Source organism: Pteropus medius, unplaced genomic scaffold, assembly GCF_902729225.1.
Source record: "Pteropus medius unplaced genomic scaffold, Ma_sr-lr_union100, whole genome shotgun sequence".
NCBI lineage: Eukaryota > Metazoa > Chordata > Mammalia > Chiroptera > Pteropodidae > Pteropus > Pteropus medius.
Genome location: NW_024349799.1, coordinates 11,404,044 through 11,476,132, shown reverse-complemented (window position 1 = coordinate 11,476,132; position 72,089 = coordinate 11,404,044). Strand labels below are relative to the sequence as shown.

General features: G+C 42.6%; 1 pseudogene; it reads right to left on the bottom strand.

Moving 5' to 3' along the window:
• Positions 1-34,046: 34,046 nt before the first annotated feature.
• On the bottom strand, positions 34,047-44,097 carry LOC120621165 (Y-box-binding protein 1-like; annotated as a pseudogene).
• Between the last annotated feature and the right edge of the window lie 27,992 nt (positions 44,098-72,089).

Here is a 72,089-nt window from a genome sequence, read left to right as displayed (position 1 = left end):
CACTGTTTTATTGTCCCTATCTGCCTTCTGCATGACAGACACTGTTAGGTGTTCCAAAAACAAAATCTCTGCAAAGAACAGTTCCATAATGACATCTAACAGGAAATGATTCTATACGTCTGGGGTGCTTAGCTCCACACTAGACACCAAGGGTTCAGAGAGGCCTAACCTCAAGGAAACTCTCACTCTGCTCAGAAAAACCTAAAATGTCTACTTGAAACCATAGAGACCTGCATATAACCAGGAGTAGATTTGTGTGGCATCTCTGGTATTCTAGGTGATGGGTACCAATGAGGGCCGGAGGGGTCAGTGATCAGTGTCCTAAAGGAGGTGACTTTATGCTGCCTAAAAGGTCAAGAAGGGTGTTGACAAAAATGTGGAGAAATTAAAACCATTGTGCACTGTGGGTGGAAATGTAAAATGGTATACCCACTATGGAAAATATGACAGTTCAAAAAATTAAAAATAGAATCATATATGATACAGCAATTCCACTTCTGGGTATTCTCAAAAGAATTCAAAGCAAGGTCTAGAAGAGATATTTGTACACCCATGTTCATAGTAGCATTATTCACAATAGCTAAAAGGGGGAAACAATTCAAATGTCCATTGACTGATAAATGATAACCAAAAAGTGGTGTATCCACAGTTAATTATTCAGCCTTACAAAGGAAGGAAATTCTGACATGTTACAACATGGATGAATCTTAAAGATATTATGCTAAATGAAATAAGCCAGACATGAGAGGACAAATATTGTATGATTCCACTCATATGAGGTAGTACATACTAGAGTAGCCAAACTCATAGAGACAGAAAGCAGAATGGTGGATGCCAGGAGTTGGGGATATGGAGAAATGGGGAGTTGTTTAATGGGGACTGAGTTTCAGATTTGCCAGACGAAAAAGTTCTGGAGAAGGCTGCACAACAATGTGAACGTACTTAACACTACTAAACTGTATATTTAAAAATGGTTAAAGTAATAAGTTTTGTGTTATGTGTGTGTTTTTGTTTTTTTGTTTTTATTTTTTTACTAGAAAGAGGATAAAAGAAAAAGGGGAGGTAGAGAGGGAGACAGAGACAGGCAGACGAGACACAGAGAGACAGGGAGCATGAGCTATCAAGACACTGTGCGACAGAGCAACAGGAGAGGGAGGGAGGGAGAAAAGAAAGGTCGGGAAGGATTTGGACCGAGAGAGGAGAAAAGCAAACCAAGCACTGTCATTCCCACACTAACTGGGACCAACCAGGTGTCTTTCTCCCCAGCTCAGCTCTTCTCCCTCAGGGTGGTCAGTTTTCAGGCCTGATCCTAGAGCTCAGACTGCCAATCGCATCCTTCCAGCTTCAAATTCAGCTGAAAAGAGCAAGAGTCTGAGTCCCAGCATTCCCTGCAGAAGTCCTAGGACTCACTCCAGTTGGACCAGCTCTGCCCATTGAAGCAATCAGAGGGTATGGAGGCTTGGGGTGCACTGTTTAGCTTTGGACCAAATCACAGGCTCTACTCCTGAAGCTGGGAGCAGAACTAAGTCCACTCAGAGTTCCACACAGCAAAAGTGTGTCGGGGATGTTCCTAGAAGAAAATTAGGGTGTGGCTACCAAAGTAGTGTGGGTGAGAATGAATGCTGAGCTTCCAGAACACAGTGGCTATCCACTGGTTCCATTTGCCTAAAGAAAACTCACAGTTCGGAATGGGCACAGGACTTGCCCAAGGTTATAGAGCAATTAAGAAGCTGAGAACTCAAGTTCAGATCTTCTACTCAAATCCAATGAAGCAAATTTCATTGGGAAGGTAAAAGGAGAACTAAGGCTAAGAGTTGGGTTGGGTGGTGATAGTGACGAAGATATTCTTTGTAGGATGCACCTAGATTATGGAGAGTTTTGCGAGTCAGAAAGAGGAGGTTGAGTTTAAAGAAAGAAATAGGAGACTTCCATGGGTTTTAATAGAGAAGGTGTCCAAACGGAAGTTAAGACCCAGTCAAGGCTGCAAGGCATCTGGACTCTTATCAGCTCAGATGAACGCTCCCTTTTACCCCATGAGGATATTTCCAAAGGATGGGCTCTGCAAGGCATGCCCTCTCCCCACCCCCACTGCCTGGCTGTAGCCTGTCCTTGGAGATTCTGAGTACCCCTCCTCCCCCTGCAATGCTGTGGCTTTGGCAGCCACTTTGGAAACTGCAAGTTTTAAATGAATTTCCACCCCAGAGGAAGTTGAGAGGCAGGCATGTTCCACCAGCCACTTCTGAGCTCCCAACGTTTCTCCTTCCCCTTCAGAAAAAGGATCAAACGCTCTTTCACAATGGAAGGAGGAGGGGTTGGGGTGAGGAAGACAGAAGGGGGAGAAAAGAGAAAAAAGAACGAATAAGAGAACCTCATTTGATCTTAATCAGACAAAGTTTATGCCTGAATTATACATTTTTCTCTCCCACACTGAGAAAACCAATACATAAGGGAAAACAAGTCACATGTTATTTATTTACTTCCCCTGAATTTTCTCTGATTGATTCCAAAAGGATTTAGGAGGCTCCCAAGACTAAACACAATGGTGACTATGATAATTAGGGACAAAAAAGGAAGGAAGACCATAAAGGTAGCAGAGAGAGAAGATGTCAATAGGCACCTGAGGAGTGCTAATTTATAACTTGGGTACTCTATTTGGCCCTAGTGGAAAAAATACCAGGTTTATATCAGTTTTGTCTTATGATAATAGAAAGCATTCAAATGCATCTGCGGCCACAAACTTTTTCTGGGACTAAACTCGAGCTGAAATATATCACATGGGCTGACAAATTGTATTTGAGTTACAGAAAATAACAAGGGCAGTAAGCCCAAAGGATTTTTGAAGGAGGCATAGTCCTGACTAGCAGTGAATGTTCTAAACAGCATTTTTTATTGCCAAGAATAAGCACACTGGTTGAATCATGAGTGGTTGAATCTTTGAGTAGGAAGATATCAGTCCCATTTCAGGCCCTGAAGAGTTCATTGAAGCAGGATGGGCAGGCTGGGAAGTGCCGAGATTGGAATTAGTGGACATGGAACTGGATCCTCAAACCAAGCTGGAGCAGACACAGGAGAGAAGAGGTTCGCAGCCAGGTGGGGACCTGTTCCTGGCCCTTTAAGCAGCCTGACTCAGTCACACATCCCTTCCTCTCCATCCCTTGCTTTCTTCTGATTTTAAAATCGTGGCATCACCTTATGTCTTCAACTGTGACGTCTGATTCCAACCTCCAATTAGACTCGACATTTGTAGGTGGCCTTCCCGCATCCGCTCCCTCCTTCTCCCACTTGGAGTGGCCCTGAATACCTTCAGAGAGCACTCTTGACCCATTTTCTTGACCCACATGGTTTGGGTGGGATTGACTAACCCAATTCTAGGGTTAGTCCTGTGACCGAACCCTGAATCAATCCATACATCACATTCCCCTGACCCTAGTGGTCAGTCTCAAAGGAGGACAATGACCCAAATCAGGCCAATCAGAGCTAATGAACTCAGTTCTGGGACTTTTGTCTGTACTATCAGGAAAGTAAATTTTCTCTTTCTTCTCTGGAAAGAAAGTGGGAAGGATGTAGCCACCAGAGATGCTGGCAGCCATCCTGTGGCCACAAGGGCGGAGCCAGTTGGACAATAAAGTGACCTAAGAGGAAACCAAACTGTGAGATGGAAATGACTAGATTCTGGCAATATCATTTGAACCCATGCAATGAGCAATACTTGAAGTGAGCCTTACCCCTGGACATTCCAATTAGCTTTCTTGTTGAAACCAGTTTGGATCTAACACATGAGCAACCTTTGACCCCTCTGGAGTTAAGTTTACCTCATTTTCTCCTCCATTATGACCTTGGCACTTTCTTACAGACACTACCTTGGCCCATGCCTCTGAGCCTTTGGTATTTCCTATTGTCTGAGGTAGAAACTTCCTGCTCCCAATTTCCACTCCAGATGGTGCTGGTTGAGCCAGCCCTGGCCCTCCAAGGAAGGTTGGAAATAATTCAAACACAGCCATAGACAACCAGACCAAGTTGGAGCAACAGGTAAAATGGAGCAGCTGGTCATTCCAAGCAAGCCTTCCAAGCTTGGGTCCACTGTTCTCAGGGCCTTCAACAGCCCAGCTGAAGGTTGTCTCCACTAATCCACGCAGATAGTACCCAGGATGCCTGTCAACAGGTGGTAAGGCTCCACAGCACCAAACTGGAATTGGGGGCTAGGACTAGGAGAACCGGCAAAAGCAAGCAGGGTTCCCAACTTATATGCAAGCCAACTACTTAGAAAGGAATTCAGACAAGAAATCATGCAAATACCAGAACAGGGTACTTGTTTGTATCACAAACAAGGCAGAAGCCCAAATACTTCAGTGAAGTCAAGATCAGAACCAGCCTGGAGGCCAAGCTGACCTGACTCAGGTTTCTTAAAGGCATCCTGACAGAGCACAGGTCCCCGGGTCCAAGGGCCTGAACACTATCCGCTTTTCCACTCAATGCAGGAAAACTCCCAAAACAAAGGCTACCTCCTGCCCCAAATCCACCCTCTCTTCTTACTGGATGTTTGCTTATGTAAGCTTTGGTCCAAGCGGCAATGTGCCCAATACTGTTAAAGGAAAGCTTTTTGCCACCTTCCCCTTTCTTCCTCCTTGGAATACTGGTTAAGTTGGAATTGCCTGGAGCTAAAGCGACCATCTTGAATTTTGAGAAAAAGGCTGATAGAAAGTAAAGACATGGCCTAGAACCTTGATATCTGTGATATCCCTGATATCACCCTCTTTTGGGCTTTTTGTCCTATGAGGTAATTTAATGTCTCGATTGTTTAAGTTAGTGGTTCTCAAAGTGTGTCCGCAGGCCAACAGCATCGGCACCATCTGGGAATGGGTTAAAATGCACATTCTCAGGCCCCAGACTAACAGAACCGGAAGTTCTATAGGTGGGGCCCAGTAATCGAGTTTTATCAAGCCCCCCAGGTGACTCTGATGTGTGCTAAAGTTTGATATTTTTGTACAGTTCAGCTGAAAGCATTTATAATGCACACATTTTTCTGCAGCATCCCTGAAGTCGTTTATGGGATATCAGAAGGCTGAGAGCAAAGTGGGAGAGCTGATGTTCACAAAACCAAAAGGGAAAGTTTCAAAGAGGAAATGGAACTCACAAAAGAAAAGATAAATAAAAATTCAGCACTTTCATCCATCAAAATAATCATAGATACAATTAAAAAGCAAAAGAAAACCCTGGGGGGAAATCATTGCAACAAATATAACACTTAAAATCCTTTGTCAAAAAGTCATGCAAAGTCAAAAAGAAAACATTCCCCCCCCCCAAAAAAGACAACACACAAAAAAAGTTTACAGAATGGGAAATACAAATGGATAATTAAGAGGAAAAATGTTCCACCTATTAGTAATCAAAGCAATGGGAATGAAAATGAGATTTTCATCTATTGAATTAGCAAAGATTGAGCAAAAGAAACTTCTCGAGACAGTGAGGATAGAATAGAATGGACACTTTCCTGCACTGCCAGTGAGTGTAAATTGGAGCTACCACTATTCTGAAGAGCAATTAGGTGACATTCAAGAGATTTAAATGTTCATATTGTCTGAATCAGGAAGTCAACTTCTACTTATCTAGTCCAGGGATTAACAAAGGCCTGTTTTTGTATGGTACACAAGCTAAGAATGGTTTTTACGTTCTTAAAAGGTTGGAAGATGAATAGCTTTGGCCGGGGGTTGGAGAAGAGGGAAGAAGAAGGAAGAGAAAGGAAAGGGGAGGTGGAGTGGGGAAGGAGGGGAGGAGAGAAGAAACAGCCACTGAGCCTGTACTGGGCACGACTAAATGTATTTTCTTTTATTGAAAAAAAATCGCCAAGTTTTCACCGATTCTAGTCTAAAACAGTGTGAGCAAACTATGGCCCATGGACTAAATCCAACCAGCCACTTCTTTCTGAAAATAAAATTTTATTGGACCGCATCCGCACTCATTCGTTTACATAGTTTATGGCTGCTTTTGCTCTACGACTTAGAGTTGAGTAATTGTGACAGAGATTATATGGTCCACTAAACATAAAATATTTATTACCTGGCTCTTATAAAAAGTTTGCCAACTCCTGGTCTAGAGAAATAATCAAAAAGATAGATAAAAGCATGTGTACAGAGATGTTTATCACAGCATTATTTATATAGAAGGCCAGTTAAACAAATGATTACTTAACTGAGATGGTAAGCATGCATTTTACCCCAGGATTTCACATCTTAAGGACTCAATAAACATTAGCAATTATTAATATCTATGGAATATTTGTCATTTTTTTTCCAGGAACCAGTAATAGCACAGGAAAGCAGACTATATTCCTTTTGCGCATATTCCTTTTGTATTATTTCAATTAAGTTTTAAAATACATAGATATACAAGAAAAAAGAGGACTGAAGAAAATGAATCTAAATCTCATCAATAGTTCTCTTTGGGCCATAGGATTCTGGATCATTTTTCATTTGCTCCCATACACTTTTCAGTGATTTTCAAGTTTCTTATAATGAGTGAACATTGCTCTTATCATTAAACTAAAAAGTCTTTTTTCTCAGAAGGTAATTGAATTTGGAAATGCAGCTGAGGGCCAGAAGCAGGCTTTGAGACTAGTTGCTGTAGAAACCCGAATCCGGTACTCCATAGTGTGAGGGAAAAGGTGAGAGGAAGGAATGAAATTCTGAAAAAAGGAGCCAGGAGGTTGGCGTGAGACTGGGCACAAGGCAGAGCCAAGCAGCCTGTGGAAAACCTCAGGGGCCACAGAACTCTGAAGAACAGACAGGATTAACATGGCTGCTCACAGTAAACCCCAGACCAGCAGCACTGGGACCACCTGGGAGCTTGTCATAGAGGTGGAGGCTCAGCTCCCTCCCAGACCTGCTGAATCAGAATCTGCATTTTAAAGAATCCCCAGGTGGTGTGTACAGGCACACACTCAATTTAAGAAGGCCTAGCTCATCAATGGTAAACCTGCTCCGGCCACTGCCCCCATTTTCAATCTTTTTCAGTTACATCTGCTACACTTAAAATGCTTCCGAGGGATTTGTGTCTCCTTCACGTATCAAAAGGGAACCTTAAAAGGAAAAGCGAATAGACAAACCACTGCCTCTACATGCACACATGTGCAAACACACACACTCACACATTCACCCACACATGCACACGCGCCAGGCTTAAGTGAGCACTGAGCCTGGAAAACACCTAAAGGGCAGCAGCAGGGCCTTCCAAAGGCCCATCACACCACCGTATAGTGGCTGTTACACTTGAGTCCAGTCAGGCTTCGTGCTGCAATGCAGAGGCTGTTCCAAAGGCAATATATTGACCAATTTCCCAGAAGAGATTTTATTTCTTGTTAAAATATCCTGAAGAGCCATTTTAGAGCTTGAAGACCAGACACAGGATGAGGCAGAGAGACAGAGCAGTGAATAGGACTTGCCAACAGTCTTTGGTCTGCATCAGTCCCTGCCAGCTTTCTGGGCTGTCACCAAGGAAGGTAACCACAACCCTTCAATGGGGCCAACCACTGCCTGTGCATCATTGCTCTGTTTGTGCACAATAACCCACTGAGATGGGGACTACTGTTATTCCCATTTGATAGGTATGTGAACTGAGGCTGAAGGAGGTTAAATAGTTTGCTCAGAGGTATCTGACTCCCAAGGCCAAGTTTCATCCCAGACACTAGGCTATCTCATGAAGGGTCTATCTAACTGATAGGTGGAAGAGGCAGCTGCTGAGTGATCTCATCAGATTTGAGCAGCTCTGCTCAGAGGTGTCCTGTCTGCAGCCTGCCAAGAGTCACAAGCAATAAGCACACTTAGTCACACTCAAAGTCCTGCTTCTCCCACCCTCAGAGAGAGGCCTCCCTAGGACCCATGTGGCTGCTCTGATAGCCACCTGCGTACCAGTCCTAAACAAATGGACTCCAAGGCAGGGATGGAGAGAAGGAGGCATGCCTTGGCTGCTAGTGGTATCCCAAAACTTCTCAAGTTGCCACTTACCAAAGCCAAACTGGGTCAAGAAGAAATAACACACCAAGAGGACTTCCTAGCATAAAGGTCAAATGGTAAGAGCTGGACTAGATGCAGGAAGGGGCAAGGCGGGGGCAGTGGGTGGGCCAGGGGCGGCGGGTGTTTAAGAAGGGCATCAAAAATTAAACGGAGTTATCATATGATCCAGCAATTCCACTTCTGGGTATCTAAAATAATCAAAAGCAGAGACTAGAACTGATATTTGTACACCCATGTTCATAGCAGCATTATTCACAGTAGCCAAAAGATGGAAACGAAATACAAGTGTCCATCGACAAACAAATGGATAAACAAAGTGTGATATATACATACAGTGGAATATTATTCAGCCTTAAAAAGGAAATTCTGATACATGCTACAACATGGATAAACATGGAAGGCTTGCTAAGCAAAATAAGCCAGATACAAAAGGATAAATATCGTATAATTCTATTTATATGATATACCTAAAATTGGCAAATTCAAGACAAAGTAGAACAGCGGTTACCGAGGGCTGGGAGCGGGTGGAGAATGGGGAGTTACTGTTTAGTGGACAGAGTTTCAGTTTGGGATGATGAAAAAGTACTGTGGATGGTGGTGGCGGTGGTTGCACAACAGTGTAAATGTACTTAATTCCACTGAACCATATATTTTTTTAATTGTTAAAATGGCAAGTTTTATGTTATGTATATTTTACCACTACATTTTAAAAAGAAAATAAAAGGGAGGGGCAAAAGAGAAAGAAAGGAGCCCCTCCAGCCCTAGGAGGAGGAGGAAAAATCTATTGAGTACGTATGAGATACTAAGCCCTCTGCGAGGCTCTTCGCATGTCATTTTGTTTTATCCTCAAAACGACTCTTTCAGGTAGGAACTGTTTTCGAACCAAGGTTCAGAGAGTGCCTTCTCCAGTGTTGCCAAGCCAGACAGTGGTAGATAGGGACTCATACCCAGGTCTGCATTCTGCAGGGCACCAGCCATTCAAACACTTTGACAAGACACCTTGGAAAGGCCTGGTCCTCCCTCCTCGCCCCATCACTTACTCACTAGCATCACCAAGCACCGCCTCTAGACAGAGAAGATGGCAGCAAAGGGGACACAGACAGTTAGGACAGCTGGGGGCTGTGGGACCTCACTCGCCACTCCCCATCTTACTGTTCATTCTCAGAGCCTTAAAAGACTTGGCCCACGGGACGTTCTGCCTCTGCCGCCTCCAGGCCAGATTTCTGCTGAGTTGGGAGCTGCAGCAAGCTAAGGTGAAGGGAGTTAGGACTAGGGTCAAGGCGAGACTAGAATTTCACTCTGATCATCTCAGGAAATGACTCCCAGACCTGCAGAAGAGCAGAACGTGGGTCCCTGCCCTGGGCTGGGAGGCAGCTTCCCATGAAGAGGAAACACATGGACTTTCGAGTCAGATGCCCTGGGTTTGAATTCAGACTCTGCTACTTACTATGTGATCTAGGCTTGGTCTCAACCAAGCCTCGATTTTCTCATCTGTCAAAGGGGCATGGTAGTACCTGCTTTATAAAGATCAATCATAAATCCTGTTTCCCCATCATTTATTAGGGGAACTTGAATAAATTACTTAACTTCCCTGTGCCTCAGTTTTCCTTGTCTATAAACGGGGATATTACCTCAATGGGTTGTTGTAAGGATTAAATGAGTTAATGCAGATAACGTGCTAAGCATAGTGCCTACCACACGCAGAAAAAGTTTTACATACATGCTATACTTTTGGTAACTACTATTATGAAGTATATGTGGTAGGGGACTCACAGATGGTAGTTCCTCCTTCCTTCCCCTCCAGTTCCCTCCTGTATGAAATGCTAAGAAGCTAGCTGTTAATGGTATTTGTCCTGGGTTTTTCTCTAAATATCCGGGTTGGACACAGCCAGCAACCGTAGGAACCTCCTGCTTTTCCTGCACTTCCTCTCTCCTCTACACCGGCAGGGGCTGGGGAGAGTTGGGGAAGGAAGCCCATCAGGCCACACCCTCCAGAAAGGAGGCAAAAGCAGAGTCATTCCAAAACTGTGCCACTTTTTCTCTGCCTGTGCCAATTCCACCCTATAGGGCCCCAGTGTTGCTGAAGCAGCCCTGAGGACCTCAGAGGCCTTTCTGGGCAGTGGGGGCGGGGTGGGGGGCTATTGCTAGCAAGGAGAGCTCTTTACTTCAAATGACCATTAATTGACCACCTCTAGCCACCCTCCTGGGGCAATATTGCTTTCTCCATTTTACTGATGAGGACACGAAGGCACAGAGAGGTTAAGACACTTGGCCAAAGTTACCCAGCAAGTCAAAGCAAGGGTGAAATTTAAACCCAGGCCTTTCTTGATCCAAAGCATAGAGCTTTCCACTATCTCATTCTCTCCCTTTTGAGCCATATCACCATCAGGTCTGCTACATACTTGTTGTATAAACCTGGGTAAATCCTTCCCTGCTCTGAACCTCAATATCCACAGTTGTAAATGGGGAAAGTGCCTTACAAGGTTGTTCATTCAACAACCACCAACTGAGCCCAGAGCCGTATTTACAGTGAAGCTATCGAAGCTTCAGTTTCATGGCCCTTCTCTTGCACAGGCTCCTTCTGAGATCTTGAGAAAGGCCTAATGTTACATACTTTTTCTTAGAGTCCCTACCCCACAAAACCTGGACCCACCATAGTGTGCCAGCCCCATGCCAAGCCTTGGACGTCAGATAGGATAAGCCCAAATGGCAGCGGTCTCCAACCTTTTGGGCTGCAGAGACCAGTGCTCCTGTGAGAAGCTAATGCCTGGTGATCTGAGGGGGAGCTGAGGCAGTGATGCTAGCGCTGGGGAGTGGCTGCAAATACAAATGAAGCTTTGCTCGCTCACCTCCTGCAGTGCAGCCTAGTTCCTAACAGGCCACAGACCAATACAGTCCACAGCCCAGGAGTTGGGGATCCCTGCCAAAAGAGACACTAGAAGAATTTATGCTTATAAAGTCCCCAGCACAGGGCCTAACCCACAGGAGGTGCTGAACAAAAGATAGCTGGCATATTACTTACTACTTATTTATTATCTACCTCTTCCCTATTAGAATGTTAGCTCTTTGAGGAAAAACTTTGTCAATTATGTCCATGGATGCAGCCCAAGAAACCAGAACAGTGCCTGGCACATAGTCAGAGCCCAGTTAATTTTCTCTGACCTTTGAGATGGTTTAGTTCAACTCTTCAATTCACAGATGAGAAGACTGTGGCCCGGAAAGCCACTTCTCTTCCACAATCAGGGCCAGGCCCCCGGGGCCTCACAACGCTCAAGGAGGCTCTCTGTTGCTTCTTCCTGCCTCTATGGATCAACATTCTGAGTAAGAAAAGCAAGAGAAATGGCAGAGCAGAGTGGGGTAAAGAGCCTAGACATTGGATTTAGTTTGCCAGATTTAACAGTAATGATACAGGATAATCAGTTAATTTTGAAACGTAAATCAGATTTTTGTATAAGTATGCCCCATGCAATATTGGGGCACACTTATGCTGTAGCATTAAGATTTGTCGTCTATCTGAAATTCAAACTTACCCGAGCATCTTGTATTTTATCTGGCCACTCTACTTTGGAATTTCATAGAAGTTAGTTCAAATTCCTCCTCTGCTATTTACTGTATAAACTTGGACAAGTATCCTAACCACTCTAAGCCTCAGTTTCCTCAGTTGCAAACTATGGCTAGCCCAACCTTCCTCATGGAGTGCTGTAAAGATTAAAGTAAATGATGTCTCTTGCATAGGGGCACATGGCAGATACATGCTCCCAGTGTCGGTCTCCCTCCCGTTTCTATACACCTTTAAGGAACTCAGCGGGGATACCGACTTGCCAATTGTAAAATAACACAGTAACTACAGCATCAAAGTTCTTCCAAAGCAGTGCACTTAGATAGGATAAGATAGTACAGGTCTGCCTTCAGAAGGCAAACATCAAACTTTGTATTTGTCAGCCCAATCAGACCCGACCCTTTTTATAAACATTTTTAATGCTTCATTTCCCCTTCTTAAATGAAACAAGGTGATAAAATGACCCATGTACATGAAAGTTCAAAAGACTATCATGTTCTACCTGCAAGTTAAGTAAAAAAATAAAAGGAGTGTAATAAAACACTATTTCAACATGTGAATGCTAGGGCATGTGGTAGGGCATATACTAAGAGGGAATCATTGAGAAGTGAGACATTTTTCGGTATTAAGTTGAATATGAAATTGCTGATATGAAACTGTTTTTAATCTATGAAAATAGGAATTTCACGTGATTCAACTTAATATCTGACATTCAAAATATAAGAAAATTAAACCTACCTATCGTGTGTGTGTGTGTGTTGCACCATAGATCAATAGCTACAAATGCAGGCACATAGAGACGTGTTGATAATTGAAAGATCATAAGTATCATCACCATTCATGTTGTGCTTTTCCAAAACGGTGGCCCACTCTTGTTAAAACTACAAGCACCACAAAGTAATCTTTCTTGTTTTGCCCAGTAGTTGCACTTCTGAAAAATTAAATTTAATAAATGCAAAAACAAAACGTTGTGCTCGTATGTAAAACACCATTAGGTTCTAGGCTCAGAAAATCATAAGCAGTTTTTTTTAATGTACATCAATTTCTTGCAGTCATTGGAAAGATGGAAAGAGGCAAGAAAGTTGTTGTGAGAACTGCCCCCCACACAGTAAGACTTGCCCTTCTAAATGGAAGTAGTTTAATCCCAAATCATTATGACAACCAAAAACAATCCCCACTACTACAAAAATGATCAGTCGAGGAATAATTCTGCCCCTACTGCTAATCACCAGTCTAATAACCCCTGCCTGAACACTTTCAATAAGAAACTCACTACCTACACAGGACCTGGAGTTACCATATCTGACTCATCCATTGAGAAGTCTTTCCCATTCCTCTGGTGGGAGCCTACAGAGCCTACGTTGGTATAATTCTGCTTCCTTTGGTCAAAGGTTTTAATAACGACCCAGTAATTCCACTTCTAAGAAGAATCTTCTTCTAAGAATGCCACTTCTAAGAATATATGTAAGTAAACAACCAAATAGCCATTAAAATCCCTTTGCTCAGAATCATATGTAAGGGTGGAACTAATGACATACCAGTAATAGAGAAATGGTTAAGAAAATTACAGTACAACCTCTCTGTGGACTAAGAAGCAGCCATCAAATAAAATGTTGGCAGCTATTGTAGGGCATAAGCTCTTTGGGTTTTTTATTTCTTCTTTTCTCATTTTCTCTAATGATTTTCATTCCTTTCATAATTGGGAAAAAATAAATTCCATGGAAAGGAAAACAAAAAACCATGAAACCCATGGCTGGAATTCTTTCCTGTGGAAATACACTGAGAAGGAGCCTCTGGTGAAAACCTCTAGGGAGAGCAGTTGGCTCAGGCCATCAGGGCTCCCCCATCTCCTACCACCATTTGAACCTTAATCAGTATGTGGGTCCCCTCTGCCACTCCAGGGACTCCCAGTACCAAGATCTGGGGTCACATACAAGGCCCAGCCTGTGGCCTACAGAGTCACCATGGAGCCTGTCTCAAAGAAACCTCTCTCTAGACTTTTCCAATGTCACTCCTGTTCTAGGCTCCGCTGGGGAAAAAGAGGCCTGGGAGGCTCTGCCCAGCTGGGGTCAAGATGGAAGACCATCTATTTTGCTCCTCCTGCCCCTTGCTAAAGCGAGTTAGTGAAAAAAAAACAAAAACAATAACAAAAAAAAAAGCAGTCTACAAAACAGCATGTATGATAAAAATCACATGACTGGTGGCAGGCGGGGCAAGAGGGGACAGCCGAGGACAACCTGAAAAGGCACACATGGAAATGCTGCTATCATCTGCAGGCAGAAGGGAAGGCCACCCAGCTCAGAGGTTAGGAGTGCGGGCAGACCTGGGCTCAAGACCCAGCTCTGCCACTTACTGACATATAGCACTGGGGAATCAACCACTCAGACTCAGTTTCTCTGTCTAGAAGGTGGGGATAACAACACCTACCTCATAAGAGTATTGAAATACCGCACCTGGGCACTTAGCAGAATACTTGGCATCCAACTAATGTTGGCTCACATTACTTTGCACTACTAGTAGATGAAACAATATATTTTTCTGGGCAAAAACTCACATATACACCCAAGCTACAAAATAAGCTCAGAGGTCCCATGGCCCCGCGAGGATGGCTGATCACAAGCTGAGCCCAAATCCCTCCAGTGACCTTGGGCATAGCAGTTAGACTGTTCCCTTCAGTCAGGAGGCAATACACTGAAGAAGTCTGTAGAGAAAAGCCCCACGGGCAAAACACAGCACAGGTTCAGCCCACACTTGTGCAGAAGACCCAGAGCTCATTCACACAGCACTGTAGAGGAATAAAGTAAAATATAAGGAATCAGAAGGCAGGCTATGGGAGCCTATAAAACACAACACAATAGGAAGAGGACAGTCAGCCAAAAAAGAAAAGGCAGGGGACAGAAAAATCAAATGAAGCAGGGCTTTATCTTACGTACTTGAGCAGGTCTTCTGAAATTTAACTCTAAAATATGCCCTCATCCTTCATAGAGCTGATCTTGTGGTACCAGTTACCACAAAGCAGCCCCCAGATGTTAGCTGTCTACTTCACTGAAGTATACTTGGGAAAAGATTATTAAATATCTTCACATGAGCAATGAGGCAAAAACAAACAAAAACCCTCCTATCAATGTTTTATGGACTGCTTTGGCATTTCACTAGCATTCATCAATCTTTAACTTTAGACATATCTATTATATACTATTTCAAGATATTTTCTGGCATTAGATTTAATAAATACTACATGTCTACTTTCACGCATCATTTTCTTTACATTTTTCCATCCTCCAATTTTCTTAAGAATTTATTTAAATTATCACCTGAAGGGCTCAAATATAGGGGAGTAGGGGGAGGGTGAAGTGGGAACGGGGATCAAATATATGATAGTTTGGGTGGTGAACACACAATAGAATATACAGAAGTCAAATGAGAATGTACACCTGAAAATTATATGATTGTGTTAACCAATGTTACCCCAACGAACTTAATTTTAAAAAAATTATCACCTGAATTTCTCTAAACCCCCAATCTTCCATATGTGTTAAAATTATATTTATGGTAATATTAATTTGGATTTCAGTTGTTTTGGAGATCCAGCTATCCACAGCCTAGACACACAGAACTTTTATCCTCATCAATATCTTTTCTAAGTCAGCATTACAAGTTACTGATAGGACTCAATCTCTAGGAGAGAAGCTGCTGCCTTGGTACTGGCCATGAAGAGAACTTTTTAAATGGATGAGGCTGCCCCACTTTCCTTTTTTATCTGACTTCAATTCTACTGTAAGCTCTGAGAAAAAACATTCTTACCGGTTACAATATGTACTACTTCAAATAATCATCCACTTACTTATGTACCGAGATTCCAGCCTGTACTGAGAGAAATATTTTCTGGTTGTCCTTTGTCAACAGGTTCCTCATTGCTACAATTCCCTGTCACAAGCTAGCTGGAAGAGACAACTTGTGACCAGGGAACAGATTTGTCCCCTGGAGATGCCGCTTCTTTCCACTTACAGCTTATAATTTCAAGCAAACTGAAAAATCCATGTCAGTAATGATTTGTTAATATGATGCCATGTTAAAATTAATCAAAACTTAAAATTACAGTAGAAATAATGGATTGCTAATCAGTATGGATTGTTAACCTAGTGGTGACTGGACACTGATCCTTAACGGTTTCAAGGACCAGACAAAAACCAAAGCTTTCCTAACTTTCTTACCTTTTCAGAATGTGTCTTTTGGGGGCTATGATATTATTTGCTAAACAATGTTTTCTAAAACACACACACACACACACACACACACTTCCACAATGGTTCAGGAATGTTGCACATTACACACAGAAGTGGAATGAAGTGATTCTTGGCTACGTTAATGCTTGTTACCCAAAAAAGTACTGAAAGCGAACTGTATATGTAAATCTGAGATCTACTATCACCCTTTAAAAATAAAATTTTAAACTTTTTTTAAATCAAATGTTTAAAAGTGAGCCCTTTCGTGTAAAAATTTATACCTATGTACATAGAAAAATTTTGGAAGAAAATATTCCAAATATTAATACCAGATAGTTCTAAATTATATGACTATGGAGGGCATTGTCTTTTTTACATCTTTCTGTATTATCTGAATTTTTATAGTGATTATATATTGTTTTTATAATCACGGGGAATCAATAATTCTATTTTTATTTTTCAAAAATGATAAAGGAGGAAAAGGTCTAATAAAATGAAAGTGGGTGAGAGTTGCTCACAGCCTAGGGTGCTGGAATGCCAGAAGGACTAACTGGAAAATGGCCCGAGCCAAGCCTGGCAGCCACGGCTCCCCAAACAGTCCCTGATGAGAAGTCAGCCAGGCACACGAGCAACTTTGGAGTCCCAGGTTTCCAGAAAGAGCCAAACACAGGAACCAGGGCGCTGGCAGTCCTAGGAAGAGGACTCTACGCAAGACACAAAGGTCACTTGGCCCCAGTCCTTGGAGAAGCATCCAGTCCAGATGAGCCAAAGAAAAGTATGGTGACATCAACAAAGAACCACTACTGGTCTAATGAACCACGAGTAAAATTTTTGACCTCTCTAGAAATCACAGGAATAACAACAAAATAAGTCATCACTCTTCACCTAACAAAAAAGTAAAGAGTTGTAAAACGCCGGTGAGGGTGTGCTGAAACTAGCCCTCAGTCTCGCTGCTGGGAATTATTATTTTACTAAAGCGCTTTTGGAAAGCAACATGGCACGCATCGATCATTTTAAGATATTCATATCCTTCATAATTTCGTTTCTAGAAATCTACCCTAAGACAAACAAATGTAAACTACTTTATTATCAAAGATTTTCATTGCAGTGTGATTTATAATTTTTTTAAAAAGAAAATGACCTGAATACTGTCCAACCTGAATACTGTCCAATAGTTAGAATAAGTTTTGATACAACCTCTCGATGGGGCATTATGTGACCATTAAAAACAATGTTTATGGAGTGTTTATAATAACACATGGAAAATGTTTATGTTACCATGTTAAATGATACAGTAGAATATAAAATTGTATGTGAGACACAATTTTGACTACATAAAAATTCATATAAAAAACTGAGAAGAAATATTCTAAAACATTATTTAGTTCCCTCTGAATTGGTTGGGCTATAGTAAGATTTTCTTTTAAAAAATAATTCTGAAATAATTTCAGATTTACAGAAAGGTTGTAAGAAAAATGCAAAGAACTATCATTCTTTTTACCCAGGTTTCCCAACTCTTAAGATTTTTCCATATTTGCTTCACTGTATACATGTGTACACACTTTCTTTACACACCTATGATATATGTGTGTATGTATATATAAAAAAAAATTCATTAGCCTTTTTCTGAACCATTTGAGAGCAAGCAGCAGATACGATATCCTATTACCCTTAAATACACCAGAATATATTTCTTAAACACAAGAACACTCTCCAACATAACCTTCCAGATCAGGAAATCAACACCAGCTCAGCGGCACCGTCCAAAACACACCCCATTCAAATTTCACCAACTGTGCCAACAATGTCTTTTTCCTTTCTGATCTAGGATCCACTCTAGGAAAATCTTGCATTTAGTTGTCATGTCTCACTGGTCTCCTTCAACTTGCAACATTTTCCCTTTCTTTCTCCATCTTTTATGTCTTTCCCCGAGAGTTGTTTTTAAGAGTTTTTAAGAGTCCAGGCCTTTCGTTTTATAGGATAACTCAACCTGAGGTTGACTACTGTTTCCTTATGAGGAGACTTGGGTCCTTGGCAGAAATAGCACAGGTGAGGCTTCATTAACATCAGGAAGCCCGTGAAGTCAATCCACCCGGCACTGGTGAGGTTAATTTTGATCACCTGCATGTCAGTGTCTGCCAGGTGTTTCTATCAGAAGATCACCATTTTTCCCTTTGTAATAAATATTTTCTGGGGACACATCCCAGTATTACACCAATATCTTGTTCTTCAAAACTTCACCTGCCATTCTAGCATCGTTGACAACTCTAGCCCGAATCAACCACCACTGTGACGGCTGCCTAATGTTAATTTGTCTTATGTTTCTATCACTGCTTCTGCATTTATTGTCAATCTCATAAGAGCTTTCCTTCTGTTAATGTGTTCATTTACTTTATTATATCAACATGGATTCCTATTTTATTCAATGAGTTTTATCCAGTACTATCATTATTTATGTTGATGCTCAAATTGCCCAGATTTGATCAATATGAGCCCCTTCAAGCTGATCCCTGTATCCTTTCATTTCCTCATCATTCTTTGAGCACATCCTTACTTTCTGGCACAAGACGTTCCAGATTCATCTTGTCCTTTGCCTGCTCTATATCTGCAAGCAGCCACTTCTCCAAGAAGCCCTGGTTCATTTTAGTGGAAAATAGTATTTAGAAACCGAGATCTGGAAGCTAGAATGTCATTGCTTCTACGCCCTCCAGAAACTAAGAAACGCATGTACACATATAAATATATGTATACACACCCGTAACTATGTTTGCATATAGCTGTACATATGTACATTAAATTCACGGTTCTAATGTGTGTAAGTATACATGTCAGTGAGGTCATACCTTCTCAGCACCTCAGGGTCCTTTCTAGCCTTCTCCCTTTCCATATTTGTAAATCATTTCTCTTAACAGTAGGAAACCTGGCTCCCACTAGCCTCAGTTTATTGATTTATTTGCTCAATGTAACCAATCTCCCAATCACATCAGCTGCCTCCTCTGCCCACTGCGCCTCCACGTGTTCTACCTCCTCAGCCGCCCCGCATACTGATGAGTCTGTAAAGCCCCCCAACACCCCACTTCCTCAAATACCAGAACAGTCTTTATTAATTTCACTTCCCACATTTTCCCTTCCTTTTGTTTTAATTATTTAACGTAAAAGCCATTTAAGACATAACACCTGCTCTCCTGAGGAAGATGCATACTAATGTCTCATGTGGTTCCTGCACGTATCCCAAGCAGGCGTCAGAATGCTACCAAGTGTACAGGGTGAAAACGACTCCTCCCCGCGGGCCTCCTCATCTCCCCCCATGCTCCCTCTGCACCTACCCGCACTGCAGGCTGCAGCTTCCAGGGATGTGGCCTTTGCAAGGGGCCTTTACCTCTCTAGAAAGTCTCTCTCTACAGGCCAGCCAGCCCCTCCCAGGGTCTCCAAGGCCTTTCACAGCTCACCCCCATGGGGCCTCTCCTCAGCCACAGGAGCACCTTCTATCTAAAAGGGGAGCCCCACAACCCAATCCTCCTCATTCTCATCCTCACAGACCTAGCACTAAAGAAACCAAACTACGTCAAACCCAGTGACGGACAGTATGGGAGCAAGCATAAAAGACACAGGTCCACTTTGACAAAAGGGGATTTTTTTTTCTTAGAAAGCTTAAATGTTAGGGAGTTGCTTATGGATGAGCAAAAAAGCCACAGAAAGATGAGAGCAGCAAGAAATGGTAGGTTCTGGAGTCAGAACCTAAGGATGGGGGATGTCTGGGCAAGGGTAGGCAAATTGGGACACAAATACAGAGAATTAGCCAGAGCGATCCTTAATCACCCACCTACACACACAGCCACCCAGAACAGCAGACGTCACCCTCCAGACAGTGCCAGGCAGGACCTGGCCTCCCCCAGAGCAGGACCAGAGGCGTCTTTCAGTGCTCCAGACACACTGGGCTCCAGTCCATTGTCCTTGGCTGGGCTTTTGCAGCAGAGTTAAAGCCCATGGAAAGGGGAGACCCATCCCTATCCAGGAGGCTCTGAAGGCAGACTCAGCTCCTGCTCCCAAGCCGTCTCCCAACCACACTCACCCGGAAGGGAAGCTGGGAAGAAGCGGAGAATCTCACTTATCTCCCAATTGGCCAACTCTCTCTGGACTTTATTTTACTCATTTCACTCCTGGGGCCCAACAGAACAGGTCAAGCAGAGCACAGGAGAACAAGATGGTTAATGGTGCCAGTGAGAACAGGCAGGGCCAGTAAGAAGCTCACAAGACTTACAATAATAACTTCGCGTGCCTTTCCCAGGACTACCATGTGCCAGGATGGGAGGGGTTAAATGATTCATATAACACCTCAGTCTGGACACTGACCTGCCACCGGCTTACCAACCCTCTACTTTTCACTAAGTGTCTGTGATGGTTAATTTTAGGTGTTGACTTCACTGGGCCATGGGGTACCCAGATTTTGGTCAAACATTATTCTGGGTGTTTCTGTGAGTGTGTTTTTAAATGAGAATGACATTTGAATAGGTAGACTGAGTAAAGCAGATTATTCTCCCCCAAACCACTCCAGCTGTTTGCATTTTACCAAAATTAAAATGTTTGAGGGCCACAGACTTACCAAAGATTCCTAGAGCTTTAAAGGCACTTGACAGAAAATGCTGTCCAAGGCTCAGAGAAGGACGTGACCAGTCCAAGATCAGATGGTGGCTGAGCTGGAACTAGATTCTGGCTCTACAAGCCTAGGATCCGAGTCTGGGAAGCACCTGAAACCCAGACTCACTCAAACTAGCTTTTAAGGAGACTTGGGCTAAGCAAGTGATTCTCAGTGCATGCCCAGGAGCAGCCAGCAGCATCACCTGGGCGCTTGTTAGAAATGCAAATTCTCAGACTCTACTCCAGACCTGTGGAATTAGCAAGTGTGGGATAGGGCCGGCAAAGTGTAGTTTAACAAGCTCACTAGGTGATTGAAAACCACTGCCCTAGGCCAACGGCTCTTAACCCTGATGTCCATTAATACTTGAAGAGGTTTTGAACCAAATCAATGTCAGCCGCCCCTCCCTCCTCCGCAAAAAAGTGCTGATTTAATTGGTCTGTGCTGGCCCAGACAGCTGTAATTTTAAAAGCGCCTCACTTGATTTAAATGTGCGGCCAGGCTGAGAACCCCAGGCTTACCCCACTTGCCTCAGTTTCTCACCCTCCAGGCTCTCAGACAACTAAAATGAAAGGAATACATAAGGGGGCCTGGGACTGAGTACATGCTAAGTTGAAGCCAGCCCCGTCCCTTCATTGTGGCTGCCTGGGCAAACCTCTCCTCTGTGTCTCTAGAGGGGCTGAGCCTCATGACCTGTGTGGCACTTTCAGTGGGATCACTAAAGTGCAAACCTTCTGCTCAATAGCTCACTAAGCCTCAGTGCCCTCATCTGAAGTGTGGGGAATCACTCACTCATGGGAGAAAAACCCCAGCACAGCAGCCAGCTTCAGGACCATGTCTAAATTACTGAGGAAGACCCTCAGGGCCTCTTGTCATCCAGCCGCCACCCACATCTCCTGTCTCCTGCCTCCTACCTTCCCACCACGCTCACTTTCTCACCTGCCCACACGCTGCCCACTCGACCTAGAATGTGCTTCTCACCTTCTGTGCCTGCAAACTCTTACTTATCCTTCAAGGCCCTACTCAGTTGCCACCTCCCCTTTGCAGCCTTTCTGTGACTGTTAGGACCTTTAGAGTTGTGATCCACAAAAGCCTAACTCAAACAGTTTATGCAGGAAAGTGATGTTTTTGGCTTTCAGAACTGAAAGTGGGCTTCACGCCTGGTATCCAGTCATTGCTCTCCACTCTTGATGCCGGTTTCCTCCAACTTGTCTTCATTCTCCAGCAGGCTTGCTCCATGTGGTGACCAGATGACCACTAGTTTTTCCAGGCTCATTTCTTACCAGTGAGCAGCCCCAGCAGAGTAAAAACGTCCCTGGCCCAACAGTTCCAGGACAAGGCCCAAGGTTTATTTCCACTGGCCTGGATCAAGTCCCATGCCTGTCCCTGAACCAGTCATTGTTGTCAGGAATACTGTGGTGGGCCAGGAAGCCCTGGGGCATGTGGCCATCCTGGGAGCCTGGGGATGAGGCCAGCCCAACCCAAACCACATGGAGTGAGAGCAGAGGAGGTGTTGTTCCCAAAGGGAAATTAGGGGGCAAGTATCAGACAGAAGGATGAGAACTCCTGTAGCCTCTAGCCTTAACTGGGTTAGGACTCCTTCCACTCTGTCAAGAAGGCTCAGAGGTCCCCCTGTCAGAGCATGACAGTTACTGTGTGGCACTTGTCTTTGCGCACGACACCGGCTGCAATATGTGAACTCCACGAGGGTAGAGACCACAGCCTAAAAGAGTCTGAAGCAACCAGATGGCAAATCTCTGACAGCAAGGCAAGTTTCTCCCCAACCGGGGAAATGGCACAGTAATCTCTCTTAGGGCAAGGTGGTCTTAGTATAGAGAATGCCTGTGAAAAGTGAAAACACCAGGATGATAGGAATGAACTAGGGGAGAAGAGAGAGGAAAATTGCTCTGTATGATAAAATCAGGAGTTCGTCAGCCCAACAAGGAGCAGGCAGGAAGGCCTGAGAAGGAGGAGGGAAGAGAAAGCTCACAAACACCTTTGGAGGCAGACTCAAGGCCAAGAGGCAGCCAGTGTCTCCCAGAAGCTGGAAGAAGAGAGCATTAGAGGCGATGCAGGGGTGAGCTGGGTGGGCCGTACCCCTTCTGACTCCTTCAAGTGTTTAGCAAACCTCTACTACACTCAATAGCCTGTGTCTGCCGCTGATTTAGAGAATCAAGGAGAAACTAGGTTTCTCTGTAGACACCACACAGGGCAGAGGAAAGAAACCATGCATGGGAGGAAAGACACAGCAAGAGCAAAAACTCAGTGGAAATGTACTAGATGCCACTGAACTGTATACTCTAAAGTGATTAAAACGGTAAATTTTATATTATGTGTATTTTACTACAATTCAGAAAAAGAGATAAAACTACACGGCAGGAGCAGAGAGAGAATTCAATGGAAGGAGGAAATCAGACCTGCATACCCCTGAGAAGCCAGAGCCCCAGCAATCCCCAGACGCGGGAGAGGAAGGCCTTCCTAGATTTCCTACCACATGTACGCTTGACTTAGGACCAGTTTTTCTTAAATGTTAAGGAGAAGGGTGATGCCATATGGCTCAAATCTAGTTACAGATAAATAAACATATTACAAATAATTAATAAATCAGTCATTGTTATGATGATTCCATTCCACCAGCACTGAGCTGACAATAAACCTAATACCATATCTCATTGGTTCTAATACGCCCATTTCTTCACAACTTAACCATTTTGAAATCAGGTGCACCTCACAATCGATAGTATAACATAGTCTGGCAGCAATTTTTTCGTTTTTGTTGGTACCTAAAATAAGGACGCTTCTTACAATCATTACTGTGACATCTTGGAGAATCATTTGTTCTGTTTCTCTGTGGTCCATCTGAGGGACGTAAACTTGGGCATGGGCTCAAATCCATATCCTTGCAAAACACAAAGGCATCCTGACTGTGCAGTGCAATATTGGAGGGAGTGGGAAGCACTACCTCTGCTGAAAGCCTGACCACTTTCATTTTATTAAGTCCGACCCTGGACCACCAAGGGCCTGTACAGCTGAGAAAGATGTGTCTGAAAAAGGAAATCAGTTTCTCAGATGTGTGATGTGTAGAGGAAGTGAAATGTGGTGTTCACTCCTTGAGCCCCCCATTCTGCACTTACCAGCTGCCTGTGACCAATGAAGGACCACAAAAATTCAAGCCCACAGCTCTCCAGGACTGGAGGACAGCTCGTCCCTGCGATGGGGTGGAAGACAGCACTCACCCAGGAAATGCTGTCCTGCCTCTAAGGAAGTCCTGTTTTTTTTAAGATCAGCAAACTCAGGCCTCTTCCCGACCCCCCTTGGAGCTCTCTCCTTCACAGCCTTTGAGCCCTCAGGCCCAGCTTCTCTTACTATAGTATAGCTGTGGCCTGAGACCCAGCTGAGAGGGGAATGATGAGGGTCTCACTGAGGCCCAGAAGGCTAAGGCTGAGCCTAGCCCTTGGAGGAGGCAGCATGGTGTGGCAGCAAGAATCAGAGACAGGGTGGCCAGATAAAATATCCCGGTGTCCTGTATTTTTGTTTGCTAAATCTGGCAGTCGTAATCAGGGGGCCGCCCAAAGGCCATGAATTTGGACTCCTGTGGCCACTGGACAGAGCCTTTTCCCACTGGGACTGACATAGACGCTCCAGGCAAGGGAGGCATTTCCATCATTCTCTCACACTTCTGTGGGCCCAGGCCACCTGCAGGCCACTTGCCCTTCTGTGGTAAGCCTCAAAGCCTGCCTCCTTCAAACCAGAGGATCCAGCTACGAGCCTAGCAGGGCCAGCTTCAAGGGCATGTGTGGTGGGCAGAATAAGCGCCCCCAAAGATATTCAGGTCCCAATCTTCAGAACGTGGGAACATCACTTGCAAAAGGGAATTTGCAGGTGTGATTAAGAATTTCGAGATTATCCTGGATTATTCAGAGTGAGCCCTAAATGCAGTCTTTTGATAAGAGGGTGGCAGAAGATCTGACTACAGAGAAATTAGGAGATATGACAAGGGAAGCAAGAGATTGAAATGACATGAGGGAGGGGCCACAAGCCAAGGCATGCAGGCGGCCTGCACAAGCTGGAAGAGGCAAGGACACCCACTGCCCTCTGCAGCCTCAGGAGGAAGTGCAGTCCTGCTGACAACTTGACTTCAGCCTGGCGAGACTCATTTCGGGCTTCTGGCCTCCAGAAGTGTGAGAAAATAAATTGTTATTGTTTTAAGCCACATAGTTTGTGGTAACTTGTTATCCATTACACGGGGCTTGTTCTCAGAAAGGCCCCATGCTTGGTTTAATGCTATGTCAGTGCTCTCTTAAAATTCCAGTTTTTGAACAAGACCCCATGTTTTCATTTCATGCAGGGCCCCATAGTAGCTGATCCTGGGGACCGGGTATACCCACAGCTCTAACCCCTACCCCCACTAAATCTAACACATCACCTGGAGCATCAGTGGTATTCAGAAGTGGGGCAGAAAGGCCTTACTTTTATATTAAAGCAATCGTATGCATTATAGGAGAGGGTTTTTTAACATCAGGAAGATTACTCCTGGCCAAATGCCCAGGCCCTCAAGGAGATCGTTAAGTCTTCTTTGTCCTCATGAATTGCCACCCTGGAGCAGCCACAGTATTTTCTCTCAATCCAGTGCACCCTACAATGCCACCATCTCCAGGAAGCTTTCAAGGATTGATCACAGAGGGTTGGTGGTCCCTTCTCTACCCTACCCTCTCTAGATTAAAAACTCCCTGGACTCTCCAGCCTCACTGTTCCTGTCCCTAATATGCATAGCTCTGTTGGCATATTTGTGGCACAGACTCTGTCTGGGACTCATTGGTCAGCAGTTCCAGCCTGGGCTCCCGGGTCAAGGTCATAGCTTGTTCAGCTGGTGTTTGAATGGGACTGCATGACCTTTGGAGTCAAACAGTAGAGAATTCAGCTCTTGGCCCCACCAAGGACCACGGATGTATTTTTTTAATCATTCAGCTCGTGCCTGAGCACCTGCTATGTGTCAAGCATTGTTCTAGACACTGGTGATACAGCAAAATGTTGGACTGTATGTTTTCAACTTGGCATCATTGCCACCCCTTCCATAGTCTCTTCTATAAAGGAAAAGCCAGAACCCCATTTTTCAGAATCTCCTCGCCTGTCCAGTTTCTAGGTTAGAGGCTATCAACAAGGAATGTTCAAAGGAGACTTGGAAGTCAAAAGAAAAGCCATTTTTCTCTGGAGTGGTTGTAAGCTGACACACAGGCAGATGGTGGATGTGAAGTTTGCAGCAACTTCCAGGTAAGGGCCTGCAAATTACTTCTAGGTGATAAGTTAGCCAGCAGCAGCTTCCTTGAAGTTTTTTCATATTTGCAGCAGCCTCTGGGCAGGCTCTTGAGAATTACTGTCCTGTTGCAACAGAGACAGTTGTCAATCAATTCTAGCATTTCTCAAAATCACAGTGGCCTCCAGTGAGCTCTTGAGAACCATACGCTTCCCTGTGGCAAGCTTAGACCACCAATGACTTTCCTGATCTTGATTCCTGCAGGCCTCCCAACAATTGCGTGAGCCTCTAATTCCACAGATTAAAACCCTTCACACATGGAATCCATTGAGTAGTTCCTGTTTTCCTGACCAAACCATGCCTGAAACAGCCACAAATCAAAGTCCCTGTCCTCAGAAGAGCTTGTATTTCTAGTGGGCTGAGGCAGATCATAAACAATGAAAAGAATAAATAAAAGCTACTTTGATTAGGGTAGTCAGAGGGGCCCTCTCTAAAGAGGTGACTTTTGAGCTGAGACCTGAAATATCCAAAGGAGGTAGACATGGGAAAATCCAGAACTTCAGACAGAGAGACGAGTCGAAAGGCCTTGATGAGGGAATGAAGGTGGCACGTCCAAGAAATAGCAAGAAACCTTCACCGCTAACCAAACTAGAGAATCCCTATTCCACCATCAAGCCACCACCAGCACCTAATCTCCTCTGCTTCCTCAAGAACCTAACACTGTCTGCAGTGATCTTACTCAGCTCTTTGTTTACTGGAATGTTGTCCCTCGTCACAGTATAAGCCCATGCTAGCAGGACCTTGTCTTATTCCATACTCTGTCCCCAGTGCCTGGCACAATACCTCACCACTGAGTGTTTAACGTTTGGTGAATGAACCAGCAAGCGAATAAAGTGTGACAAATGCCATAGCGGAGGTATATTCAAGGTGTAACATTAGCTAGGAGGGAACATTAACTCTACAGGAGCTTGAAGGTAGACTGTAAAGGTTTTTCTTACTGACAATATTTGTCTGCTGCTCTGACAAAAGAGAACAAGAACCAAGTGAGCATAAAAGGGGTCTTTGGCATTGCACTTCCGGCTCTGTTTATTCAAGGGCTGAGTTTAGTTTGGCTGGGTCTGATGCAGACATTTTCCTGGGTATTAAGTGGGAAAGGAGTTTCAAGGCCTAATTATTGCCTGGCCTCACACAACATAGTTCTCCTATGAACAGAAACCAGATAAGTTTCAAAATCAGAAGTGCCTTCGGGTGTGTGGGGAGAAGAGATTTGTATTTGCATTGACACAATCTGCATGAATGACAGCTGATACATAGACACACCTTTTAAAGCCTGAAACATTTGTCCGCACATGTTGCCATGGTGACACCTCCTCTCCAGGATGAGACCAAAAGATGTAGTCACTGAAATCAGCCAAAGTCAGGTTGAAAAATCATCCTCCCTCAGGGTCCTTCTCTTCCCCTCTCAGCTCCTCCAATCTTGGTTTCCCATGATACCTGAGGCACATGGAAGTGTGCCTGTTTTCAGGAAGTGGTTGGTAACCAAAGCGGCCCTTACAAAACACCAGTCTGATCACATCAGTCCCCTGCTCTATACCAGTCAGGGGTGCCTCTGTTTTCCACTTAAAATCCAAACTCCTTCTTGATGTCGGCTAGGCCCTGCATGAGCTTCCCTACTGACTGTGACAGTTCGCTTTCTCTCAGACCTCTGCCAGGGGCTGCAACCTAACACTGTCTGCGGTGATCTTACTCAGCTCTTTGTTTACTGGAATGTTGTCCCTTGTCACAGTATAAGCCCATGCTAGCAGGACCTTGTCTTGTTCCACACTCTGTCCCCAGTGCCTGGCACAATACCTCACCACTGGGTGTTTAATGTTTGGTGAGTGAACCAGCAAGCGAATAAAACCCTCTGCCAAGGGCTTTCCCTCCTTAGTATCTTTGCATGTGCTGTTCCCCAGTTGCCTGGCCACTAGATATCTGTCACCTCCTGGTATCCATCACCTCCGGGTAACCTTCCTGACTGCTGTATATAAAATCTGTCACCCTGAACAATCGCTCCTAGGGTAGTTTTCCTTTCCAGCCCTGACTGCAGTGTATAACTATACATTCATTTGTTCACCCTCTGCCTCTCCCTCTTAATTATAAGCTCTTTAATGGCAAAGTCTTTCTATTTGTTAACTCTTATAATCTATTGCCTAGCATGGTGTCTGACATGTAGTAGGTACTCAATAAACATTTGCATTGACTTTATTGGCACCCATTTCCACTCTAAGGGAAGGAAGGAGAGTGAGCATCACCGTCTCCTAACCCAAGGGTGGAAAGAGAGAATCATGAAGTGGAGGTACCCAGCTCAGCCCAGCTCAGCCTGGGCCGAGGAAATAGAACAAGATCCTTGGCACGTGGTCCCAGTCCCTAAGGAGGCTACTGTTATCACACCCTGGGACAGACTTCTCCATGTTGGTTCCTCTTCAGCTGGTCTCTAGAGTTGGAGAGCAGCTAGCTGCCTATAGTTGGAAGCAAAGCAAAACTCACTTTCGGATTAAATTTCTTGGGGCTTGGAAAGCATAGTCATTCCCCAGAGGTTTTTAATCTTAAAAGTAATAACTAGGATTTATCAGCACATCCCCTGTGCCAGAAATTGTGCTGACAGCACTTTACAAGAATCATCTTTTTTAATCCTCACAACAGTCCTATGAAGCTGGGAATATTATTATCCCCATTTTTCAGATGAGAAATTCTCAAAAAGGTTAGGAAAATTGCCTGAAGTCACACTAAATTTGAAGAGCTTGAGCTCTTTACAATTAAGTTAGACTACCTCTCCTTAAATATAACCTGTTTCCTGTTCCAACCAGCCTCCTAATTCCCCATCAGGCAGAGAAAAGCCTGCGGTCCCATCGCTAGGCACTAAGATTAGGTGGGCAATGAAGGGTGAAGAGCACAATTGAAGAAGCTGGGTGTTTGACCTTACTGAGAAAGTTTGTAATTCTGTGAGAGAGTTTGGGAATGAATTAGGATGATTAAAAGAATATTAAGCAAATTGGAGAACAATAAAAATGCTAAAAGTATTAGGTATTTATGGTAGCTACTGCAACAGACTCATCTTGAAATCTCAGTGGTTTAACACAGAACGGTTTATATCTCATCACATCACAGGCTGTTACTGGTTGGTGGCTCTCCTCCAAGTGGTGACTCAGGAACTCAGGCTGCTTTCATCTTGCAACTACACCATCTCAGAGTCCTTCACTCTACCTGCCTGGCGGGGAGAAGGTGGTGGACTGCCTTGGACTGAAAGGGCTATATCGCTTCCACTTGCATTTCCATTGGCCAGAATGTAGTCACATGGTCCCAGCTGAACCACAAAGGAGGCTGGGAAATATAACCTGTGTTTCTGGAAATAGACAACAGAGGGGTGAATATATTACATTGTGTTATCATATTGTATAAGAAGTAAAACGTAATCATTACACATATGTGATTCAGTCACGGACAATATTTATAAGTCAAACACTGGATAATAAGGCAAACACTGGATATCGGTTCAACAACAACAAAAAAAATCACAACATAACTATATTAGGAGGATAAAGAGAACAGAAGTGAATGCAGGAGTTGCGAGGGTAAATAAGAAAGCTATATTTTTTGTAGGAGGTGAGTATAAAATGTTGAAAACTTTTTAATCAAGAATATACTTCACAACTCATATTTATATGTATATATTTGTATATAATATGTGTATGTATATAATATGTGTATAATATGTGTAAGTCAAACCATTATGCTGCATGCCTTAAACTTATACAGTGATGTAGGTCAATTATATCTCAGTAAAACTGGGGCAGGGGATAGAATTATAAACAGATGACTGGATTGGAAGATTCAGAGCTTTGCAATCAGGGTTATAGCCTTCCACCAAGGTCAAGTCATAGACACACCGATTGGTCCCTCCACAATGCCTGAGTCTGTGACCTGCCATCTGAATCCATTATAGCATGTTTCATAGAATTAGGAAAATGGAGAAGGTCGTTGGGCTCAAGCATCTAATTGATTCCCCTACCTCGAAGAAGGATCTCAACAAGCCAACCATAAAGACCACAACCCAATAGATAAATGAAAATTTGACAAGACTGTTAAACCACAAGCAGAGCTCCCTCTAAAGACCCACCAAGTCCTTTCAAGCCCAGTTTCTCTTTCATTTCTTTCAGAGACGGCATGAGACCTCTGTGACCCAGTTATCTCATCAGCAAGCACCTTCATCTCACCTTTGCACTGTTCCAGAAGTCATCATTGGCTTGGATAAACAGAATCTCCACTGTCCTGTGTACGGGTTTTATTCTAGATATTACTCCATTTGTAGAATATTCAAAGGCTGTTGTTATCAGATTGGCCCAAGGTTTCTAAGGCAAGGAAGCATTCAATCCCAGTCGGTTTCCATCAATATAAAAATATCCCAGAGCCATGTAAGCATCTTAGAAAAGTAGTAGTAATCACACCTATAACAACAGTCAGCATTTACTGAGTGTGCCAGGCACATAGGGTTTTACTTGTTTGAACTTTTGATCTTCCCAACAGCCCAATGAGGCAGGAATTATTATCATGCCCATTTTACCAAGGAAGAAAGAGATTAGCAATTCCCTAGCTTCACACAACTAGGATGGAGGAACAGGGGTATGAACCCACACAGCCTGGCACTGGAGCCTAGGGTTTGTTTTACAAAACTGAAGTTCAAATCCGGGCTTGGCCATTTCACACACATGTGACCTTAAGAAAATTATTTCTTATCTTTGAGCCTCAGTTTCTCCCTTAAAAAATAAGCTTTGGTTTCTCCTAAAATGGGAGTGTTCATATCTACTTCTCTGGAGGTTGTTGAAGCTTAAATGGAATACTCCCTGTAAATTTCTCAGCACATGCCTGGCACATGAAAACAGCACGGTAAGCCCCTTTTGGTATGCCAAAGCTGCCCTAGACTAGAGTTCTTGATCTCCTTTTGGAGAACCCCCATACCTTCTACCCTCAACTATGTTTTCCATCCATAAAATAGAGACGATGCCATTGCGATGATATATGATAAGGCACAGAATAGGTGCTGAAATGCTTTCATCCTCCCTCTCTTCTCTGACCCTTGGGCATTTGGGCCATTTCCAGTTTCTCACTGTTATAAACACTTGGCCAACGGGTTTTGCCAGGGCCTGTGCCTGGCTCTGCCTCTGGCATTTCTCCCCACTTTCTGAGTCAGACCGGGGTGGGGAAAGTTTCCTCTGGCAATGCCTAAGGGGGACTGGCTGAGAAGCACCTCACCCTGGGACTAGAAAGAGCAAGGAAGACAAAGCTGCCCGCCACCACCCAGCCCCAGCTGGGCCCCAGTCTGCCTGTAACTGTAGAATATCACCCTGCAAATGAAACTACCTGATAAAAATGAGTCCAAGCAAAATTCACTTTTATTTACCCACATCCATTTCGATACCAGTCATTGCTCAGTTTGCACACCCCACAGCCATCTTCCCTCCTAATGAACACAGCCATCACTGTCCCAGACCCACAGGCCAGAGAAGAAGCTCACACCTTCAGCTGCTCAAGGACACACCACATCTAAAAATTATGCCTGGAGACTCCTAGGGCCAAGGAATCAGACTAAATTTTGAACCCTGAATGAGAAGAGCCAAGCTGATTCTCTGAACCCTGAAATGAAAGCCCAAAAATAACTTTTTTCCTGAACCATGAATCAAAGCCCAGTTTGGCCCAAACATCCAATGAACTATTTAGACCTAAAATGTAGGCGTCGGAGTCAGGAAAACTGAGCCTCAGTTTCCCTATCTATAGAATAAAGATAAAAATTATTGTCTCAGTCCATTCAAGCTACTGTAACAAAAATACCACAAACTGGGTAGCTTCAACAACAGAAACTTATTTCTCACAGTTTTGGAGGCTGAGAAGTCCAAGATCAAGGTGCCGGCAGATCCAGTATCTAGTGAGATAATCTTGGCTCACAGCTGGCACCTTCTCACTGTGTCCTCACATGGTGGTAAAGTCAAGAGAGCTTTCTGGAATCTCTTTTATAAGGGCACTAATTCTATTCATGAGGACCCCACCCTCATGACCTAATCACATCCCTAAGGGCCCATCTTATAATACTATCACACAGCAGTTAGAATTTCAACATGTGAATTGGAGTGGGACACAAAGATTCAGTCCAAAGCAGTCCCTTCACAGGATGGATGTGATGGTCAAGATGAGCAACACCTGCACAGTCCCTAGCGGATCCCTGGTGCCGACTCAGTCTTCCTCCCCTAGAGCATCCCTCTTTGGGGTCAAGGTGCTGTTTGAGGGTTTCTCCCCACCTCAGGCTCAAAGGATCCCTGCTGACAACACTACACCTGCAGAAACCCATTCTTGCACCCTGCCCTGCCCTGCTGACCCAGCCTCTGTCAGAGGTGCAGGCAGAGAGCACCACACCATTCCCCACTTTAGTGTTACGCTCTTTTACAGGGATGCCAACTCTAGTTAGCTTGTGACCCCAACATCCTAAAGAATTTGAGGAGAGTCTGCCCTCCCAGTTTTCACTCAAAACAGGATGAAGCCAGGAAACAAATCAGAAGTCACACAGCACTCAAAATTGCTCCTCGCTAAGAGGCGTCTTGACCAGAGCAAGCAGTCCAGGCTGGTTCCTGATGCTTCCTCCTGATGGGTTCTCTATTAGACACCTCTCCACCAGTTCACCTTACACATTTGAACCCAGTCTCAGCACAAGATGGGACCAACCAGCACTAGAATGGCTCCCTTCACCATCATCAGTGAGACCTCCAAACTGAGTGAGATGAAACATAATGGGATCATCTAAATGTTCTCTAACCTGAACTTGAACTGCTCTCTAGATGGAAGAAGGAATCCTTTAAATGTCTTAAAGCAAATTTTTTTATTAAAAAATTATTTTCAAAAAATTATTAAAGTTATAAGACAATTGAAAATATGAACATCCACTAGATTTGATAACATTAAAGAATTATGTTCACTTTATCTAGGTGTGATAATGGTATTGTGATCGTTTTTTTTTAAAGTCATAATCTTTTGGACAAACACACTGAAATATTTACAGATAAAGTGAGATGAGTCTTGTATTTGCTTCAAAATATTACAGGACAGGAAGTAAGTAGGTAGGAGTTTAGCTGAAACAAGACTGACCATGAGATGATGAGTAGTGAAGCTGGATGACGGATACGTGATAATTCATTATACAAGTCTGTCTAATTTTGCAGATGCTTTTTTATATAATTTTTATAATTTTCTATAATAAAATGTTTTTATGCCAATTATTTTAAGGTATCTACTAACTCTCAATGTCTTGAGCCAGCCTTAAAACTGGACCTTCAAGGTATGCCAAGCCTGGCTCTTCTCTGACAGGCAAAATAGGTCATTCTCCTGCTCAAGCACCTTCTGTGGTTCCCCATTGCCTTCATGACATAAACAACCTGCCTCTCCTTCAAAACTTTCCATGATCTATCCCAGTTCAGCTTTTTACCTTTCTCTGCCTAGCCCCACTAAGAATGCCAAGCCTTAGCAATACCAGATACATAGGCTTCCCTGAACAATCCCATCTCTGTATTTTTCCATCTCTGAAACTTTGCTCACCCTCTTCCTACCATTTAGAATTTCTTTCTCGTTTCTGTTTGTCAAAATCCTATATGCTATTCGAGGCGCAGTTCAAATGCTACTTCCTCCATGAAATCTTCCATATTTACTAGTATAACTCTAACTCTTCTCAGTCCCAAGCTGACAGTAGCTTATCATGACAGAAGTTTGTTTTTCCCTCAAATAGCAGAACAAAGTAGGTGTTCCTGGTTGGCAGACAACTTTCCTCCTTGGGATGATGTCAGGATGACAGGCTCCTGCTGTCTGCTGGTTCTACCTCAGAATCCTCTGCTTCCAACCAACAAAGGAGAAAGGGGAGAAACCACACTCCTTTTTTTATTTATTTTTATTTAAGACCTTTAACAGGTGCTTGCAGTTTGCTGACTTTTTTGAAAAAATCGAGCTGTAAACTTTTATTACAAATTGAAAACAAAGTTCTTAAAAATCTCAACTTGCAGATATGAAACAATTTCAAAACCTCGAAAAGTATATTGAGAAAAACCAGGCTTTAAAAAACACGTTTGTTATTACCAAAAAGAGACGACTTTAGGTAAAAATAATAAAAAAAACCATGCTGCATAAATAATACAGATATTTCTAGTTATCTGGTCAACAGGCAAAAAGCAAGCACTTAAGGTCTTTAGCTCCAATCTTTTGTTTATTTCTTTTTGCTGGAATTTCATATTCATTTCTTCTTGTTGGATGGCTAAACCAGATGATGGCAGAGATGGTGAGCCAGTGTCTATGCAGCCCCACCTTGCTCAGCCTGGGGAGCAGACCAGTTCTCAGCTGATAGATTGCTGCTTTTGCCTCTTTGCCATCTTATGGTTTAGGATTTTCTGGGCGTCCGTGTCAGAATCAAAGTTACAGTAGTACTGATGTCGAGGTGGCTGCTGACCTTGGTCTGATCTCCTTGATTTTCCTTATCTTTTTCATTGCCATCCTCTCTAAGCTATCTTTAGGCTGTCTTTGGCAAGTAGGGCCCCTGTGGAATCGCGGTCTACAGCCCCAATACATATTGTGTCTCACAGGTCTACCATGTTCTCCTGTACCCTGGTTGTTATCGCCCTCCATCACTTCTCCTTACACAAGAGGGTTAGAATACTGTGGTTGACACCCATGGGGCCTCTGCATGGAGTAAGGTGGGAACCGTCGCCTGTGGTGGAGCCGGCACTGTTGGGCCTGGCCTTCGGGAGCGCTCTCCGATCCCTCACTCTTTTCCCCACTATCACGATTCCAGTCATTCTGCTGGTGATCGCATGGGGGACGCCTGCGATGTGGGTAGCACGTCTATAATGGTTACGGTCTGCTGTGTATTCACCGCCTTGCCCTGGAACTCCACCAAGGCCTGTAACATTTGCTGCCTTTGCACCTTTTCTCCTTCAACAACATCAAACTCGATATTCTCTCCATCTCCTACCCTGAGGACCTACTTCCTGGGGTTATTCTTCTTTATGGTGTACAGTCTGGTGTACAAATACATCTTCCTTGGTGTAATTCTTGTTGAGGAAACCCTGTTTCTTATGTTGAACCATTTTACTGTTCCCAAAACCTTCATTGCAATGACCTTCTTGTAGCCACACTCACTTCTTAAAAGCTCCAGCCTGGAAGTGTCTCACATGTCATTGGCAAGAGCAGTCATGTGGCCACTTCTGGAGGCAAAAAGGAAATGTCATCTCTGGCTTTGCCCTGCGGAACAAGAAGCGCACATTTTTCATGGAAGGTCATTCCTAGCCTGAACCACAGTGCCCAACCCCACCCTCCATCCCAGGCATTCCTCCCTTCTCTAGGTCCCTAGTGTGTTTCATTTGCTCGACAGCAGTGACACACACCAGAACCAGCATGTATGATAGCTGATTCTATGTGCGCATGTCTCCTTACCCTGAGGACAAGGACTATGCCTTTCATTTTTGCATCCTCAAAACATATAGGACAGTACCTGGCACACATCAGGCACATGACTGGAGCTTGTCACATTGAATAACTCCATTTTCTTTCTCCATTCCAGGGTTATTTCTGTCTAGATAACCAGTACCAACTAACAATTAGTATCTAATCTCTCTCTGCCTTAGACAGGGCTGAAAGCATCAATTCTCTTTGCTTTACTTCTATAATAGGAAGTGGGATGGGACTTTCCTGTTGTCTTAGATTTTCAGTTAAAGACTCAAAGATGAAAATGACAGATAACATACACCCCCCACATTCTAAAGAACGATTCTAAATATATCCATGCAAATCTTGGTAAAAGATACCAAAACCAACGCAGCAAACGTCATCCCCATCATCTTATATCTGCTGAAGACTAGAAATGTGAAGGTGTTCTCTGCAGTCAGGGAAACTGTCGGGGTAGAAGTGCAAAGGGGAAGGAAGGGTACCACCCACCAAGTGTGAAGTTAGGTTGGGCTTTTTAATATCTGAAAGTGAATCACAATATCAAAATTAAAAATTATGGTTAAACTGAAAATGACAAGAAAGCAAAGATAGCAAGGCATATGCAAAGAAAAAGAAAGTAGTGATCAAGATCATAACATCAAACGAGTTGGATTTAGGGCAAAACAAAGAAATAAAGTAGAAAAGGGTATTTCGTAATGATAAAGGATACAGTCACAAAAAGCCATTTATGCATCAAATAACAAACATCATGAACGTGAATCAAAAACTCATGGAAACACAAGAAAAAGTACAGAAATATTTGTGGCAAAAGTTAAATGACCTCTCTCAGTCCATGACAGATCAAGTGGATAAAAAGTAAGGACTGAAAAGACCCAAATAATATAACTAATAAAATACATCTACTATACTTGACACTTCATACACTAAAAATAAAGTATGTCTTTTTTTTAACTAAAATCACAAGAATTGACAACATTGTAGGCTTCAGGTTATATCTTTTTGAATCTCAAAAGGTAGAAATAAAATAGAAAACATTCTCTAGTTATAAAAACAATAATAATAAAATAGTAATAATTAAATAAAAATTAACAACAGAAAACAAAAGGACTTTGCCATACAGACTTTTTAAAACTCTTTCTTAAATAATTCTCGGATTGAAAAATGAAAAGAAGGTCTTTTGCCACCAGTCAAGATAGCCTAATAGAGACCAGATTTACCTCCTGCCTGAAGCGACCAAAAAACAAGTTTCCAAGACATTGGACATTATTAACAAAGGACAATGACCCCTGAATAGTAGTGTTCAGGCCACAGTGGGAGGCGGGGGGTACTCAAGCAGAGCCAGGCCAACTTCTTAAGCTGAGGAGACCAAGGCAGCCAGATTTCACAAGACAGAGCCCCAGAGAGAAGAGAACTATACAAAAAGAGACCTCCAGAGTTCCTAAATATATCATCTGCTTCTCTCCACTTTCATTGCCACTACCTGAGCTCAGACCATTGTCATCTGTCACAAAGATTCCTGTAAAACCCCTGCAATCTAATCACAATGCACGAATAAACACATGTCTGATAGGCAAACCCTTCTGTAGGGTTTTGCCATCAGGCTAAAGTACAGACTTCATACAGACCTCTGTAATAAGACCTCTTATGATCTGGCTCATGATTGTTTTTTCCTCTTCTCTCTTATTCCTCTCCCATGTCACACTTTATACTCCAGCCAGAATAAATATTTACAATCCCCTGAGTGTACTATACTCGTTCTTGTCTCTAGCCTTATGCACGTGCAGTTTCTATCTCTTCCCTTCTCCCCTTTGCCTGGCCAATTTTTTCAGATATCTCCTTAAGGCCACTTCCTCCTCTGGGAGCTCTCCCTAACCCCACAAGACTGCAGTAGGCTCCCTTCTGGAGGCTCCCTTAATGCCATGTCCCTACCCCTACTACTGCATGAGAAATGTGTCTGTCCATCTTCTCTACTAGACAATGAGCTCCTTGAGAGCAAGGACTTGATCTTATTCACTGCTGGCTTCCCAGCACCTAGCACAGAGCAGACATTCAGTAAATATTTTAGAAGTATCAACTGTCTGAATAAATGAACCAGAGGCATACTGCTATCTTACAGCAGTCAGCACATCGTCTCTCTGCTCCAAAGCCCCCATCCTTTCTCTGGAACCCCTGGGAAGTTCTAGAAAGAAGTTTATGGACTGACAACCTATGGAAGGTTACCTTCAAAGCTATGTTAATTTTTTTTAGGTGACTTCCACTTCCATTCTCCTAGTTCATGGTTTCTAACTTTTGCTGCCCTTCGGAATCACCTCAGGAGATTTTGAAAATATTTCTGCCCAGAGTTCATCCCCAGAGGTTCTTTTTTGATGGTCTGGCATATAGCCTGGGCTCCCTGGTGATTCTAATCGCCTGCAAGTTTGCTAACTGTCGTAAGGGCTGTGCTCCCTTTCAGCGTGGTTCTTATTTATTTCAAAACTCCAGTCAAATGTCACCTCTTTGGAGAAGGCTTCCCTAGTCACCACGCACACACACCAGAACTCAATGCTCACTTCTCAGTTCTTCAGTGTTGTACGTATCTCCAAAGTGGCAGTTTTAACACTTTATCTCCAACCACCAGCTCAGGGCCCAGCTCATGGAAGGTGCTTGACAGAGATACACTGAATGCACAAATGTATGTGCTAGCAGATTCCTAAACCAGATATCCTGCCTAAGGTCCCAAATTGCTGGTAGAAGCCAGACATTAGCACACAGTAGGTGACAGTGCAGAAGAATGATGCTCCCTCTAAACCAACTGGAAGTACACTGCACTCAGAGGAAGAACAGTGAGATACAGAGTAATTGTTGTTCTCCAGAAATTACGGTAACAAAGCCAAAGAGATGCATGATCATTAAAGTTTTCTCCTTGGCACTTTTACAGGTGGGCTGATGGATCAGTTATGGAAATACCTAATAACTAATGAAAGGATGGCCTAGAGAGAGCCTCTGACAAGGAGGGCTCATGCAGCCATTTTTAAAAGCAGAATCTGGCAGGTGTGTTAAATCCTGACAGAGCTGAGGCTGTGAAAAAGGCTGTTCTTCCGCATAGCACTGGAGGTTTACAAATGCTTCAGCTGTGAATGCTTCAGCTACGAATACTTTGGGCCTGCTCTACTTACCTACCCACAAGCAGCCACGTTCCAGGGGCTTTAGCCCTGGCCACCTATTAGAAACATCTAGGAAAAGTTTTGAAAATAACCAGTCCCAGCCTCTCAACTTCCTCACCCCATGTGGGTTCTGCTTCACTTGCAGTCAGAGGGGACTTAGCTACTGGGAGTTGAAAAGCACCCCCACCATGTGTCTCCAATGCACAGCTAGATGTGAGAAACACTGACGTACAGGATGTAACCTGAGGGGTGCTGAAAATCCCACCAGGGCTAACTAGGTGCCAGGAGGACCATAATCAGGGGTTGTCACAGAAGTTCTCAGCTCAAAGTCTGTACCAGAATTATCTGGGGAGCTTTTAAGAAAAATCAATAATGGGACCCTGCCCCAGACCATTTTAAAGCTCCAAGTAATTCTAACGAGCAGCCAGAACACACTGGGTTCAAGCAGTGTGTTCCCCAACTTTTAGAGAGCGAAACTCCTCTGGAGTGCTTGTTAAACACACCAGATTCTGCCCTGAAGATTCTACAAGAGGTCTGCTTGGGTTCCAGGACGGTATTTTTTCTTTCTTTTTTTTTTTTCTTTTTCAATTACAGTTGATATTCAATATTATATTAGTTTCAAGTGTACAACATAGTGGTTAGATGGTTATATAACTTACTAAGTGCCGGGACTGTATATTTTTAATAAGCACACGGGTCGTTCTTCCCTTCCTGCTAGTAGCAGTCTGTCAGACTTGCCTGATCATTAGGGTTTCGTAGGACACTTGTAAAACAGAGATTCTGGAACCCACACCAGACCCACTGAATATGACTCTCTAGAAGAAGGACCCAGGAACCTGGTATGAAACAGGCAACCCAGATGATTCTAGCAGCAGGCATCTGTGGAAAAATCGAGCTCAGGCATTGTACACCCTCAGAGGTCATCTAAAATTAGCAGAGATAAGTGAGTCACTGTGGTTCCTCATCCTCAGAGCTCCAAGTTCATTCAGTCAGTCAGACAGTCAATCAGATAGTTCTACACATCTGTTCCACAGAAAGTATTGCTATATGTAGGATACAGGTCAAAGAGACACAAGACCGCTTTTCCTCCAAGTGCATGGGCTGGTCCACATTATCTGGCAGACCATCTCCAGGTCCTCCCCAAGAATCCAACCTTCCACAACTCTTCTTATCCTTCAAGACCTGCTCTGAGCTATTTCTGTTGAGGAGCAGAACTGACCTCTGCTCCTTGTTCCATCCCCACCCCCGGACACACATCTGCCAGACCATTTGCAATAATGCTGGCAGTTATTTGTGCCTCTAGTCCAAGCTCTCCTGGAGGACTGGGACTGTGGCTGGTTTATTCTTATAACCCCAGTAGCTTGTACCTGGTAGGCATCAATGGAGGCTTACGGTTTATCAGGGCAGAAAGACATGCAGACAGATACATAGAACAAGAAAATGTTCTATGTATCTGTGCTATGACAGAGGTAAACATTTACCATAAAAATGTAGACACTAGAGCCAGACACAATGCTTAGGAGATGGAGACCCTACAGGAGACAGAGAGAGGGACAAAGCACAATCCTGTCCCTAGGAGCTCCCCAGTTTAGGAGGAGAGGTGGGGAAGGGACACTAGGTAAGCAAAAAAAAGGTGTCCCCAAAAGGGACACATCATTTCTAGTTATTAATCCGAGGGTGCTCCAAGAAGGAGTATTTGAACTTGGACTGAGAGGGAAGATTGTATATTTGAATGAGCAGACCTGGCATGGCAAGGCATCCGGGAGGAAAGAACAATATGAGCAAAGGTATAGAGGCAGGAACCCAGAAGGCTTGTCTGAGAGGGTCTTGAGGCAAGACAAACATGACCCAGAGCCTAAAAGCAGAGTGTCTGGGAGTTGGGAAGTCACGGGCAGGGACCCCAGGCCTCCCTCATCTTCACAGCTCCCCAGAGTAGCCACCAGAAGAGCTTGGCCCCCTTTTGTCTGTTATCTCTATAATTTCTAGATTTATACTTCTTAATTAATTCCATTTCCTCAATTCACACATTCCCAGTTTTTGCAACATTTCCCCCTGAGCCTCAGAAATGTATCACATGAACGCTGAGTTGTCTGTGTTGAAAAGCAACTTGGCAGAGCTTTCTATGCAAGGTCAGGAGGTGGCTAAGTAGAGTCTAGTTGATGAGACCCTGCACTGGTTTGTTCATGGGATGAATTCAAAACAGATCACATTCCTTCAAGGTAGGGGGCTGCTTCTTTTCCTGGCCTCCTCTCCTGATCCCAAGGGCTGAGGCCAATGTCATATACACTGAACAAGAGCTCAAGGAGCACCAGGTAACCAGGACCCAGGCCCCAGCATCCTGCATGAACTCTAGTGAAGGTCGACAAAGAAGGCCATTAATGTGTTGGGCAGCCCTGGGTCCAGGAGAGGCTAGGGAGAAAGAACCAGAAATCTGTCCTTGGAATCCCTGACGTAAGAAAGAAAGAGGCAAGAGCACTAACTGACCATGGAGCAGGGGTCAAAGATCTGAGAGTAGCTAATGATCATAGCAACGAGAAAGGACAAAAGTATGGAGGGCAGATGTTAGATATGAGGGCAAGATACAAGCTGGGCATCGACCAGGGTATTTCTGCAATGAGGAGAAATTAGATTCCCCTCAAGGGTAGGGTCCAGGTCTCATCTTTACTTTATGCCCTAAATATATTGTGATTGCCTGTGACACACAGGAGAGCTGGCTAGTAGCTGAGCACCTAGGCCCAAGCCCTCCTTATAGCAGCACTGCCCACTCAATATGCAAAGCAAGCCACCTAGGGAATTTTCGATTGTCTTCAAAAGTAAAAAAAAAAAGGCACTTTCAAAGTAAAAAAAAAAAAAAAGCAGGTGAAATAAATTTTAGATATATTTTATTTAACCCAATCTCAAAACTTTTTCAGTATACGATCTATATAAAAATTATTAATAAGATTTTTGCTTTTTTCTCCCAACTAAGTCTTTATGTATTTTACACTTATAGCACATCTCAGCTCAGATAAGCCACATTTCAAGAGTTTGATAGCCCCATGTGGTCGATGGCTCTCATATTGGACAGAGAAGCTTTAGAGTGTCAGACTTGGTGGCCTATCTTGCACATGTGGAAGAGATTAATATCCCTGCCTCATCCAGGGCCAGAGTGGAAGCAGTTTTTATGACTGGCTAGAATGGTCTCCCCTTCTGTCCTCACTGCTCCTTCATGTCCCTCCTTGCAGACAAAATGGGTACACATGTGGCGTGCTCCGTTCTAGACTCTTCAAACCAGTCCTCAGGACCCACATGCAGGGGACTATGTGGTAGGTCCCAAGACTTGCTCAGTATTAAAAAAGGAAAAGCTTCTTGCAAAGGGGAGGATGTACTTGTCTACCCAGGCTGCCATAAACTACCACAAACGGGGCCACTTAAACAACAGGAATTTGTTTTCTCACAATTCTGGAGGCTGAAAGTTCAAGAATAAGGTGTCAGCAGGGTTGGTTCACTCTAAGGCCCCTCTCCTTGGCTTGTAGATGGCTGTCTTCTCCCTGTGTTCTCACATGGTCTTCCCACTGTGTGTAGCTGTGTCCTGATCTCCTCTCATAAGGACAACAATCACATCGGGTCAGGGAACACCCGAAAGACCTCATTTTAACTTATTCACCTCTTTCAAGGCCCTGTCTCCAAATACAGTCATATTCTGAGATATTAGGAGTTGAAATTTCAACATATACATTTTGGGGGACACAATTCAACCTATAACAGTGGGAAAACACAGGGTGCTCTGAGATTGCTGACTAAAAGTTCACGAGATCCTTGAGACCTCAAAAGGAAAAACAGAAGCTGGGAGTAGGGGGCCTATATTTTCAAAGCTTTAAGCAGGTCTCTGTTTTACCAGAGTCAAATTCACCTATGGCAAAGATAGCCTTTTATTTGAGGACAAATCCACGCTACATGCCTCACAGTTGTGAAGACGTAGAGCAAATGCTCCTGTAGCCATGGGGATAGTGGAGATAGCTGTGGCTCTCAGGAACCAGACAAGTCCATGAGATGCTGGGAAAGTTCATCCATGGTAGCAGAGTTGGTACCCTGCAGACAGCTTGTCCTTTAGAGAAATGCTTCTTGCACTAGGCATGGATCTGGACTGTCCTGTGCCATAAAACCATTTCTTATGCTTAGGAAGGTGTGTAGTCTTATGCAGGCAACACTCCCAGGGGATGAGAAACTGCAGCACGCCTGGTCTTCGCCTAGAGCTGGAGAAGAGACTAGAAGAAGAACCTGGACCAGACTGTTCGTGTTCCCCTCGTGGTGCTACTCAAGACTGAGCTTGCTGGGGCTGGATCATTGAGTTTTGAGGTCTAAGGAATGTTGTGCTCTCAACATAGAAATACACCAAGAAAGGGGTGGAGTCGTTTCCCAATCAGAAGTAGACGTCCCCACTGTCAGTATTCCTGGGAAGAGGTCATCCTACAAAATAAAATAAAGGCTGGGGCTGCAGGCAGTCACTGAAAAGGGAAGATACTCATCTCCTCTGGGAATTTACAGGAGTGCAAGACAAAAGCTGGGCAAAAGATCGCCAGGCTCTATGATATGCCCAATGACCCATGTCCTGTCCGGGATGGTTGGGGTGGCAAGTGACAACCAGGACAGAACAGTCGAACACAAACGTATTCCCTGGAGAATCACAAAAACTACTCGGAGAGGAGAAGACAAGCAAGACCAGGCCAAGGTGACTATCTGGATAATAAACGATAAAGTAATCTCTTTCTATGGCTACTAGCTGAGGCTTGGACCTGTTGGCTCACTTCCACTGGGTTGTGAGTTCCTGAAGGTCACACCTCTTACTCATCTGTGTGTCTCTGGAATGATCCTGGCACAGAGAAGGGCCTCAATAATCACACAATGCAGGACTAGGGAAGCCAAGCCTAATGCTGCAGAGAGGGACGCTGAGGCACAAGGGTACCGGGCCAACAAGGGTCAGAGAGGAATTCTGGGGAATCTCGAGTGATGGTATTTCTCAGTACTTCCTGATAGAAAGAGGCAGCCTGCCTCCCATTCTCAAATATGCCTCTTGACAGAATTTGCCTCCCAGAGACATGGTGTTGAAAAGCCAGCAGAAGATTTTAACAGAATAGAAAGGGGAGTGGTTACCCGTAAGCCTGTGTCCAGGCAAACATTCTATGGATGAAGAAGAAAAATAATCAGGAGCAAACCCCTGGACAGGGCCTCCCTTTCCTGGCAGTGACCAGCTTCTGAAAATAACTTTTCTCCCAGGGACCCCAACAATAAGGAGGAGCTATGGCATTCCAGAGTCCTCTCTGCCCCGACTGAAGTCAAGGAGAGACCAGGAAAGAGCTGGGGCCTAACCAGTTCATCAGAAGGGCGCTCTGCCAACAGCATCCAAAAGCAAGAGGGTTAGGCAATCTTGGTCTCACTGTTCTCTGCAGTCCTGATAAAAACGACTGACATGGTTCTAGCGCCCAGCTAGTTATTTAAAATTAAAAAAAAAAAAGAAAGAAAGAAAAAGTTTATTTAAAAGTAAACAAGACAAAACATCCAGAAGTAACACCTAAAACAATGGCCTGATAAGGAAACTATCACCAGTGCCAAGGTCTAAGTGCCAAGAACCCAGCCCTACCACAATCACTACTACAGCCAGCACTGTTTTCGCTTCTGTATCAGAAGCTTGACCTTGCTACCTCTGGGAACCACCACAGTTGAGACCACCAGCACCGAAATCTGGACACCCCTGCTGCCATCCACACCAGCAAACATGGCGGCTTCTGCCACAGCCTCTTTCTTCCTGTGGCTCCCATCTAAAATCAAGTCTGCACAGCTGCAGCTGATTGCTGATTGGTGGAGCCTGCATCCCAGTCCTGCATCCCATTCACTGGGCAGGTGGGATGAGTACCGACTTCCTCATTGGGAAGACAGAAGAAGAATCTCCCCAGAAACAGAAAGACAATTCAAAAGACATTGGGCACTGTGAGATGAAAGGGTTCTGGGGATGGATGGTGGTGATGGTCGCACAAACAATGTGACTGTACTGAATGCCACTGAACTGTACACTTAAAAATGGTTAAGGTGGTAAATTTCATGTTATGTGTATTTTACCACAATCTAAAAAAAGTGTTTAAGTCAACAACTGAAATTTTAAAAAAAAGACACGAGCAGCTGTGAATATGACAAATGGCCACCACCGACCTCAATAAATGTTTGATGAATAAGTAAACGAAGGTATTAAGTGAGGACACTGGGCTCCCAGACACACCACAGCTGTAACCGGTCACCATTTAACATTTCTCAGCTTACTGAGCATCTTCAGTATCCTTTGTCCTCCCTGCTGTCATAGCTCATGCCACTCAGGGTGACTACTGTTTATGTAATTACAGCTAATTCATGTAAGTGTTTACAATGTACTGGGTGCTTACACACATTACCTCAATTGCCCCTCACAATAACCTAAGGGTTTACTCTTGATTATTTTTGTTCTTCATCCATGGGAAGTGTTGGGTGACTATTGATCCGAGGAAATAATGTATTATACTGAATGGGGGGAAGGGGCAATATCAGAATAAGTAACAGAAATAAAAAAGTGAAGTTGGTAAACACAGGGTAAGGTAAAGATCCAGAAGAACCTGTAGAGAAACAGAGGAAATGAGAGGAGAGACACTTTGACATGTTTGTTTTTGTGACCACGAAAGTGAGGAGAATGAAAGAGTCTGGAACACAAGGGAAGCTTAAACCAGTGGCGTCGGGACTCAGCAAAGGCTAAAGCGACATATGCCCTACGTCCAGTAGCCCTGGCAACAGGCCCCCCACCTTATGGTATGATGTCATAATGAGAAAAGTCACATGCAAAGAAAGTGAACAGTTAGTCCAGCTGGCTCCCACCTTAGAGAAAGTTCTGGGGAGGAGTTTGAGAGTAGTTTGTGCCACAATATAAATTGAGGTCATGGAAGATATCATCTGAATTATGCTTAATAAAAGATTATCTTGAACTTGCACACTCAAGGGAACTGTGCATTTATCCTATATCTGTTGCCTCTCCCACTGAGGTTGGTCAAAGTATCTGTGACTAGCCAGTTGTATGCTGGTTTGTCCAAATGGTCTCACATGTTGTCCTCCCTGGCACTTCTGCCTGGAAGGAGTCCCAGACTGGAAAGGGGGAGAGATTCACTCCCCCAGTTTGGGGTGGGCAGCTGTACTAGCCTACAGCTTCCACTATTCTCTTGACCCCTACTACTGTCCAGCCAGGGCCTGCCCACAAGCATTTTGGGAATAGAACAGAAAATTCTTAGGGTTATAATTAAAGTGGAAGATTGGAATAGTTAAATACCATGCCCAAGATTCCCCAGCTAGCAAGAGGTGACATGGGGATTTGAATCTAGTCTAACTTCAAAGCCTACCCCTTAATCACCAAGAGCGGTGGCAGATGCCTGGTCAGACTGTAACTAGCTGTGTGACCCTAACAAGTTAGTTTAGCTCACTGAGTCTGTTTTCCCATGGGTAAAGAGATAACAAAAAGATTTACCTAACAGGATGGTTGAGAGAATCGGAAATGATGTACATTGAGCCTTTAGCTCAATAAAAGAGAACCAATGAGCAAAAGTACTCTCCATTTTCAGATGGAAAAATCTCAGCCTCAGAAGAATTAAGGAACACGACCAGAGCTACCTGTCCACTTGCTGTCAAAGACAGATCTTGATCTTGGGTTTTCACCCCAAATTCCACACACCTAGCTCGTTTGAGGGTTTGATCTAAGGGCTCTCCATAAGAAATTCAATTTTGTTTCATTAAGGACAAGACCATATACATCTGCTTTGTGTAAAGAACTATGGATGGCACTGAAGAATGGGACAAGGTGAGAGTGACCCAGCTCTGTCCTCAAGGACAGTGGTGTGGCCAGTGAAACGGGCCTGGTGCAAAGTTTGTAAAAGAATGCCTTTTCTTTCTCCTTCCGTAGGGGAAATGGGTTTTGCTTGCTAAGCCAGTGATTCTCAGCCTTGGCTTGCACATTGTTATCACCTGGGGAACTTTTAAAATGCTGCCGCCTGATCCCAGAGTTCTGAGTGAAGTGGTTAGGAGTGCAGCCTGGGCATGAGTGAATGGGTGCCAGGCTGAGAAACTTTAAGCTAGACAAAGGAGAAGTTCTTGGGCCAATTGGGATGTGGGGGAGGAGGGAGCATGGGGGAAACAAGGAAAATGTTCGGGGTTGCAATCTCTACAGCCCAGACACGGGACCCAGGCACTGATGACAGAAGCAGGATAGAGCCCTTCTCTCCCAGCGGGCAGCTGCAGATGTCACATGCAAGACCTCAGACTTGCAGTCAGGATGAAAATGTTTCCATCAGCCTGAGATTCCGCCTTGATTACAGGAGATGCTCACTAGACTACACGGAATGGAGAAGTGTGACTATAGGTATGGACTGGCCTTCCCAATCATGGGAGACAAGAAGCAAGGCCTCCTGGAAACGGTCTATTGAACCTCCAAACACAAAGTCAGATAAATAAAATACACTACTCTTTTATTAGCAGCTCTTAAAATCTCCTGCAGTGGTATGAGTTACAGCAGATAAAACCAGTTTTATACATTTATTTTACATGTTTGGCACTTAATTCACACTAGCTTACATGACAAGACACTCAGCTGTAACACCTTTTTACTATGTTTATATTCTTCCAATTAATCAGACCTTATTGATTACTCACAACCAGGACTTCTAGAAAGCAGTTGTCTCGTTTCCAGCCATTCCCCTCGTTTTTCAGTGTTATCTTCCATCTTTGTTAGCGTACGGTTCGGTTTCCATGTTGCATCCTCTTTCGTTTCCAGTCTTTTATTAGTGTTTCTTCTGTGGGTTCTCATTCTTCAATATTATTCTACCATTCCGACCTTCTTAAAATATTAAGACATAAGATTATTTGTGTCATTAAAATAGAAAATAATAATTTTTATAAATATATCCTTTTATGCTCTGTATTAAGTACACAATTGGTGGTATGTTGAACATTTCTTGATGTAGGGATTCTAAACTTAGCTTTTCAAACACCAAACAAAAACTCAAAAACATGCACGTATCTCATCAATAGTCACCACCTGTGTCGATCTGCAAGCTCCAGGAAGCGGATGGTGAAGTTAGGAGTTCGCAGTTGGAGTTAGGAGTCAGTGGTTTATTGGGGGGACAATAACTATGAAAGATAAAGGGGTGGGGAGGCACGACGGGGCAGGGAAAGCCTTCAGAGTGCCATGCAGATTTGATCCTGTGAAAAGAGAGAGAGGAAGAATAAAAATAGGGCAGAGAATGTTTCAGACCACACAGTGCAGATGATTTCAAGTCTTGGGCAACCCAATGGGGAGTGGAGTAAAGTTGCCTGTCTGAGGAGGAGTCCCCGTTGGGCAGAAATGGTGGGTGCTTGTGCCTCCACCATGCTCAGTCATTGGCTTGGGAGCTGCCTGAGAAAAGCATAAAGCTGACTCAAATGCTGCAGCTGAAGGCTATCTGCTACTGGCATTCTTGAAGCTGAAAGCACTTCACAAGTTCTTTCTTGCCTCTCTGCAGGTGCCACACCCCTGACATCTCCTGACAATATAAACCTTTATAAATGAAAAGGCACAGCTTCATTAAGGTTACTAAACGCTTGTCTCAATTGGCCTGAAGTGATCAAGTGAACGCCATGCCCTGCCGAACTTGCAGGGGAAATGCAATGAAACACTTTATAAAAGATTACAATTGATTGACAGTCAAAGATAGAACCATGGATAACTTTTTTCTTTCTGCTTGTCTCTATATTCCAAATTTCAGACAATGATAATTAATTTTTTGATTGGAAAAAATTTGTAACGAATATTCTGAAATAAGTCTCCATAATCATACCTTTTGATCCAAAATGGTAATACACAATTTGATAGCCCAACAATTGCTTCAAAGTAAGAGAACATGGTAATAGACCAAGCATAGGCTTTGAGCTCAAACAGTTCTAAGCTTGAACCTTGGCCCTGTGACTATTACTCCACACACTGGGCAGGCTCTGACCCTCTCTCAACCTCAGTATCCTCATCTGGAAAGGAAGACACCAGTCTTTACCTCTCAGCATTGCTTTATTAGAAGATGTAGGGTATGTAAGCCCTCAAGCACCAGATCAACACATAGTATAACTTGTTTAAGGTTCATGTGTCCTACGCCTCAAAGTCCAATATTCAAAATGTTAGAGTTTGGAATAAGGAAAGGTTTATTGATCGAGAAGTCACTAGATCGAGAAGATGGGGGGCCTAAGTGCTTCCACAAGTCCATCTTAAGTGTGCCCCAAATTCAGGCATCTTTTATGTCAAGGGAAGGGAGGAGGGACAGGGCAAGAGGTAAATGAGTACTATAGACAGCTAGGCACCAAAAGGAATCCAAGGAAGAGCACAAAATCTCTAAATCTCTTTGTTCCTAGTCAGTCTGTTGACCCCTGCTGATCTGAGTCTGTTCTTGAGGCTCCTGTAAATCTTTGATAAATAGTCACTATGTTGTACATATTTCCCCACCTCTTTAGGAGAGGCAGTTTTCGACCAGGGGCTGTTTTTACAAAATACCCACGCCTCAAGCAGAATTCTTCTAGTTAATTAGCATATCTATAGCAGGAGCTGTTAGCCTGGAAGCCATGGGAGAAATGCAGGCTGAAATTAGAGTAAGAGAGAGGAGCATTGCACTCTATAGAATAGTAAGAAACCAGTTTGGTGCCCCTCCAAACTGCTGGAAGTTTCAAAAAATCAAATCCACATTCAAAGGACAGAGAGTGGCCTTAGCTGAGGAATTTCAAAACAATATCCTAGAAAAGTCTCAAAAATGAGTTCTAAAAACCTCCGTAGCAGCTATTCCACTTCTAGGCATACATTCCTAGTAAAAAAACTGGAAGAAGGGACTTGAAGAGATACGTGTACACCCACGTTCCTAGCATCTTTATCACAATGGCCTAAAGGTGGAAACAACCCAAATGCCCATCCATGGATGAATGCATAAACAAAATGTGGTATATACATACTGTGGAATATTATTCAGCCTCGAAAAGAAAGGAAATTTTGACAAATGCTGTGACATGGAAGAACTTTGAACAGTAAGCTAAGTGAATAAGCTGGATACAAAAGGACAAATATTGCACGATTCCACTTATATGAGGTACCTAGACTAGTCGAATTCACAGAAACAAAGTAGAAGTTACCAGGGTCTGGGGAAAGGGGAAAGGGAAAAGGGGGAGTGAGTGTTCAACGAGTACAGTTTCAGTTTGGGATGATGAAAAATTCTGGAATGGATGATGGTGGTGGTTGCATAACAATGTAAATGTACTTAATGCCACTGAACTGTACACCTAAAATGGTTAAAATGGTAAATTTTATGTTATGCATATTTTACCACAATAAAATAATTAAAATAATTTTTAAAACCTCCTTGGCAATGTGGTATTACCTCTTAATAGGAAGCAAAGCTTGGCTACCAACAGATGTTCTCTACATAGAGAAGCAACGTAGAGCTTGTGCAATTCACTGCATTTCTTTTTATAACTTTTAATTGTCTAAGAAACCACATTACAGAAAATTTTGAAAATAAAGAAAACCTCATAACTCCATTTTGTTTTTTCTTAACAGGATTTTTTTTTAAAACCTAGTTATAATCATAGTATTTGGACATTATGGGCTCTAAAGACAAATCTCCCAAAATCGCTTCCAGAAACCCCCTTAGCAACTCAAAGAGCAAGATGGACACTGTGATTTCTCCTGGGACACTTAGCCATACTTCCCCCAGGGTGGGAAGCATCATATCTCTGGTACATGTATGGGGGCAGAGAGGGGGCGTGGAGAGTAGGAAGAGAGAAAGCTAATGGCTAAGTTTTCTTTATACTGGCACCAGGTCATTGGTGCATGCATATGCATGTGCATGCACACACACACATACGCACCCCCCATGCTGAGATTCTACCACTGTACCCATGGCTCTGTTTTGGGTTAAATTCCAAAAGAAAAAAAGGAATCAGTATTGAGGCAGCCCCAGGCCCTGGACATGAGAACAGTCTGGTTAATAACTGAGACCTTTTGCAGGGAGCCCAGGAAAAATAAGGTAGAAATGTGGTCTCCTATTCAGTTTGACACCCATCAGGATAGCGCAGTGCAAGTCAGGGCTGAGTCAGTGCAACCTCGAGCAAGTGATTTCCTTTCTCTAAGCTTCTATTTCCTTAGCTTTAAAATGGGAATATTACCTACCTCTTGATGGTGTTACAAGGCCTCAGAGAAAATCCATGTAAAGTGCTTGGCACAGACTATGTACTCACTAAATAGACACTGTATCAGACACAGCCTTCCAAAAGCCCCAGAAGCAACTTTATTGATTCAACCAACAAACGAATACTGAACATAAACAAGCAAATACCGAACACCTTTCCACTGTGGACTTGGTTGTGAACTCACACGAACAACTCATCGAAATTATTTTAACATTATGAAGAAATACTTGAAAGATTTAATAAAAAGTTTACACAAGTATTTTTTCAAACCAAATTATCAGCTATTTTGATGCAGGACAGGACAAATTTCCCCGAGCTGCAGGGGGCGACCAAGCCCTGCACCAAGAGAAGAGGCTCTTTTGGGGGAGAGTGTAGAAAGAATTCAACACACACACCAAAGTTAAAGTCAGAAGGAAAGTTTACTAGAAAAGGGGTAACACTACATAGACAGAGTGTGGTCTCCTCTCAGAGGCAGAGTGAGAGGGACAGTGACAGGGTCGAGGACAGTGAGAGAGACAGAGCAAAGGCACTGAGAGGGACCCTGAGTGTTCAGGGAAGTCAGTTTGTATGACATTCTTTAGTTCCCATTTCCTTTGATATGGGCATACAGTGAGGAAGGGGAAGAGTATGTAGCATGAAAATGTAAGAATATGTAGAGTGAAAGGCCTGCTGGCAGTTCCCAGCCTTTAATCCATAGGTTCCCCGTAGTTTTAGCCATAAAGAATGACTCTGTTGGTTCGTGGTTCCCCTTCACATGTGTTGAGAATGGGCTGTTAGCAATCTCAGCAGAAATCTTCCTCTGTTCTGAAGGTGCCCGCCTGGCTTGGCTACAGGGCTGATCAGCCTATAGTGTCTCTGATTGTGGCTTGATTAACATTTTAATTCTCTTGCCTCCTCCCTACATTAATTTCTCAACAAATAAAATGACCAGGTTAGAAGAACAGATTCTAGAAATAGCTTCAGATGATCTCCTGATACAAAAATTTGTTGAACAAAAGTCATATATATCATTCCAATTAGAAATTTATTTTTAGTCTCCAATCCTATCAAAAAAAAAAAAAACCCACAGGTATAATAGGGGAACACTACTTGCCATAACATATGAATCTCAGAATGTAAGTAGCTTAACATGATAGAAATTTATCTCATTACAGTTAATTTCAGTGTTCCTGGTGAACATGCAGTTTTTCTCCATGTTGTGACTCAGAGACTCAAGCTCCTTCCATCTCTCTGCTCTACCATCCCCTGGGACCTCTGTACAGCAAGTGGAAGATAATAAAAAAAATGGAGAAGCTTCGTTGCTTCTTAAAAGTGGACCCAGGAGCAGCACACGTCACTTTCACTCACATGTCATTGATGAGAACTCGTCACATGGCCACAGTGGAGGTAAGAATGGGAGAAAATATTTGCAAAAAATACATATTTGACAAAGTTCTACAAAGTTCTTGTGTCTAAAATATATATGTATGCATTATATATATATTAAGAATATATTATATATGTATATATCCATAATATTTATCTAAAATATATAGCTAGAATTTAAACCTAGAATATATAAAAACTATATAAAGAAGTCTTATAACTCAGTAATAAGACAAATAATTGAGTTAGAAAATGGGCAAAAGATTTTAACAGACCTCATCAAAGAAGATACAGATGGCAAATAAGCACATAAAAAGATGCTCAACATCATTGGCCATTAGGGAAATTCAAATTAAAACCACAATTAGGTACCACTATATACCACTAGAATGGCTAAAATTTAAAAGACTGAGTGTCCCAAAGGTTGGCGAGGATGTGGAACTGGAACTCACATATACTTGTGGTGAGGATGTAAAATGATTATCTCTTTGGAAAGCAGTTTGCAAGTTTTCTTATATGTAAGATGTAAACTTTTTAAAGATATATACACTACTAGTCCCAAATATTTTAGAATATACTTTTTTGGAAACACATGGAACATATATATGAAATTTAATTACATTCATGTCTCAACAAGTTTCAAAAGATTGGTATCCTATAGACTACTTTTTTCTGACCACAATATTATTAAATTTGAAGTCAATTACAAACAGAAAACTAGGGGAAAAAATCTCACGTGTTTGGAAATTAAGAAGCACATCTTTAAAAGTCATGGGTTAAATAACAAATCAGCAGAAATTTAGAAATATTTAGAATTCTACAATAACAGTAGAACCGTATGTCGGATATAGAGTTCACTCGAAGTATTACTGTGCTAGTGGGAAATTTATACTTTTATGTTTCTATTACATAAGTAAAAAATTGAAAAACTAAGTAGAACAAAACCAAAGTAAGTTATAAGAAAGTAAAAAAATAAAAGTATAATAAAGAATAATAAAATAGAAAAGAAACATACATAAAAGGATCAACAAAACCAAAATTTGGTTCTTTTAAAAGATCAATACTACTAACAAACCTTTGGCAAGATTGATCAAGAAAAAATAACAGAAGACATAAAATTAGGATTAAAAAATGGTATTAAACTGCAGATGCCACATAGATTAAAAAGATAGAAAATATTATGAACAACTTTATGCTAATGAATTTGAAAGCTTAGAAAAACATGGACAAATTCCTAGAAAAATAAGCTGACTCAAGAAGAAATTAAAAATCTGAATAATCCTATAACCCATTAAAGAAATTGAATCAGTTGTTTAAAATCTTGGCACAAAGAAAACACCAGGTCCGGGTGGTTTTACTAGTAACTTTTACCAATCATTCAAGTAACTTCAATATTACGCAAACTCCAATGCTCCCCAATTCATTTTATGAGGCAAGAATAAAGTTAACAGCAAAACTGACCAGGACAGGGCACAAAAGAAAAAATGTGAGACAATTTCATCAGTGCAAATTCCATAAGTGCAAAATTCTTTTTAAAAATTAGCAAACTAATTTCAGCAATGTATAAAAGAATCATGACCAAGTTGGGTTTAACACAAGAACACAAGACTGATTGTTTTAATGTTAAAAACTAATTCACATAATTCACATAAATTAAAGGAGAAAAGTCACATGCTCATCTTGGTAAATGAAAAAATGTTTGATAAAATTAAATATCCATCCATGATAAATATAAAAATAAATCCTTAGAAAGCTAGAAGTAGAATTTCTTTAACCTCCAAAAGTCTATTTACAGAAAACTGATAGCAAAAATTTAGTGGTGAAACACTCCATGTTTTTCACGAAAAGAGAGCGCTCGCTTATAACTTATTCATTCAAATTATATTGAAAAAAAGAAGAGAAATAAAGGTATAAGAAGCGGAAAAAAAGAAATAAAATGTTCATTATTCATGTATATTATTGGCTACATGGAAAACACGAAAATCTATAGAGAAATTATTAATTTCAATAAGAGAATTTAACAAGGTAGTTGAATTTTAAAATCAATATACAAAGTCAATGAGTTTCCATAATTAAGAAGTAATTTTTAAAGAGATAATCATGCCAAAAATATAAACTGAAAGAAATAAATCTAACAAAAGCTATGCAAGTGCTTTATGGAGGAAATTATAAAACTCTTGAAAAACTTTAAAGAAGATCTAAATAAATGGGAAAGTTCATGGATACCTTTTAATTTTAATATACTTTTCTTCTAAAATATTCAAAATTAACTCTTTAAAAACATATACAAAAGCAATTTTAATGTTTAATGTTTTTATTATATTCATTTAAATATTCACTGGCCCATCTACGGAGCATCCAGACAGAAACAATTATGATCAAATTTGGTTATGTTTACTATTTTGCCAATTTCGGTAATAGGAATCTCATAGCTGTGCACATATTTTTACACATATTTTTAAATCTTGTGATTACAAGGGTACATTTGTCAAGATAGGGGATGGAACACATTTAACACTTTGTTAGCTTGATTCATAACTTTTAAGTATTTGGACAGATGGTATATGGGTCTCCTTTTGTGTTTTTGTCATGGGCTTCTCTGACATAGTGGCAGGCCTGATGAGAGGCATTTCAGTGGTCCTGGATGTGGGCAAGGAACACATTTCTAGCTCCTACAGACTCTCACAGAGGGCACCAGTTAGATGAATCAGTATGTCCTATTTGGAAACATCAATCAAACCCTGTGAAGTTAATTCCTAGGAAGAAGGTGCTGGGCTCTGGAGGCAAGCCTACTCAAGCTGCCAAGAGGGAAACTTCAGTTTGGGGGTCCTCTCACTCTGTGGCTATGTTGAGTCAGGGCTGGAAGATGGGTATGTTTGACAGGAGGTTCTAGAGAAGAGGCTGGGGATCACAAGAACAAGAAAGAAAATCTACTGCTCCTTAATTCTCTGTGCATGAGCAAAGTCTGAGATTCATTCAGCAAACATTTCCAGAGTGCTAATCATCATCATCATCATCATCATCGAAACCAATAATATTTATTAAGCAGTTATGTCCTGGGTCCTAGTGAGGTAACTTTTACATATAACCACATACAATAGACATTATACACAATAGCTATATGAATTAAGTACTAGTATTTTTCTCACTTTTACAGATGGGGAAACTGAGGTTTGATGTTAAGCAACTTGTCCAAGGTTGTGTAGTTTGTACATGACAGAGCCAGGATTTGAATCAGGATAAACTTGGGTTTGTCTAGGTCTACACATTGGACTGTGTGCCAGTGCCTATTACAGAAGTGAGTCAGTCATAGTCCTTACCTGCAAAGACATCATGGTCTAGCAGGGAAAGTCTATGCATGTAGACATGTTATGACAACTCAACCTATATAAAACTAGATAATCAAGGGACATCCAGATAAAGCAAAGTAATGGGCTGGGAATGACAGAATGTGTCATTGGAGGACAGTGAGGGGCCAGTCCGTCTCTACAAAAGTCTCATATAGAAACAAGGTGGGTGTGTGGTAACCAAGTTAGGATTGGAAGACTTCCAACTGAAAGTCTCCCTGGATTGTGGAAAACTTCTAATGCCTAGCTTAAGAGTTTGGACTTTATCATTCAGTCAATGTTAAATAGAGAGGTGACATGAAAAACATAGCCTTTAAGATACATTTGTCTCCTCTGGGTGGGTGTTGAGTGGTGGAATGGCAGGATGACCTGGACCATTGAGGAAGCCCCTGGTATGTGCTGATCTGGCCTTAAGGCAGGGGTTAGCAGTCAGATAGGGGAAAAGGAATTGCCACGATGAACTAGGCAAAGGAAAGGTGGATAGGGCTGGCAGCCAAGGGAAACTGGTTAAGATAAAGACTAGGATAAATGATAAGGTACCACCAAAAATGCAATGTAGCCTTTTAAAATGATAGTTATGAACACTACACAGCAAAACTGGGAAATTCTTACGACATAATGTGAAAAAAACAGAATTTCTAAAATCGCATGTACCTATGATTACAAATGTATTTTGAAGATATTTAAGAAAAATAAACCCAAAACAAATTAATTATCCAACTCCAAAAACTTATTTCTACTTAGTTAGTATTATAGACTGAATCATGTGCCACCCCCCATCCCCAACACAAATTCATAGGTTGAAGCCCTAATCCCAAATATAACTGTATTTGGAGATAGGATATTTAAGGAGATAATTAAAGTTAAATGACGTCACAAGGGCAGGGCCATAATCCAATAGGACTGGTGTCCTTATAAAAAGAAGAGACATCAGAGGCCTCTCTCTGTCCACACTCTCACAAAGAAAAGGCCATGTGAGCACACAGCGAGAAGGTGCCATTTCCTAGCTGAGGAAAAGAGCCTCACCAGAACCAACACTGCTGGCACCTTGACTTTGGACTTTCAGCCTCCAGAACTGTGAGAAAATAAGTTTCTAAATCACCCCGTCTGTGGTATTTTGTTATGGCAGCCAGAGCACACTAACACAGATAGCCAATCAGTCACCAATTTTTCCTTTACAATTCTTCTTGCAACTATTGCTTCCTTCCCTACCTTTCCCACTGCCAACATGGCTCAAGACCTTGTACCCAGATGAACGCAAAAGACTCCCTTATCTTCTCTGGCTTTGTACTTCCTGACATTCTCACGTTCCCAGCCACCAATTTTTACCTTGCGCCATCTTGACTATCATCTCAAACATCTGAGATGTTTGAATCTCACAATTGTCATTTTACCAGCTCTAGTACCAGCTCTCAGCTCCTTTTTTCTAAAAATTTCAGGGCTCTCCTCTCAGATGCAAGTCCTCTGGCCTCTCCAAGTAAACTACAGTTCTTCCATTACTATTACAGAAAGAAATTCAGTTCAGATAAGCACTCAGATGGCTGATGTGAAGACAGCCTCTTTCCATCTCTTCTGCCTTGTCTCTGTGTATCTTTCTTTAGCTTCATATTCCCAGGTTTCTATTGCAGACAGCATTATCCACACGAAGGAAAGAGGACTACCAGTAACTTTAAGCTTAAATCATCCCAGTTTACTAGACTTCATGGGAAAACACAGTTTCTTACTCCCAGCACCCATATGTCAAATTCCAGGAAGGACTATAACTGGTCTTTCTTGGGTCAAGTGCCTGCTCATGAGTCAGTCACTCTGGCCAAGAGGAAAGGGGATTCTATTAGGCCAGCGCTAGGTCACAAGATGGCGGTTTGCAAGAGCAAGAAAAGCCCCTATTATCAGAAGAGGAGAGAGATGTCGAGCTGATAAAAACAAAGGTCTACTCTCCCAGGTGCCTCCTCTCTGATTCAGGCAGCACACAGAATGCCTTCCCCAGGGTCACCTCACTGACTTTGCCACATCCCAGCAAGAGTGAATAGAACAGCACCTCTCGAGACAGAGCCCAGCATCCTGTACTGCCCCACAGGGCCATAGGTCACCTGCCCCAATCAGTAATCCAGCAGAGAAGCACCTGAGCACTTCCTGGAACAGTGGCAATGTTTTTCTTCTACAGTGATTCGTACAAACTTGGCTGTGGGGGTTTACAAAGAAAGGGAAATAAACATTGACATCTCTGATGCAGAACTCTAAGAACCTTTCAGAACAAAGCTGAGCCTCAATTTGACAAGAAGGATTTGGTCTGCCACACAAATGGGGAAAGTCTCCTGGCTTTAAAGTTTAGGCTAACACTGGATTAGAGCACAAATAAATCTGCAGGAGCTATAATCTGGAAGATCCTTTAGATGTGGTTAAATCAATGCTGGCAATGGGAAAGTGAACTTGGCACACGGGTACATTGTGGGTGGGGACACCACCATTGCAGGCACTGCACTATTTGAATTTTTTTTAATCACGAGTATGTATTTCCTTTCAAAAAAAAAAAAAGTCAATAAAAATAAAATACATAGGCTATATGTTAGAAAATAAAAACTTTAAAATATTACGTTAAATTCAAATATAGTATCCGTCTATCTTATAGTCCAAATGCAGATGGTAAAATCAGGGGAGACAAGAAGTTTATACATAACTCAAGTTCTTTTCTGCTCCATGATTCTATATTAACCCATTTCTCGTTTGGGGAAAAAAAAGTGCTGCCCACTTCCAAAGTTAATTTAATTTTACATAAATATGCTCTTTGAGGCTAAAGCAAATCTGACTGGTTTTCAATGTAAAGATAAAATATAAAAACTGTTCTTAGAGTTATTTCTAAACAGAACTTGTCTCTAATCCTAACATAACATAAATGTATACATAAATCAGATTCATCAAATGAATCTTCGGCTAACTTCGTGAACAACGTTAACATCTCACTTAGGAATGCTACGTTTTCTAGGATTTGACATTTTCAGCGATCGAGAATTACTATATTTTATAAAGGAAATACAGAATGCTATAAACAGAATGATTTTGTTTGTTTCTAAAGACTATCGAAATACAAGAGCAATGCAAAAATAACAATAAAAGCGAGATATTTTGTGGCAAACTTTGGGTTAAGGTTAGGACTGTAATCCACAAGTTATCTCAGGGTAAACGCTGTAGCTGCAAGCACCTCTGGCGAGTATTCTCGGGGCAAACGGGAAATGCAGTTTGTTATGGTTTCTTAACTCCTTTTTACTTTTCTCCTGCTCGGCAGCTGCTGCCAATAAAGACCAGACACAGTTAGTTCATAAATCAGCCGAAAGAAAAATGTATTTAAAATACCCAATACCAATAAATATACAGTTGGAATGAGCTTTATCAGACATTACTGCATTGCAAATTGATACCAACTTTTTGGAAAGCAATTTGGCAATACAAATCTGAAGCTATAAAAAGTGTTCATGCCCGATGACCTAGTTATTTGACTTCTGGAATCCTAAGGAAAAAACCTGAAATACTGGAGAACTTTAGGCATAAAGGTCTTAAGAGTGGTATATACTCGCAAAAAAATAACAATTACAAATAGCATGTAACAACAAGGGAAAATGTTTCTGACACAGTGTTAAATAAAGGAAAAGGACTACAGAAATGTGTATATCCTACAGCTACAACCACTTAATAAAATGCTATAAAGAAACCCTGGAAAGAAGTACACCAGCGTGTTCACAGTGCTTGTACTCGGGTGATCAGATCTTAGGGGAGTTTTGGGTTTTGTTTTTTTTTTTTCTCATTTTCTCATTTCCAAAATGTTTACAATGTATTTTTTAAAAATGTTTATAAATACTTGAAAATTTGAAGTCTAGGTTGTTTCACAGGAAATAATTACTCTCTATGTCACTATGTCTCTACTTCCCTTTAGAGAAAATAAAGCCCCATCTCATGTAATAACAGTCACTGATATTATTGAGCAACCACTTTCTGCCAAGCTCTTATTTTAGTTCAATGAATCCAATAAAGTAGAAATTCTTATTACTATTTTTCACATTGGGAAAACTTAAGGCTCAAACAGTCTAAATGACACAACTAAGAGATGATGCTACTGGTTCAAAGTCTATGTGCTGGATGCTTCAAAAGGCCGATATTCAATCCCATAAATATTCAGAGTTTGGAGTAAGGAATGGTTTGTTGAACGAGAAGGTGCAAGCTTGAGAAGATGGGGGCCTTAGGGCTTCCCACAATCTATCTTAAGAGAGCCCAGAATTCAGGCTTCTTTTTTGGTCAAGGGAAGGGAGAATGGGCAGAGCAAGAAGTGGTTGAATACCACAGGCATCTGGGCGCCAACAGGACTCTAAGGAAGAATGCAAAATCTCTAAATCTCTTTGTTCTTGGTCTGCTGACCTCTGCTGATCTGAGTCTGGTCTTGAGGCTCCTGCAAATCTTTGATAAACAATGAGAAGCAATCATTATTTTTATACATACCTCTTCTGGAGAGGAGAGGTACCTTCTGGCAACGGGCTGTTCTTTCATAACCTCAAGCCTTAGGCAGAATTCCTCTAGTGATTAGTATATCTATAGCAGGAGATATTTGCCTGAAGGCCATGAGAAAATCACACTAGAATTGAGACCAGAGCAGTTCACTCTGTTACAGCGATAGCATCAGGATTCAGGTCCTTCGAGCTTCAAACCCAGTTCCTTCCACCATATCACAATAACTTCTCATGACAAGGAAAATCCATACACTCTGAGCCCGGGACCCTGGCCACCATACCTGGCACAGCCACTGTCAAAAAAAGCATCTGGCCAGAAGGTTAATGCCATAGAAAGTGGGCTCCCAGGGTTGCCGTGGCTGGGTAGGGTCAGCTCTGTGTACACTCACATACCTGAGGCCTGGGCTGGATGAGCTGAGGCTATGCACAGAGACGTCCATGTGGCCTGGCCTATGGCCAGTATAGATGTCACATCCTCCTGCCAGCGCTGACAGAGCTGGTGTTAACCTGCCAAAAGGCCTTAAGAAAAGCCGTTAAAACTCTCTTTATGAATTCCTGGTTCTGAGGGTGTGGGGAGGCAACACTGTCTCATCTATGGTAGAAAATTCCAATGCCACCTGGCTTGGCAAGAAGAAAGGGATGTCTAACTGCATTGACCCCCAGAGCCATAGCACCCTACTGGGACCCAAATCCAGGGTCCCAGCTGAAGCTCTGTACTAAGAGCTCCCAGAGGCTGAGCCAACAATACAAGCGAGGGCTCAAACTCTCAGGAAAGCAGGAAGTCCAGGTCAGCCTGGAGGTAACCAAGCCAGATATACTCAGGCCAGAGGCCAAGTGGGACCTGAGTACAGCCAAGGGGCCTCTGAGGCATGGACACAGCTGAGCGGAAGACAAACCAGCACCAAAGAGAGCTCTAAGATATGATGTGTTCAGGACCTCATGCTTTACAGGTAGTAGTGTCAGTGGACCCAAGCCTTTAAAAAACAGTTTGGCATTATTGGGTACACACCTCTGCTATGAACCAATAATTTTAATCCTCATAATTTTACCCAAAGAAATTCTCCTAGCACGTGGGCCCCAGAATGTTCACAGCAGCATTGTTCATAAAAACAAAAACCGCAAACAGCCCAAACACCAATGGACATGAGAATGGATTAAAAATATATATACTCTAGTCAAATAATGGAATACTATACAGCCTTAAAAATTAATAAGCTGTAACTTCATGAACGAATCCCATAAACACAATGTCGAATGAATAAAGCAACTCACAATATAAGATGTCAAGTGTGTTTTCATTTAATAGAAGTCCAAAAAACTCTCCAGACTCAACATTGTGTCGATTAGGGACATGTGCCTATGTGGTAAAACTATACAAGTGAGAGAATGAAAAACACAAAATTCAGGATGATGATTATTTGCAAGGGATATGGAGAAAAGGTGGGATTTGAAGGGAGCATACAGGGGGGTTAGAAAGTATTAGAAACATTGTCTTTGTTAACTGAGGTGCTGATTACAAGGGTACTTTTATTATTGTTCTTTAAACTGATTCCATGCATTATATACAACGGTGTATGTATAAAATATTTCAAATTAAAAAAAAAAGAAAAAAAGAAAAATCCGAGTGGGGAGCTGCTGCTCGTTCAGTGGAAGCAGCCCCATACCTGGCAGCCTGCCCAGCTCTGACCAGGTCGCATTGACTGTGAATGCCCCAAGAAAAGGGTAGGGTCACAGGCTTTGGCTGGCCTAGAGGAAGGTAGTGTGGAGGAGACAGTGCAGGTCTGAAGTCAGAAGAATGAGTTCAAATCCCACCTTATCATTGACTGACTGCACACCCCTAGGCAAATAATTTAAAATCTCTGAGATTAAATGTCACCTGTAAAATGAGCATAAACTAAGACTCTAGACTTTTATATCTGAATCCTCAGTACCTGGCATCTTGTTTGGCATAGAGTAATAAATACACATCAAATACCAAGTCTTATCATAAGAAAAACATCAGACAAATCCCAATAGTGGGCCCTCCCACAAAATACCTGACTGGCATTCCTTGAAACTATCAAGGTCAGCAAAAACAAGAAAAGTCGCAAAAGGACAAATTCTGTATGATTCTACTTATATGAGGTCCCTAGAATAGTCAAATTCATAGGGAAAATAGTACAGTGGTTACCAAGGGCAGGGAGGAAGGGGAAATGGGTAGCCGTTGTTTAATAGGTAAAGAATTTTGGTTTGGTAAGATGAAAAAGTTCTGAAGATGGACAGTGGTGGTGATTGTACAACAGTGTGAGTGTGTACTTAATGCCACCAAACTATACACTTAAAAATGGTTGAAATGGTAAATGTTATGTATATTTTACCATGATTTTTAAAAATTAAACCAAAAAACAAACAAAAGTCTGAGAAACAGCCATGACAGCCAAGAGAAACCTGAAAAGACATGACAATTAAATGTGGCATCCCGGATGGGATCCTGGACCATAAAAAGACATTAAAACCTAAAAAAAGTTGAAATAAACTATACACTTTAATCATAATGTATCGATATTGTTTTATTAATTATAACAAATGTATCATATCTGTGTATGATGTTAATAATGGGAGAAACAGGTGTGGAGCATATGGGAACTCTGTACCAGCTTCTCAATTTTCCTGAAAATCTAAAAGTCAATTATAACTATATGTAAATAAATTTATTTATATAAATATATATAATTATACATATAATTACAAAATGTAAAATTATATATGTATCTACATATACATAAAATGAAGGATCAGGGGGACTAAGGGATTGAGGAAAGGAGGGAAGGGGGAGGGAGCAAGATGTCGGCCAGGTCCTAAGCCTCTGTCTTCAGGACCACCACGATGGCAGATCCCTGCAAGATGGCAGACCCTCACCTACAGACTAACCATGTCCATACCTTTGTCCTGCCTGCCTACGCAGAAACAGTGGCCCTTATCCCATGTGTAATGTCAGTCTCTCCCCTGCTCCCTCCACACTCCCCCCAGACCTATGAAGATTTGCTTAATTGCTCTTTATTTCATATTTATTACCACAGACAGTCTACATTTGTCATCTCTTCTCCTGAGCCAGACCCAGGGCCTGGCAGAAACTAAGAGAATGCAGAAAGGCCACCTGAATTGGGAGCTTATGCCCCTCATAGCCACAAGCTCCAACAGAACAGGAATAGCCTCTCAGTAATGTAGAATCACAGAATCTCTGAGGCCAATCATCCCTAAGACTTTATTTTACCAAGTAAGAAGCTGAGGCCCAAAGGATTCGTGTGACTTGTCTCAAACCACAGCTAGTTGAAAGCAGGGCTGGGATTGGGACCAAGGAAGGATTTCTATAACATGCTGATATTTAGAGCTGATTTTTAATGGACTTCTGTTTCTGACAATAGACTTGACACTCTGAACTACTTCCTGCTGAAACATTAAAAAGAGTTAAAAAGGCCAAAAAGAAGGGAAAGCAGGAATCCAGAGAGGATATGGAAGTTGGCTTTCTCCCTGAGGAAATATGCAAAAGTCAAGTGATCATGAGCTTCGGTTTTCAAGGCCTGGTAGAGGGCATGAAAGAGGAGACAAACTCTAACCCAGTCAGGATGGAGAATCTAATGGAGAACTTACTGGAAAGCTGGGCTACATCTCCAGGACAAGAGTGGGCTAGAAATAAACTCAGGCAACCCACAGAAGAGCAAGGAAAATCGCCCATGTTAAACATTAGAAGTGGGTGGAAAGAAAATACACTTTTACCCCAAGTCAGCTCTTATATTTAAATTCATAAGTAGTGGGCAAAAATCCTCAAGCCAATTGAGCACGCCTTTCAGGGGGCAAGAGAGTTAGCCATAAGAACATCTAGGGGCAGAATACTCCAGGCAGGTAGAGGCAATAGCCAATGCAAAGCTCCTATGGCAGAGTCATGCCTGGCACGTTCCAGGAACACGAGAAGGAGCGAGCCAAGGAGAAGTGGAAGGAGGTGCAATCACAGAAGTTACAGGAGACCACGGCGGGTATAAAAGCCTGGACTCCTCTTCCTCTGAAATACAGAGCCATTGGAGGAGTTCGAATAGAGAAATAAGATGATCTAACTTACATTTTAAAAGGAGGTGATGGTTGCACAACAATGTGAAGGCCACTGAACTGTATACATTAAAACAACAAATTTTTAACAAAAATTTGTTTAAAGTTAAAAAAATGATAAATTTTATTATGTATAGTCTACCACAATTTTAAAAAAAATGATCACCCTGGCTGCTATGCTAAGAATATGTGGAATGGAAGTTAGGAGACCAAATAGGATGGTATTCCAGTAATCTTAGTAAAAAATGATGATGGATCCAGCAAGGATGGTAGCAGGATAAGAAATGAAGTTATATGTGGGATGAGTTGGAGGAAAGAGACAAAAAATGTCCCTGACATTGGATATAAGGGATCAAAAAAGGGAAGATTATGATAACTCCAAGATTTCTGGCCTGAGCGATTGGAAAGACAAAACTGAATAGGGAACAGGTTTAGAGGAGAACATAAGAAGTTAAGTCTGGAATTTACTGAGTTAGAGATGTCTGTTAAACACTCAGCTGGCAATGTCAAGTGTTGGTGAAGATATGGAGCAACTGGAATGTGCACCCACTTCTCGGGGAGTAAAAATCGGAATGCCTCTGGAAGACTCTTTGGCAGTATCAATAAAGCTAAACATGTGCACCATCTATGACCCCCCAATTCCATTCCTAGGTACGTGTCTAATAGCAATCTCTATGTGTGTTCATCAGAAAACATGAAAAGAACATTCAGAGCAGAATTCTTCATAATAACCCAAAACTGGACACATCCCATCAACAACAGATTAGATAAATGGTGATGTATTCACACGACATATTATCCAGCAACGCAAATGAGCAAGCCACTGCTATGCAGTAATGTGGATGTATCTCATGTTATAGAATATAATCTTCATAGAGTATAAAGTCGGACAGAAAAAGAATATAAACCATGTGGCTGATTTAAAATTCGAAAACAGATAAAACTGGTGTTCAAACAAAAACTTGTACATGAATGTTCATGGCAGAACTATTCATGACAGCTGAAAGGTAGAAACAACCCAAATGCCCATCAACTGATGAATGGGTAAGGAAATGTGGTATAGTAACACAATGGACTATTATTCGGCCATAAAAAGGAATGAAGTTATGATACATGCTACATGTGGATGAACCTTGAAAACATTATGCTAAGTGAAATAAGCCAGTCACAAAAGGTCATATATTGTGATTCCCTTTATGTAAAATGTCCAGAATAAGCAAGTCCATAAGAACAAAAAGCAGAGTAGTGGTTGCCAGGGACTGATGAGCATGTAGAATGAGGACGGGCATGCTAATGGGTATGGAGTTTCCTTTTAAAGTGACGAAAATGTTCTGGAACTAGGTAGTTGTGATGGTTGCACCACACTGTGAATGTGCTACACACCACTGACTTGTATGCTATAAAATGGTTAAAATGGTAAGTTTTACTTTGTATGTATTTTATCACAATCGAATTAAAAATGTAAAACTAATGGTGCTGTAAGTCAGGACAGCGGTTACTTTGGAGTGTAGAGAGGGGTGAGTGATTAGGAGGAGAACAGGTTTTCTGGGGTACTGGTAATATTCCCTTTTTTTTTTTTTTTTAACCTGGATAGTAGTGTCTTGTTTTGTAAAGATTTGTTGAGCTCGAAGAGACAAATATAGACAATTCTTTTAAGGAATTTTGCTGCAAAGTAGAGCTGAGAAAGTGGGTAGGAGCTGGAGGGGCAAGTAGAATCAAGGAAGGGTTGTTTTCAGATGGGAGAAATGATAGTGGCTTTTGTGCACATGAGAATGATCTAGTAGAGAGGGGAAAATAGACGGTGTAGGAAAAGTATGAGAGAATTGCTTAAGGGAGAGGAGATGAGATTGAATGCATGGGTAGGGGTCTGCAATTAGTCCATTTGTAGTAACAAGCAGGAAGCTGATCACATGGGTGTCAGTGCTGGTGGGTGGGCAAATAATGGTTAGTCTGTGGAATTCCACTAATGGTTTATTACCAGTTTTATGTCCCCAATTTACCAACAAACAATCTAAGACTCAGGGAGAAGAGAGGATTGCTCACAATCACACAGCTGGAGGCAGGAGTGGAACCTAGGTCTTCCCGACTCCAGGTGCACAGCACCAGCTGCCCAGGTGCCTCGAGTTCACCTCTTCACTGTGTAAAGGAGCACTTTCTATCCGTTTACCCCGAAACTACTTCTCATACTTTTAGGAATAGCACCCTAGGCTTCTAAGGATTCTAGTACTTGATAAACAAGTCTATTTTCATTTTACTGCTTTATCGATACACCTTATTATATAAAAGACTTTAACTACCTCCTTTCCAGCCTCCGTCTTTCCAGGCTGAAAAATCCTAATTGGGGAGCTTGCCCTGAGGGTAAAAGCCCTTCATCACACCATTGTCTGGCCCTTTTCCAGTTCTATTACATCTGTCTTAGAATGCAGAACCATAACAACACAAACCACAGTGGCTTCCATTTTGAAAAGCCTTTTGCAGGGACAAGGGCTTCATTTATATAGTCAAATTGATAGTCAGCAAGGCTGCAGATTGCCCAAGGTCACACAGAGTGACAACAATAGAGGCCAGGAGAGGAGCATTTCAGTTGCTGTGATCACTACCCTTCACCCAGCTAACTGACTGCATGCAGGACTCCAGACGGACACATGTATTAGTCAGGGTGCATTCAGCAGCAAGCAACAGAGGAAAAGTCACATCGAATTGGCTTAAATCAATAAGGAGAGTTTACTGAATTACATAAGTGAAAGTCCTAAAGCAGGCAGGCTTCCAGGTTGGTAGACAGGCATTCAACAGTGTCATCATGGTCCCCATTTCATTCTGTCTTGCCATCCACAAGGGCTATAGTGGGTTGACTGGCACTTTCCCCAAAAAAGATATGTCTCCCTCTTTGACTCCTGGAATCTGTGAATGTGAGCTTATTTGAAAAAAGCGTCTCTGTAGATGCAATTAAGTTAAAGATCTTGTGATGAAATCGTCCTGGATTACCCGGTGGGTCCCAGATCCAACAACAAGTATTCTTATAAAAGAGACAGAAGAGAAGACAGACACAAGAAGAGAGCCTTGTGAAGACGAGGCAGTGATTAGGGTGAGCGGCTACAAGCCAAGGACTGCCAGCAGTCACCAGAAGCTCAAAGAGTCAAGGAACAGAATCTCCCCTAGAACTTCTGGAGAGAGCACAGCCCTGCTGATAACTTGATTTTGAATTTCTGGACTGCAGAGTGTGAGAAAATAAATTTCTGTTGTCTTAAGCCACCGAGTTCATGGCAATTTGTTAGGCAGACCAAGGAGACTAATATAGAGGACAAGAAATACAATTATTCAGGTCAACTTAGGCCTGAACCCCATGCCTTGCCCCTATGTCCAGGGTGGGATTAGCTTTCCCCAAAGTCCATAAGCTGCACAAGAAAAGTGTGGGCATCAAGAGGAAGGGAATGGATGTAGGAGAGACAACCAGAGTGTCTACCCCAGACACCTTGTTCTAGAAGGGTACCATATCCTGAGCATCTGCTCTCTGAGAGAGGAAAGCAAAGGACAGACTGAGGATATCCTAAAGGTTCCACATGTTCGAGATGCAGGAGCGTCCTCTAAACTCTGAGAACAAAATTTAACATCTGGAATGAAACACGAAGCACTTTTTTCTCGAAAAGTGGATGTGAAATTGCTTACAACTCTAAAGATCATTCGTACTTAAGTAACCATTCCATCCACCTGGTTGCCCAAGCCAGGGTAGACCTCAAGGTCATCCCAGACTCTTTCTCTCCTTCACCCTTCCCTTACAGGCAAGCTGTCCCCACTCCTGTCAGCTCAATCCTCTGTAAATAGTTCCAATCTGTCTGTCTCCCTTCATCTCCATAGCTGTTACCTTAGTTTAGGTTGCCATCCTCTCTAGCGTCCTGGCTTCAGTCTCAGCCTCTTCCCACCATCTACACCAGGAAACAGAAGGACCTTCTGAAAATAAAAACCTGCCCATGTTACATCCTGCTAAGAACTCTTCAAGCACCTCATAGCTTTCAAGCCCCCTGGCTTACCTGACTTCGTCCCTCACCAGTTCCACAATCCACAAACACGCAAGTCCTCTCACACCTGGGAGCCTTTGCTCTCACAGCTCCCTTTGCGTATCTGATCCTCCACCATCCCTTGCCTGGCCAAGTCTTCTAGGACCCAGCTTCAAGGCTGTCTCCTTTGAGGTGTTTCCTTGACCTTTCATCCCCTCTTCAGGGATCCTACTGCACCCTGGGTTTATGAAGTTCTCTCGTGGTGCTTCTCTTACATGCCATCACCTTCCCCCTAGACTCAGAGGTCCCTAGAAGCAGGAACCAGGTCCTCTACCTCTCCAACCTGAGTACACAGTAAATAGCAAGATATTCAGAAATAAGTTGATAAAGATCAAACCTACACTGATTCTCTTGCTTTTTCCAAAACAAAATTCATCCTAGATTTTGCTACATCTAGCTGTCTCCCACCCCAGTAGACCAAGTATACAAGCCCAAAAGCTTAGAGTCAAGATAACTTGGGTCACATCTTATCCTTGTGACCTTTGGCTGCTTACCTTACCACTCTGGGCCTCAGTTTCTCTTTCTGTAGAATTATAAGACTTACTTCATAAGAAAAACCATCTAACATATCATCTTGTAGAGGAGTGTGATACGATGCATTTTACTTTCTTTTGCTCATATGCATTCTTTGGTTGAAGTCAGTAAGCATTTATTAAGCACTTTCTATGTTCCAGACCCTGTGGTCAGTACAGAGTAATAATGATGATGACTCTTATCCTTGATTTCACAGTAACCCATTCTGAGAAAATCCATCTATAAAATCAGAAGTAAATCCTACTCACAAATTCACCAGTGAATTGGCCAACCAGCAGGAAGCACATTAACAGGAAGGTAACCCTGAGCCAGTTCAGCTTCCTCCAGGGCCCCTCACTCTTCCCAGGGCTCATGGTGCAGACAGCAGAGTCAATAGATCTTTACTGCCACCTGCTGGAGAAATGGAATAAGGCCACATACAGCCGCCAGAAATTCAGATGCCTGCCTGGAGTTGCCAAACACATGGCTCTAACTTCTATCTGCCACATTTGTTCAACAGCAAATGAGAAGTTGTCAGAGAAAATTGCTTTTGAAATCAAAATCACCTCACCAAGACAAAGAAAAACCAACTGCAGCTTGCAATGGTCAGAAAGTAGAAGTGGACTTTTCTGGGCTTTCTGAGGACCAGAGAACCCTGGAAGGTGGAGAGAAATATTATCTTCTAAAACCATGGTTGTGTCTTACTTCTCAGGCCATCATCAACTACAATTCCTCTTGGAATTCTCCAAACCTTGGTGCCCTGGAACCTAACTGAACATAAACACCTGCAGAATCTCGCTCAGTCCCAGAACAGCTCAGTAGAAACTGCAGGAAGCAGGGAGGCCTTTCTTTCCAAAGGCCTTGGCTTTGCAGCCAGACTCACTAAGTCAACAAAGTGGGAGCCAGCCCTGCTGCTTGCCTTCCTGTTAAACCCTTCAACTTCTTCTCCCTGGCCTGCCACGTTCACACATGTCTTGTACAGCCTCTACACCACACACACACACACACACACACACACACACAGAGTCCTCCAGCTCCAGCATTCTGTTATTTGGGTGGGGAATCTGCTCTGGGAGAACTGGGAGGCAGAATCCAGATGGGCTACAGCCAGGGTTTTGGCTTTTTGTTGTTGTTATTGTTTTCCTTTTCTCCATATTCCAGCCATCCTATGAAAAGCTGGACCCAAGAAAGCAAACTCCGGAACACCAAGGGAGGTACAGTGCCAAGATATTTACTTAGCCAATGAGTCTGCTTCCGTCTCCCTAGAAGACAGGCTCAAATTTCCTCAGGGCAGTGGAGCTTTGCTGAGTCCAGCCAGTTGTTTCTGGACATAAAAGGAGTGGTCTTTGCAGCCTCTACAGTCAAACCACCCAGCCACCCAGGTGCCTGAGAGCAAAGCCTGGGGAAACTCCATCCACCAAACCTTCCTAGGGTCTCATGATGACTAAACCTTCTCCATCATAAACACAGCATAAAAATAACTTAAGGGTGGGGTGAAAGGGTTCGTTTCTCTCAGAATCCTCCAAAGGAAAGAAAGGTATAACAGAAACACACTGGACCCATCAAAAAAAATACATAAAATTACCTATACAAATTGCGAGCAGCACAATTTTGCTTCTTCAGCCACAGTACAAAAACTGCAAGTTTTTCATCCACATAGAGAATAAAAACAAAGAAAAAATGATCAGCACTCTGGTATTAATCAATCCATGATGATACTTTAATTGCGCATCTTTACCTAGCTGATATGCTGTCCCCCAGTCCCCAGCAGTAACTTGTCATCAAGATTTCTGTTAACTTCACATCTCTTGTATCTTAGAGATTCAAGAAACAAGTGTCATGCTCTCTGGCACCCTAATTTCTGACCCTGAGCTTCCATCCAGGACTCCTGGGATTCCCCTCACTTCTTCATGCCTTGCCAAGGTAAGTGAGGAGGTTATTCGATGTCCATCTTCAAAGATCCTTCCTGTTCCACAAACCCTCTGGGTCCATCAGGTTTTCCACAGGCTCAAGGCATGGGCATCTTTTGCAAGATGGTCCTGACTGCCTGGAAGCACCATTTATCACTCTCTGAGGACTCGACTTTCCAGACACACATCAGGAAGCAGGGCTCATATTCCATCTGCTCGTAGCACCCCTAGATCTCTCTCTCTCTTCTCCGAATCATTCTCTCACAACCCAAGGATAGATTATTTATTTATTCATTCATTCATTCATTTTGGCCTGGGGAAAATTCTTGCCCTCCAACTTTCTTCAAAACATATAGTCTGTTGGCTCAAAATCCCCTTGCCTTACCCCCAACCTCCCAAAAATTCTCTTTTTGAAAAACAAAAGTTAGAATGGCTTCGTGGCTATTTTCAGCCCTTAGGCATTGACCCTTAGGCAGTCCACTAAGGCAGTGAACAGAAGGCCAACAAACAGCCTGCTCTCCTGGAGAGAGGGCATGAGAGAAACAAATGCATATCTCAAATATCCAGCCACACTCGATAAACACATTTTTACTCTCTTTTTCGTCACCCAAGATTTTTGCTGTGGTCAGTTGTGATTTCTTTCTTGGTAAATGACATTATTCAAAAGAAATGTCATAATAAAAATTTCTCTTTTGTTCCTCCCTCGATACCTGTATTTCTCCAGTAGCCCCATCCACATCTGTCCCTCCTGTCCTCTCCTATCACCCCCACTTCCAAGCCTGGCTCACACGTTCCAAGAGAAGCTGGCCAGAATTCAACACTGACCTCCTAGTCAAGAGAAATAATAGTACCAAAGGCAGTAGCCCAAGTGGCCACATACACCCCCAAAACATTTTAGCCTGTAATGCCCATGTCCCCACCCCTGCACCTGGCCCAAGTCTTTACCTTATGTGAGCACTTTCTAATTCCCACATCCCAAAACACCCTTTCAAGCCTTCATGTTACTTGGATTCTCTCTATAAAAGATGGCCAGTCCTTTCTTAAAACTCTCTTCTTCCTAGACTTGGTTTGAGCAGTGCCCAACTTGGCTTTCCTCTTCCTCCACTGCTACAGCCTGCCTTCCATCTATCCTTTGATTGCTAATGCTCCCCAAGGTTGTCCTCGGCCCCCTTCTCCATTTACATGCCCTCAATGAGCAATCTCAATCTCTCTCAATCCTGTAACTCCTACCAAATCTCGGAAATTCCCAAAACATTCCTTCTCCCTCCCCCCACCACCTCCTCTGTCCTCCCTTCTTCTCCCTTTTTGATTCCGGACACATATATGCCTGTTGACTATTTAGCCTAGAAAACAAAAAGCCAGAGAGGATAGACAGCTAATTTCCCATATTTGAAAGAAAGTCAGGACCACAGAGCAGACCAGGACTAAATGGGGAGATTTCAACTCAATACAAGGGAGAATGTTCTAACAAATAGCACAGCCGGCAATGGATGGGCTCCTTCTGAGGTAGTGAGCTCCCTGTGACTGGAAGTGGGTTGAGAGGATTCTTGCGCATTGTACAAGGCCCAGATAAGCAATATCCATGTTCCCCCTCCCTATTCTAAGATTGATACTCCTCAGCTCTGCATTCGAGATTTGGATACAATGAAGAATTTCTTTTCATTTTGGTGAGTACTTAAAATTACAATTCTTCATTACAGGACACTGGTTAGAAATCACTCTGATAGTTCTTTTTTATTC